The sequence below is a fragment of the Arachis hypogaea genome, chromosome 8, assembly GCF_003086295.3.
Source record: "Arachis hypogaea cultivar Tifrunner chromosome 8, arahy.Tifrunner.gnm2.J5K5, whole genome shotgun sequence".
In the NCBI taxonomy this organism is placed as follows: domain Eukaryota; kingdom Viridiplantae; phylum Streptophyta; class Magnoliopsida; order Fabales; family Fabaceae; genus Arachis; species Arachis hypogaea.
In genome coordinates, this window is record NC_092043.1 from 45,349,516 (window position 1) to 45,421,604 (window position 72,089).

Consider the following 72,089-nt stretch of genomic DNA (forward strand, 5'->3'; position numbering starts at 1 on the left):
TCTCCTATAGGAGTATACAAAAATATACAGACAACAAACATGGCTTTTTCAATATCGCTGGTATAATCGTCTCAAGAAATACGCAAATACACCGAAATAAGCATATATAACCAGAATTTTTAATTATAGATTAAAAAAATCACTATTTTCCAACAAAAATAAAATTTATTCCTGTGTACTCCTATGTACTTTGGAGACGATGATAATAGTTATTATTGTTCACCTTTCAACTTTTTTTTCCTCACCCAATTTGATATTTTTGAAGAAGCTAAGACGAATTCTATAAAAAATATAGAAGTTCGCTAGGGTGTGACGAACTTACTCTAAATGTAAAAAAAATTGTATTTAAGAAATTAAAGTTGAGAAATTATGTACGAAAAAATAATTATTTTTTTATTTTATTTCTAAATAAAATCCTTAAAAATTTGGATCTTTTAAAGTAAGGAAGTTGATAAAGTGATAAAATGAAGGATTAATTATCATTAATTTTATAACTTTCGTAAGATGAGTGTCTTATTTTCTTAATTTAACAGGAATTAATCCATTATTTTATAACTTTACCAACTTTCTCATTTGTGAGATATTGATTCTACTTCTAACTCATGTACCACATACATCAACCTTGGATTTAGTAGAGGGACATTTCAAGTCTAACTAAAACATCCAATAAACTTTTATATGTGGAGGATGCAACAGATTAAAGCATGATACATGAGTTGGAAGTTCCTGTCTTTGGTTCTCTGGCCATCACCGGAAGCAAGCAGAACTGGTATTTATTGTTCACTATTTCTTCCTTTTTGTCTATCTTGTTTGTCTCTCTAAATACCAACATTGTTCCTTCTTTTTCTTTAAACAAATTCTTTGAATGTTATTTTCCTTTAACAATTAGGATGGGAATAATATGTACCATATTTTGTTACTTTGAGTCTTTGATGATTATGGTTGATGTTTCATGTCATGATTCATGAAGAATACAACTTTTCAAAAAATTTCAAATAAATTTTTTAAAATTTAACTCTCTTATAATAAAATTTGTTAAAAATTTATTTATTTACGTATATTAAAAATTTGTTTGAACGCAATAGAGAAATTGTAGAAAATTCAATCTATTTTTCTATTAGTCATGAATACATATATATACAACTTTTGATATAAAACTATATCAAATATTTTCTATCTTAAAAAGTATAATTTACGATCCTAACAAATTAAAATGCATAATTTTCTATTATAGTAAAGATATATATGAGAGTACCGTTGGAGTACCATATTTATATTTAAATTATAGAAATATTATTAATATAAATTATCTAAATTATCCATTAATAGAAATTAATATGTATAAAAAAAATAATTCTAGAAAGAGTTCTAGAGAATAAAAATCTTTTAGAACCTAAATTTGTTTAGAGATCAATTAAAAGTTAAAACGTCTGTTCTTTTTATTTTGATGTTCGCACTTGGTGCAATTTTTATATTTGTTTCTTGATTATCTTCTTGAATTAATATTATTTGTTAAGTAATTATGCAGTATTTTTTGAATGTTTGAATTGGCTTATTTTTATTATTAAGTTGCATACAATTCAAATTAATAATAAATAATAAGAGTATATAAAAATAGTCGACACCAATAATAATTATTATCATCGTTTTAAAAAATATACAGATAAATTATTGAATTCACTTATTTTTATTATTGGGATTCGAACCCAACAATTTCTTAAATAAGTAAACTAATAATTTGATCAATTCAAGTTGGTTATCTAACACTTTCTTTTGTTAGTTAGAGCAGAACCAACAAGTTTTAGGCTTTCAGCCCAACTAGCTGCATCAGAAAGTGAGTTGAACTTTATGCCAACACCAAGCCACACAAAGCCCACTGTCAATGGTTCAAATTTGTCCAAACTAAACATGAAAGTTAACGGTTCATAACTCCAAGTCCAAAAAAAAAAAAAACGTTTCATAACTAAGAGTAACTCCAATGAAATAATTTGAGTATCATTTTTTATATCTATAAAACTGAACGGATATAAAATTAAAACTTTTTCATAAATACAATATTTAAAGTGAGACTAGTATTAATAAAGAGAGACGATATCACTTTAAATAAAAGCCCATTAAATACTGCCACCAATATAATTTATTAAATAAAATAATTAAAAATAATATAAAATTTAAATTAAACTTAGATTAAGTATAAAATTATAAATTTTATATTAAATTTTAAATTAATTTTTATGATATATAATTCTACAAATATTTATATAATATTTTGTGGGACTTAAAATAAAATTAAATTATAACCAAATATTAGAGATGCTTTAACAAATTAAACTAAAGGAAATTTATTTTGTATTATGGGTGTTCATGTTAAGTAGATTCGAATTTAACCCTTAAAAAGGTATTGGGTATATTTTGATCGGACTTCGAAAGTGATCCAAATTAAATCTTGTTAAACCGGATCAATTCGATATAAAATTAGTATATATAAATTTGTAAATTTTATATATTAAATTAAAGTAATAAAATTTTATTTTTAAAAATTAAATTTAACAAATATTATATCATGTTTATATCAAAATAAATAATTTTAAAATAAAAATAATATCGTATAATATAAAAAAATAATTAAAATATAAAAAATATAATATAACATTATTAATTTTACTCTAAATTATATATATATTTTAATTGTAAAAAATAACTCCAAAGCTAGTGATTCGAAATATAATCCAAATTCAATGCAAAAATAACAAATTCAAACCTAGCAAAATATATTTTGAATTCGCGTGGGATTTAAAGTCGGACCAATCTTCAACACCCCTATTTTGTATTTATTAAAAGAAAAAATTTAAAATCTTTTATTAATAATAAGTTGATCATATGCTTATGTTAACTAAATTGTATGTCAAAATAAGTAATTAGTATAAAATATATATTAAAATATAAATACATATTTAAAATAAATTAAACTACACATATATTTTTATACAAATAGGTGGGTGGCTTTTATATATATATATATATATGTTAATTTCAGACTTTATGAGTGTTTCCCCAAAAAAGACGTTCAGTGTTTCAGTGCTTACAGCTACAGAGATACCTTCCCTCAAAATGTGGCTTTCTCATGTTAGGATTTCTTCGCTTCCTTCACAGTACAAAACACCTTCAAATGCTGAATGAATAACAAGAGCCTTCAACATCAATGCTCCAATAACAGCTTTGGAGCTTTGTCTCTTTTTGTTTTAGATCTGATCCTTTGCTCTTTATCAAATGAATGTGTTGTTGTAGTGTACTATACAAGTGATTGATGAAGTAAGTTATTGCTTTGTGCATATAAGGTGTTTGTGTTTTGGTCTGTTTGAGAGCTCAAGTGCTTTTATAGTTATGGCTCCAAGATTGGATTTTCCCAATTGGTGGAGTAAGGACACACATGATAAAGGAACAACAACAACACCAGTGGTGGTGAAAATTGAGAATCCCACTTTCTCTGTTGTGAAGATTAATGGTGCAGATGCTGCATTCCGGCCGGTGGAGAAGAGCCGCGGCAAGAATGCGAAACAAGTCACATGGGTTCTGCTTCTCAAGGCTCACCGTGCCGTCGGCTGCATTGCTTGGCTTGCCAGTGTAATGTGGACATTGCTTGGAGCCATCAAGAAAAGGATAGTTCATGGACAGGGTGTTGCTATGGAGGGCGAGAGTGACAAGTTGGAGAGAGGGAAGTTGTTGTTTAGAGTCATTAGAGTGTTCTTGGTGGTTTCATTGGCTGTTCTTGCATTTGAAATTGTTGCTTATCTTCAAGGATGGCAATTCAGGAACCCAAATTTGCATATTCTTCCGAATGCCTTGGATTTCGAGGGGTTACTCCACATGGCGTATGTTGGTTGGCTGAGGTTTCGTGTTGAATACATCGCGCCGCCTGTACAAGTACTCTCGAAGTTCTGTGTTGTTTTGTTTCTTATCCAATCCCTGGATCGTATGGTTCTTTGCATGGGATGCTTTTGGATTAGATACAAGAAGGTTAAGCCAAGGTTTGCTGGGGATCCCTTCAAGGTTGATGATATTGAAGGATCTGCAAGCCATTACCCCATGGTTCTGATTCAGATTCCAATGTGTAATGAGAGAGAGGTATGACACCATGTTTGCTTCACTCTATTTGAAGCTTATTTGTTGACTAAAGTTTTTATTACTTATGCTAGCAGAAAACTAATCCTTCCATTCCCTTATATTAATTTGGCTATCAGATACATTGATCAAATGATGCACTAAATTTTCATAGTGACAGATAAAAGATAACAGAGAGAATACTAATTTTAGCTACTTTTTGTCTGGAAGTTTGACAATCATAAGAAGATACAAGATTCAGATTACCTTTTATGCATTGTCTTGAAAATTAGAAAATTGCTCATGAAATAACAAAAAAACAAATAAATAAATAACGAAGTAGAAAAGAAGGAGGATGTACATTATATGTTAAAATTTCTCATATAGAAGTTAGGAATTGTATGCCACCTTCTAGAACTGAAAGCATTGATGTTTTCCTGCAGTGATAAAGCTTGATGAACAATATTGGGTAATGAGTTTCCTACTTTTGATTTCTGTAATGCACAGCAAGTTTGAATAGATAATATTAAGATTTTGCCTTGACTACAACTGGAGGAGTTTCCACAAGAAGTTTTAAACAATTGTTCACAAACTTGAAATTTCAATGGATGAAAATTTGTTTTATCAGCTTTGTCTGCACTGGCTTTATGCAGGTGTATGAGCAGTCTATTTCAGCAGTCTGCCAAATCGATTGGCCTAGGGATTGTTTACTGATTCAAGTACTCGATGATTCTGATGATGAGAGCATACAGTGCTTAATTAAGACCGAGGTCTCCAAATGGAGTCGAAAGGGAGTCAACATAATCTATAGGCATCGGTTAAACAGGACTGGATATAAAGCTGGGAATCTCAAATCTGCAATGAGCTGTGACTATGTGAAAGGCTACGAGTTTGTTGCAATTTTCGATGCAGACTTTCAACCAAATCCTGATTTTCTTAAACAAACTGTGCCACATTTCAAGGTTAAGAGAAGAGAATGAATCAGGCTCAGTAACAAATTAATGAATATTGCTAAAAGCATGCTTTATATATGTTAGTATCTCTATATGCTTTCTGTTGCAGGACAATCCTGAACTAGGTTTGGTCCAAGCTAGATGGTCTTTTGTGAACAAGGATGAGAACTTGTTGACTCGTCTCCAAAACATTAACTTATGCTTCCACTTCGAGGTAGAACAACAGGTCAATGGACTATTTCTCAATTTTTTTGGTTTTAATGGAACTGCTGGTGTTTGGAGGATCAAAGCCCTTGAAGAATCTGGAGGCTGGCTTGAGAGGACAACGGTAGAAGATATGGACATTGCGGTCCGAGCTCATCTCAATGGATGGAAGTTTATCTTCCTAAATGATGTTAAGGTGATTAGAAATGAGTTATTTATTCATCACTATCTATTCATAGTGTACTAGTAGAGTAATATTATTAGTTTACCTTTCAAACTGTGCAATTTGACGCACCGAAACTATCAAATAGCGCAAAAGGACTTTTATTAACTGTCCTTCCGTACTTACCATTCATATGATGCATTTTATTGACAACATTTTCCTTTATTAGATGAGTAATTTTGGAAGAAAAATTAACCAATGGCCTTTTTGTCATCAGTTAATAACTCAGCGTGTCTAATTGCACATAAACAGTTTTATGATCTGCAGGGAGTTAAAACCATAATTTTTCGACTCAGGTCTCTGACACACTTGAGTTTCCTCAAATTTACAAATTTTCAGGTGCTTTGTGAAGTTCCTGAGTCATATGAAGCTTATAGGAAGCAGCAACACCGTTGGCATTCAGGTCCTATGCAACTTTTTAGATTGTGCCTCCCTGCAATTGTTAGATCTAAGGTATGTCAGATACTCAGCTTGATGCAATAAATAGAATAGTGGTGAAGAGAAATAAAAGAAACTTTCAAGTATTGCTTATATTTTGCACTATCTAATAGGGGCCTTAAAATCTTCTATAACTGCAGGTGTCAACATGGAAGAAAGCAAACTTAATACTCCTCTTTTTTCTTTTAAGGAAACTAATTCTTCCCCTTTATTCCTTCACCCTGTTCTGTATAATTCTTCCTTTAACCATGTTCGTGCCTGAGGCTGAGCTTCCGTTGTGGGTGATTTGCTATGTGCCGGTTTTCATGTCATTCCTTAACATCCTCCCTGCCCCAAAATCTTTTCCTTTTATTGTTCCTTACCTTCTTTTTGAAAACACCATGTCCGTCACCAAATTCAATGCAATGGTATCTGGACTCTTCCAATTAGAGAGCTCTTATGAATGGATTGTGACAAAGAAGGCCGGAAGGTCATCTGATTCTGATTTGTTGGCAGCCGAACAAAGGGAAGCCAAGTCGATAGAGCATCAAAAGATCCATAAAGGAGCTTCTGAGAGCGAACTTGTTGAGTTACACCACTTTAAGGAACAAAAAGAATATGCTCCAACACCTATCAAGAAAGCTAATAAAATTTACAAGAAAGAGTTGACTTTGGCATTCCTCCTCCTCACTGCTTCTGTCCGGAGTCTATTATCAGCACAAGGAGTTCACTTCTACTTTCTGCTTTTCCAAGGGGTGACCTTCCTCCTAGTCGGTCTCGACTTGATTGGAGAGCAAATGAGCTAGTTTTCATTTTCAATGCAGCTGAGAAGAGAGTGTGAAAACAACGTTCCGGATTTATTGATCAAGTTGCTATCAAGCAGCAAAATGAGCAATGCAGTAAGGGAAAGTACAATCTGTGTTTTTTTTTTGTTTTTTTTTGTTTTTTTACCATAGGATTTCTTTGTTGTTCAACTATATCCATTTTCTTTTTCACATTGATTGATTCCAAGTATTCAATGTAAAATCTTCAGTTTTTTTCATTGTGTTCTTGAGTTGTATTTGGAATTGGGAGTTATGATTTGAGTTTTCTTGTTTTACCACTCCACATGTCTTAGTGGAGTGCATCTTCATTGATAGTTGATTCATAGATTCATAGGTGCCTTCTTGGTAAAAGGGGTATGCAAAGCAACAAATCTTTCTGTAAATTCATTGTTATCTAATGTACTCAATAATTTTTATTCTGTCAACCCTTTTCTCCAACTTATGCTTGTGTTTTATGGGTGAGCATCAAGATATTCCTGGTTGGAGACGAGTTAAATATATGGGGAAAATATTTCTTGACCATCTATATCATTTTACTCTGCTGACACTCTTACCACTTCTAGCATCATATACATTGTGTCGGCAGAAAAAGTAAACATACAAGCTTGATAATTTTGTTTTGAATCTTCTGATGTGGTCCCTCTAGCAGATCCAAGTATGTTCATAGAATCTCAGTGAGCTGTACCTAACCCAATGAATTTAAGTAGAGGGGTAGTTTTGGATGAGCACCATTAATATAGCAGGCAAGGCATGTTGCTGATTGTGCTTGATGCCACAGTTTACTGCAACATTGTACGGAATAGGCCCATTTGTTTTAATGTCTGTGCTGGTCATATGATATTGTATTGCCTCTAAAGTGGATGTTAAAGAATGACATTAAGGTCTGATATGTCATGTTGAAGAGACTATGTAGTTCAAATGCATGGAGAATATTGCACTTGAGGCTTGGCACAGATAGAGGATTTGTATGCCTCTCATCAAGCTGCATTCAGGATCGATTCTTAGCAATAACTGAGTATAGTGTGTGTGAGCGAGTATGTCCAAAAAAAAATGCATGGAGAATATTCAATTATTGGACACTCATTAATTTATGCGGATATTTTGGTATATATATATATATATATATATATATATATATATATATATATATTTTAAAAAAATTAGATGCTAACTAAGAAAATATAATTTACATTACGATTTTTTATCTGTTTATTTTTTTTATCATATTGAAATGTATAAATTAATTACCGTATCGAAACAAATAATTAATAGACATTAGCTAGTTTTTATTAATCTATGTCTTTATTTGTCAAAATCAATAATAATAAAAATATTCTATTAATTAATATAGTATTTTGTACTTTAAAAGGTTTGAATTTAAGTTTAAAAAAGGAATTTATATACCAAACTATTCTTATATTCTTAATTTGTATACTTATTATAATTTTAGTTATGATTAAATAAAAATATAATGACCATTTAGAAAAATGTTACCGTTATAAAATTTGATGCGAGTTTAATATCTATAATTGACTAGTCCAAGGATCATTTTTTCACATAAATCATAAATGAGTCAACAATAATATAACATAATCTCAATTTCTGTTTTTTTTTTCAGCGATAGCATAAGAATATACTAGGAAGAAAAATAACACTACATCAATAATACATATTTATACTATTTATTAACTTTTTTAACAGAAAAAAATGAAAAATTCTCAATCTAAGCCATATTCCTCATATATATACTTCACTTAAATGATGTCTATTTATAGACTTAAATATGTATAAATTTCTTAATCAAAAAAATATTCTTAATCAACTCCAACTAATATCTCTATAAGATTTTAGTATTATTACAAGTTGGCAACTTGCATCATCTGCTAGTAGTTTGGATGATTCACTTGTAATAACATAAAAGTTCTTAATTTCAATTAATTTTACTTTTGTTTCTTTATATTTTTAGATTCTTTAAGTTGTATATACTTGAATCAAGTCAAAGTTTTTAACTCATTTTAAAGAATCTTGAATATACCAAAGATTTTAATTCGACTTGAATTTTTTAACAATAATTGATAAGCGTAGTTTAATTTTTAATACTTAATAGAATATATTTTATTAATCTAATGATTAATTAAATTACAATATAATCCATAATAAACATCATTTATCAAATTTTACCTAGCCAAAGATTGTGAGGGGGTTTTTATTTTTTGTATTGTCGTACAAATAGTGTTTTTTTAATTATGTGAAAATTTAATATATTTTTATTTTGTATGGATATTATAGATTTGAGAATTAGATTTATAATTTTTATTCTTTTTTTAAACAGTTTACAAATCTGAGGGTTAAATTTGTATTTTTAACATTGAAAATTTTTTTGATCAATTAAATCGTACCTTCAATTTGGATTTTCTATTTTTTTTAATCCAAAACTGATCCTCAGTTTTTTAGCTCACCTAAAATCTGATCCTCAGTTTTCTACTCCAACTCAAATTTAAACTTTCCATTTATAATTTGTAATTAAAAATAAATTGTCTCTATATCCATAAAAAATATATCAACCTTTTTTTTTTGTTATATAACTATATCAACTTTTTATAACTATACATAATACACTCTTTCAATCTATTAAAAAAAAAAATAGCCGATTGTGAGGCTCCATTGGTGACACAAGTCCCAAAGATTTCTTAAGACAACAATGGAAGGTAATGTTTTTGTAGTTTCTGAAGAACTAGAAAACACGTGTTTCATGCAAGGACAACGACATAACGTGTGGTCCGGGAAAAACCAAACTTTTAATTTCCAAAAATAAAATACTGTGGAGAGATGTTTTAATGTAAAATTAATAATTGAGAAATAATAGATAATTTAATTAAATATAGTAAATTATTTAATAATTTTTAATTATTAATTTTATATAAAAATAATTGTATATAAATTAAAAAATTACATTAGTATTATAATAAAAAATATATTAAAAAATTAGTATAATTTATTATTTTTAATTTATAATTAGTCAATAATATCAAAAAATATGGCCAGTAATATTAGAGATGTCGAAATTATAATTACATAAATTTATCAATTAGATGACGTATTAAGTATCAATTTGCACTATCAATTGATACTATTTATTTTAGTAAAAATTCAGATACAATCAATTTCATATGAAATTAATAATTAATAGTTATTAAATAATTTAAATAATTTGATTAAATTTTCATAGCTCTTAGACTTCAGTTATCAATTTCACATAAAATTAACCTGAGTAAAACAAATACTTAATAGATGTTAGCCAAATATCTGTTAATCTATATCTTTATTGGTCAAATCAATAATAATATCAACCAATATGCTATTAATTAATATAATAAGTATTTTATACTAAAAAGGCTCTGAAGTTAAGTTTTAAAAAGGAATTTATATACCAACTATTCTTATATTTTTATTAAAAAAATTCAACAACAAATATAATTAATAATTAATAACTACAATATTTTATGACCAAATATATAGAAAAAATATTTGATATAAAATATATTCTAATAAAAATTCTATTTTATCCTCCTTATTATAAATTATAAAAAATTGTTCTTTTTCTCTTATTTATCTTTCTTTCCTTCAATCTTTATTTAAAATTTTTTAACTCTTTCTGCTCTCCTTCTTTATTTTCTTTCTGCTTCTCCTCTTTTTTCTACTCTCTTCCTCCTTTCCATTAGTAAAAAATGTTAAAACTTCATATATATATAAGGACGGTTTTAAGTATAGAGGTGTAAGTGTCTTTACTATAATTTAAAATTTTTTTGAGTAGTATATGATAATAATATTTATTTGTTCCCATTAGAGTATTAAATTTGACCTCAAAATAATTTTTTATTCAATTTTTATATTTAATCGTCAATTTAAAAATTTTTATATTCAAGTATTATTTGTAGTCATTTTTGGCCTGTATATTGAAATTTTGATTTTGCTGTGTATATTTTTGTGATCTAAAAAATCTTTTATATGTATTTTTGTCTAATTACTCAAAAAAAGAAAATACGCTTTCTAACTATGGAATGGATCAAAAAATAAGGACTTAAATAGACAATTAGGCTATATTTATTTATAGTTATAGGATATTAAAATAAAAATACATAAATACAAAATTATATTTGACATATAAAATATGAATAAAGATAATATTTTTAAAAATATTGAATTAAAAAAGACATAAAAATAGTTATAGGATATTAAAATAAAAATACATAAATACAAAATTATATTTGACATATAAAATATGAATAAAAATAATATTTTTAAAAATATTGAATTAAAAAAGACATAAAAGTATTAATAAAAGACATATTTTTCTCTCCATGAATTTCTTTCTATAGTCATAGTTAGAATTTGAATCCGGATACACTCTCTAGCAAAGCATACACAAACACCACTGGACCAAGCCTTGCAATGCGCGAGCAGAACTTGTTGGAATCAGAGAAAATGTCAAGGGTGGCAAATGAGTCCAACCATGTTGGGATGATCCATTTAGTTTATAAAAAAAAAAGTGGATCAAGCTTGAAAATTGAGACTCCAAAAAACAAAATGCTTGCCAAACTCACCTTGCTTTTCTGTAGACTTTGGTGGGGTAGTGAAATTTTGTCTTTTTGTATTTATTTTAATATAAAAGAGGAAAAAATTAAATATTTTTATATTTTAAATTTATTTTTTTAAAGTTATAAATTATATCAGGTATTTTTTATAGTTAATTATTTATTAAGTTTTTTTCTCTAATTAACTTTATAATTATTTTTCACTTTTCAAAAGTAAAACAAATTTTATTGTGGCTAGCCTGCCATCCTACCAAAAAAATGAGGTGGGTAGAATTTTTAGACCATTAGTTTTTTTTTTCCCTAAATAATGCTTTCTTGGGACAAACAACATAAAATCTAAAACCAAACTCAATTCTTTCTTGCAACAAAATAACTCCAAATTCTATGAAATTCATACCATAATATCAATTAGTTGACACAATTACTACTCTCAATTTAATTTCATAGAAAAATAAAATCAACTAGTCTCTTCAAAGTTAAATTGTCTTTTATTATGATTGTTCAATATGGAAAAAGCTTCAGAATATACTAATTAGTATCCTTCAATTAAGTTAGTTAATTCTCCATTCTAAGTTAGATATTGTCATGGCAATTACGTTGGGACTCTGAGAATAAATTACATTTTCTTATATATTATCTCATAAGAAACTAATTGTACACGTATGTAATACATCAAATAATTTTTTAAACATTTTAGTGAATATAGAGTATTATATTATTCAAACTAAACTCTAAATAACTAACTTATTAAATCATTTTCATTTTTATAAGATTGTAAAATTTTAAAAGTATTTGCATAATTTTAAAATATATTTAATGCGTATTTCAAAAATTTATCATCCAAACTTTAATATGTATTGAATTGAGTAAATATAAAATTATTTTGTGTTAAAAATATACAAATAAAATAAACATATTGTATATATCATTTGAGCCCTAGTTTATCGACAATTATTCATTGAGGAAGTATAGGGAGCCAATAAAATATTTGTACAATGTGTAGTGTGTACAATGAAAATTTAGGAATGTCCAATTCAGTACTAGAGATATAATCATTAGGGTATGTGTGGTTCAAGTATTACTTTGTTACAAAGATTTCATTCTCATGAGAATCACATATACTCAAGGAAAAGGTGGGAATTGAAATGATGGTATTTTGATTTTTTGGAATCAAACTTACTTGAAAATAATTTTTTAAACTTTGAACCAAATATGAACATATAATATTTTCATCTTAAAATTCTTAGGAATTGTTTATAATTTTTCCAACCACACACACTCTCAGTGTTACCTTTTTCCATCAGCTTAAGCTTTTGGGAGGAGTGATTTCATGACATGATATCAAAATTTTAAATTTTAAAGAGTTCGATTCTTGGTAAACCCCAAAATTAGCTTAAATTTTTGGGATAAGTGGTTTTATGACATGAGATATTTATTATCCATAATATGCGGATAGTTATTCTGAATAATATAAGTGATGTTCATTTTTTAACTCATATTAGACCAAATAAATAATTTATTATATATATTATATAAATATTTAATTGATTCTCTAACAGGACTTTCATCGAGGAACTCTTGTATATTTATATGAGAGATTCTGGTGCGGCTAAGATTTTTATGATCACCGTGCCTATGTTAAGTTGTTGACCATTGAAAATCCAACACATAAAATACTCTTATAGGGAGGGAACCTAAGATTAAATTTTGCTATGTATTTGATTTGAGGAATTTGGAGTTTGGACCACACTAAGCGTGTAGAAACATTGATATTTTAAAAATTAATTTAAAAAAATTTAAAAAATTAATTATAATATAAATTATTTTTTTATTTTTAATTTTAAATTTTAAAAAATTAAAACAATAAGAGATTATTTTTTTAATAAATTGTTTTTCAAATAGTTGACTTGAATTAATTTTATTTTTAATTAATTTCTTAACAAAATTCATTAATTTAATAGAAATAATACTCATATTTTACATTGTAATATTTATAACTTTTTTAGTTTATTTATTTTATATTGTAAAGATATATATTACAAGTCTGTTAATTCTTCTTGCCAATTTTTTGCTTTTTTATTTTTCTTACTCAAAAACTATCGGTTTGAATTGACTTTTAAGAAAATATTTTTTTTTATATTTAAAAAAAATTATTTTATATTTGTATAATTTTTTAAAAAGGGTTTTTAAATATTAAAAATATTTTTTGTTTTTATTTTTCTAAAAATAAAATATTGTTAATTTTTTAAAAAATAAATAATCTATTTTTTTAATAAAAGTACTCTTAAAAAAAGACATGTAAATAGATTTTAAATTGAATAAGTATTTTATTAAAAAAAATACTTTTTTCACTAAAAAGACCGATCTAAACTAGCACATAATATTTGACTACACAATTTAGTCAAAGATATTATATTATTTAATAATTATCAACTATTAATTCTAAGTAAAGACAATATTAGTGAGTTTTTACCTATTTTTTGTTAGACAGAAAGTCATGTACAATCATTTTTATATGTGAAGTTAATAATGAATAACTATTAAATAATAATTTAGTCAAATATATTAAATTATTTGACTTATCTTAATTATCAACAACTGGCAGTGAATTTTCACTTTTTATGTTATGTATTGTAATTTAGATTGCGGAAACTGCAAAACGGATTGGAACAATTGTGATTGTTGACGAAGTTTATGGCCATCTTGCATTTGGGAGCAACCCTTTTGTTCCAATGGGTGTCTTTGGGTTTATTGTTCCTGTTATCACTCTTGGGTCCTTGTCCAAGAGATGAATGGTACCTGGTTGGAGGCTTGGTTGGTTTGTGACAACTGATCCTAGTGGCACTTTCAAAAATCCCAAGGTCATATATATTCCTTCTTTTAGCATTTTTTAGTATTCTTTTTATTGTTAATCTTAATGTTAAATTCATTGACCCTATGGTTCTTGAAAAGCCACTGTTGGTAACTAACTCCATTAGTCAATCTTAGGTGATTCTCAACTTCTCTAACTAATGATAAATTACCGTTCATTTATTATTCTAAACAAGTGAATTAATTAATAACTCTTGTCTATGTTTGACAGTTGTTTCTATATAATTTTTATTTTATTCTCGTTTATTGTACAGTTCTATATTCAAAAAGACTATATGCTTTTTTTTGTATGCAGGTGGTTGAGCGCATTACAAAGTATTTTGATCTTTTGGGAGGTCCAACCACGGACGATCATTCAGGTTTTCACATTTTCCTCTCTAACATTCTGTCCTCTTTTTATAGCAACAATGCTTGTAGTTGAAGAACCAAAAATATCCAGGAAGAAACATGATGCTATAACAAGTATAATTGAACTTGGCCCAATTAATAGAAATAGAATATAAATAGGGGTATTAGCCATAATAACAGAGTGAATATGAAAATTGTGAAATGTCTTAAAAATCTCTTTCTGAAATTTTCTTCTACCTAACGAATTCTATTAGTTTCTTTCTCTAATTACCTAATTTTAGTAAATTCATTTTTCTATGCGATTACAATGGTGCTTCATTAAACATTACTATAAGGAAATTGTTGGTTTCAGTTTAACTAAGGTCGCCCTTACAATTTAATGAACTTAAATCATGATGATTTGGTGAAGACTAACATGCAATGTCTTTATGTGAAGTTGATAGTTAAAAACTGTTAGATAATCTAACAAATTTGACTAATTATCATTTAACGATTCTCAACTATCAATTTCATATGAAAATAAATGATGTTAGTTTCTACCTAATAATTTATACATTGCTTATTTATAATTATTTTAGTTGATTGATGATGCTTTGGGTTTGGCAGGCCGCTGTACCGCGTATACTTAATCAAACTGAAGAGTCTTTTTTCAAAAAAGCTATTGATAATTTGAGACTTAACTCGGATATATGCTTTAAAGAGATAGAAGAGATTTCATGCATGTTTTTCCCTCGTAAACCGGAAGGTCCATAACTATGATGGTAGGAAGCTGAGAATAAAACTACAGTTGATGCTATTTCTTTGAGAACAACATAAGCTCTATAAAGTCTTTTATAATGGCTTCTCTTTCAAATATCTTTGTAATTAATGAAATGCAGGTGAAACTAAACCTATTGCTTCTAGAAGATTTTAGCGATGATATTGATTTTTGTTTCAAACTTGCAAAGGAGGAATCTATTGTCATTCTTCTAGGTACAATTGTGCAGAGCATGATTTCACTTCTAAGTCACTATTACAGGAGCAACTCAGACAATTTGGAAATTTTATGTGCCTAACTAAATTATTGTGAGAGATTGAAAAACTGCAAAGCTAATATTTAAGTCCTCTTTTATTTATTGATATAACTAAAACTCTCAAATGCTCTCATAATTTAATTTGGATTCTTTTGCTGTTGAATTTAGTTAACAAACAAAAATGAAGGAACAACGGTTGGACTAAAAGATTTGCTTCGCATTACTTTCGCTGCCGATGCATCTGCCCTTACAAAAGGTTTGGAAAGGGTCAAAGTTTTCTGACAAAGACATGCCAGAAAATGGCTGAAGCGAATCCAGAATATAAAATGGCTACTAAATATGTGAAGGCTACTAAATTTTCAGGTGTTTCAAGAACATTGGGGTTCTAATAACTTTAGTTATTGATCAACCCATGTATTATATATGTATTTTTATAATAAAGATCAATAACTAAAAGCACTAATACCAAAGTTTCTAGTACATGTGATAACCTTCCTAAAGATTAATGACACTGCTTTGAATTTAGATCAAACATCAACTATTTAATTTGCCATTGCAGCATATATACAGTGGAGATCAAATCCTCGTTGCATTACCAATGTGGCATCATCTTTATCAAATGAAATATATTAATTTCATTGCAGTATATTTCATAGAAGTTTACAATCTTTTTTCAGAGATTTGGAAATGAAGATATTCTGCAAACTATTATAAACATTTTACAACCCACCTTATTGCATTATTTGATTAAAAGGAGAAAAATTAATTAATGCTCCTAACGTCTTTTGATCCCCAACACTAGCATTATTTCTGCTTACTTCATCATCAACCTTAACTTTAATCCCACAGCAAGGCTTTTTATTGCTGTGCTCTGTGCTTTACTGTTTTCTGCCATTTTCGCACTGTAATCTACATCTTTGTTACTAAGATCGTTCCTCGGCTCCAAGAACTCGGAGTTTTCTTTCCAAACTTCTCCGTTTGAATAAACCTCCTTCTTCCAAATAGGAACGGTAGCTTTTACTTCATCTATTATAAATCTACATGCCTCCAGTGCATCAGCCTGTGAACAGATGGGTTGGCATCATGGCGATGAAGATACTTGTTTCTCCTACGGGACTGTGCCTAGGCGATGTGCAATAGTAATGGAATGTAGATTCCATGACACTCTTGCAGATGAACAGACAGATAGACTTGATACAACGTATTGCCATTGGAACATAAGCTTCATACCTCAACTCTAAAACTGTCTTGCTTTCGAAAGTGTCGCGTGTAGTGCCTGCAAAAGTAGCTATAGCACCAACTTGTGGAGCACTGACATAGTTCATATATTTTGCAATGTCTATCCTGTGCTCTGAGATTTCGACAAGATTCTTATCATTTTCAGTAGCCATATCTACTAGAACTTGAGATATGCAACAAATCAGTTATTGCTTATCATTCTCTGTTCTCACATTTATTGGAGTAGGCAAAGTCCAGTAACATGTTCTTCAAATTGATCAAAGCATTTCGTACAAGACATGGTGAAGCTGATGTAATATCAACTTAAAACAAAGGCATCAAATAACCTATAAAAACAGAGAAAAATAAGGTCAAGCATAGAAATAATATGCTTAGGCCCTTGAATATGGATGGCAACTTTCACCTAACTTAAGCATTAGTGATTCATCAGACTATAACAATTCATTAGCAAAATTCTACTCAGATGATAATTGCGTCCAAAGCTCATATTAGTATAATTTATGTTGGAAGAAATTCACACGGTCTTCGTGCATTGAAAATTAAAAACCATTAGACGTCAATTTAGCATGTCACCGATCTCAATTATCAACTTCACATCTGCATGCGAGTCTCCACCACTTAAGTTGCCTTCAATCAAATGTAAGTGTCAACCCTACAACATGTTCTGCTCCAGTGCATTCATTTCTAAGAAAGACAAAAAAAAAACCACTTGGATTATAAATCCAAAAAGACACTCTCGAAAATGCACTATTGGATAAAATATGAACCCATTAAATAAAAATTTTGGTATCAAGGAAGTTTTTTTCCTTCTAAAAGACTAGAATCGCAATCATAAATCACAAAAGCTTAAGAGAAAAAAAAAACATACCACTGGGTAGCATCTATAAGAGTGTTTGAGTTTGAGAAACCCTAGGAAGTGAAGTGAATCTAAGTCAGGAAATTGAAATCACATAAGAATTCAATGATAGTAAAAGTATGGAATTGAAATCTGACAAAAAGAATACTCACCTTAATCAAGAACAGTGAAGCCTCTTCTCCAGTTGAAGGAAACAAGTTGCACGCGTACTCCTAAGTGCCATCTAATAATTGGATCACGGGATTAACAATCCAATCCCTCTTTTTGTTTTCAACGTGAACCAATCCAACCTCTGTTTTATTTGAAAATTGATATATATTTGGAAGCATATTAATTCTTGTGTGAATATAGAAATATCAACAATCTATATACACTAAAATTTGGATCTCCTATGTTTTTTCACGTCTCTCTTGAATGTTTTTTTTTTTTTTTTACATTTGTTTAACTAAACGCCAAAACCTTTAAGCAATAATGGTTGTGTGTATACATCATTGTATTATTGCATAACTGCACTATGTCGCTTTATTATTAGCTAATAATAATAATAATGTTGTTGGTCCTTCTTTTTCTTTTTCATCTTCTTGTAGATAAGGTGTTTGATAAAATGTTAAAGTTATGGATGGAGTATCTGAAGCTGATGGAACTGTTTGTGAATTCTTTGGTTCATTTGTTTTATAGATTCTAAATTTTCAGCTCAGCTGTTGTTGGAGATTTATCTGAGTCGCTCAATAAAATTCTGTATCAAAAGCCTAAGAAGATTGTTGATGTCGTCAATAAGGTCAATGGGAAGAGAATAATTTCTGCTGATGAAGAAAACAATGCTACTTCTACCAATGGTGATGATCTTCCTCCTATTGTTGTTGTTCATGAAATTTTTGGATTTGGCAAAGGAATAAAATTTATCAAGTACCAAGTATCAATCTCCTTTTCTTTTTCTGCTTCAAAGTTACACTTTTTTTTAGCTTTTGATGGGTTGGACTAAGCTTTTCTATTTTCCAATGAATAATATTATGATAAATTAATAATATAATTTTATTTTAATGTTTTTGCTCGATTTTTATTGTACATAATTGTTGTTTTTTCTTTTAAAAATTGGGTGCTTTGTCATATTTTGCTAGAGCAGAAAAAAAGATGAAAGGATTCTAGTTTCGAAATTGGGTCTTTAACCAGCGTCCATAATAGGTGATGTTTTAAGACTTAAAGAAAAAAAATAATTTATGTTTAATGTTCTTTCATGTATTTTCCTCTTAATCGGTTTGCGTGTGATTTTTCAACAAATTTCTTTTTTAATTCTGATTACTTGTTTATTCATTTATTTATTTTTATTTCAGGGCATGAGAATTGTTGTATTATTTGAAGGGTGGCCAAGTTGATTATAGAGAACAGCACACCAAGACATGTGGACACTCTCAATCTATTAACAAGATTTGAGGGATGATTCATTCATTCATTCAATGCTTTCAGATTTTTTTTGTTTTTTTGCACCGCATTCTGTTTTGCTTTTTTTGTATTTTTTTATTGAGTTTTAATAGTGTATTTGTTGTGTTATTAGGATGGCAGGGCACTACCCTGAATAGGACGGAGATCACCTATTCACTTGTAATTATGTAGAACAATATCATATGTAATTATATTTGGAATTATTGATATTGAGAATTTTTTTATTATATAAATTTATGTCTTATATTAAAAAAGTGTGTTATAAAAGATTTAATTTTTAAATTTTAATATTAAAAAATAAAATTTTAATTTGAGAGTATGTATATGAGATTAGATTAATGAATGATTTAAAATTAAAAATAAATAAATAATTACAGAGTTTGTGAAAGTTTGAAAAGTTCACAAAATAATTAATTTTTGTCAAATTAAAAAATTAATTTGTGGGAGTTTTAAATTGTCACAAAAGAGATTTCAAATCGTCACAAAAATTCAATATAAAACCTTCCCTAAACACACATAAACCCCCCTCCCTAAATAGATTGTGGAGATTTTTAAAAATCCTCACAAAAGATCTCGTGGCACTTCAAATTTCAGAGGTTTTAAAAATTCCCACCAGAGAATTATAAACCTCTACAAATAAAAGAAAAAACTGCTACAAATAAACAAAGAAATAGTAATCATATTTTACATTATAATATTTATAATATTTTTTAATTGATATATTTTATATTCTTAGGGCATATATTAAAATTATAAATTAAAATACGGAAAAATTAATTTTTTAATATATTTATTAAAAAGTTTAAAATTTTTCTCCAATAATAAATACAGCTCCATATATAATTTTTTATGAAATAAGATAATAATTAGATTCTCATAGATAAAGTGAAACAAAATGAAGTTATTTATGTATTTTAATATCTACAATAATAAATGTCTCATTGCTATAACATGAATATAAAAATAATATAATTTTAAACAGTAAAATATTATTATATTTGAATTTTTTTATAACTTTTATCAATTATTCTTTATTTAATTACTATAAATATTATTAAAACATGTAAGATTTTGTTTTAAAAATTGTTATATATTTTATAAATAGACACGTCATAATAACAACTAATACATATAAGTAGTCACAAAAAAAAAATGATACATATAAGTATCACTGTAAATTTTAATGTGATGAATCGATAAAAAAATATAATATGTTCATGGTTTATTATGTAAATGAACAAATTAATATTTTTTAATTAATTAATCTAAAATAAAAAATCTTTTAAATCTAATTATTATTATTTTTTCTATATAAACATCGCGTCTGGCATATTCTTTAATTGCCTCCAAGAAGATATATATAGAGAGAGATAGGATGGAGAATGGTGGAAATAGTGTGAACTATGAATCAAAGGAAACTTCAACTATGACCATAAAGGGTATTCTAAGCCTTCTAATGCAAAGCACTGTGGAGAATAAAAATAAGAGGGTGATTTCTCTTGGCTTGGGTGACCCAACACTGTTTTCATGTTTTCAAACCACATCTGTCTCCGAAGAAGCTGTTGCTGACACGCTTCTCTCTCACAACTTTCATGGCTATGCTCCCACCGCTGGCCTCCTTCAGACCAGACAGTGAGTAATAATGTCTTATGTTCACTTAGCTTTGTTCCTCTTTTTCTCATCACTTTATTGAAATCATTTTTACTCTTAACCAACTACTAAATTAGTAAATGAGCAACGATTAAAGATTTGAATTGTTATTAAAAAAAAGTAAAAAAAATGACTGTTAATTATCAGTGATAGAAAAAAAAGTTTTTTCGTATATAAATTAAAGGGGAATTAATATTAAGTAATTTTTCTAAAAAAAATCAAATACACAAAAGTCCTTTTTTAATATTTATATATCGTTCTAGAATATTTAGTTTTAAATTAGAATGTAAATTATCATATTCTAAGATAATAATTTATGAATTAAAATTTTAACTAAACATAAAGATAAATTATCTTAGATTAATTTGTGTTAAGAACACATGTAAATCATAATAATCTGTGATATTTAGGAGTAAAATTTATTTCAATATTTAGCGATTAAAGATGATTAAAAAAATATATATGAACAATGAATTTAAGTATTTTTATATTAATATTTTGAGACAATTTATGTTATTTTTTTAAATAAAATTCAAGCATACATAATCCTAGAGAACTATTAAATAAGTTTTATTTGCGATTTATATTATATCAATTCATTGTAACAAACTATATCGATTTACATTATAAATGATATTTACATTATATCAATTTATTTAAGAAAAAAGGAGGTGGGTAAGAGATAATAATAAATAAAATAATAAATCAAACTTTTAAAATGTACTTAATGAGTACTAGAATAATAAAAATATAGTACAATTTAAAATAATAAAAAAATTATTATTTATAATTTTAAATTAGTTTTTAATTTAAACCATCTTTCCCAAATTTTTTACTATTTCATAGAACGTCTTAGGATCTTAAATTTATCACGCACTTAAATTGTCTCAGGTTTTGATGATTACTTTTAAGACATAAATAGTTTTAAATTTGTGTTTTCAACTTTTATTCGCTATTCTTTATACCCTACTTATAGTCATTTAGGAAAATACATAATATATGAGACCATTATTTATATGCTTTTAGATTAAATTTAAACATAAATCATCTCAACCTAGTGATATTTTACTAATTAAGCTAAATCATAAAGTTTTCGGATGATTTATATAATAATAAAAAAATGATATTTATGTAACAAAAATTGATTTAAAATATTCTGATCATTTTAAATCTTTCTTATTTTATATAAATAAAAAAATCTAAAAAATACTTTTGATTAGACAATGATAAATAATAATAATAATATAAAATATTTTTATAATTAAAATATTTTCAATAATTATTATAATAGTAATAATAATAATAATATAAAATATATATTTATTATTATTGTAATAATTGATTATTTATAATATTTTAAATTGATATAAAAATATATAATTTAAATTTTTTATGTTTGTCATGAGTAATGATAAATATTAAAAATAAATAAAAAATTATTAATTTATAAATAAATACATGTTCTATATTATTATTATTACAGAATATAAAATATTTTAATTTGTTATAGAAATATTTAATTTTTTTTTTATAAATTCCATTATTAATGATAAATAGATTTTATATTAGTATTTTTTATTGTTATACTAAAATCAATAATAATATAAAATACATATTTATTTTTAATGTAATATATTTTATTTTTTAATATTTTATCATTAATCGTGAAATATATATAAAAAAATAAATAGTCTTCTAACAACTTAAAATAATAAAAATGAATGAGATTTATTACCATAATAATAAATATATGTTTTATATTATTATTTTTTAAATTAATTAAATAATTACCATTAATTTATATATGATTATAATTATTATTAAAAAGTATTTTAGTAAAATAGATTGAAGACTATGTTTGTTTATGGGTAGAGAACACCAAGATATAGATACAGATACACAAATGAATGTGTGTTTAGTAAATAAGACATGAATAAAAATATTGCATCTATCTTTAAACATTGAATTAATATATTTTGTATTTTTTTTGTCAAAAAAATATTTTTTTATCAAATAAAATGCAAAAATATTGAATAAAGATATAACTTATTTTATCTTTTTTTATTATTGTCATTATCAAATTTTGATAATTTTCTTATCATTTTATTTCTTTCTAATTTGCATGTAAGAAAAATAGAGATAAATTGATTTTTTTATTGTTTATTCTATCTCATATTTAATTTATCACCTAACAAAATATAAAAATAATTTTTGTATCTAATTTTGAGTGTTATATATAATTCTGTTTTCAAAACCAAATAAATTATAACCAAAGTGTATTTTGTTTAAAATGAGAATACATATTTTAAAAATAAAAATAAAAAAGATTATGTCATTTAGACATCTCACAAAAAAATTCATTTTTTCCTTAAGTAAAATCTCCCACTCGGTTGCCCTAGTTAGCTTTAGGTGGTTTTTGTTTTAAGTTATGAATCTTTGTGACTGTGTAACTAAGAAAAAAATATTACATATTCTGAGTCATAAATGGCACCTATTTAGCCTATTTATTAGACTCTTGTATATATATTTTTAGCCTATTTATTAGATGAAAATTTAAATGTAGTTGTTTTTATTTTAAATTGTTAGTTAAGAATGGTTAGATTATTTGATATTTTTGACTAAATTATTATTTAACAGTTTCTAATTGGATCAGTTTTGAGTCCAAAATTCATCCGATCTAAACACTAAGAGTGTATTTGGCAAATGCGTTAGAGAAGAGAAAAGTACGTTTGAATCTCTTGAACGCTCCATTTATATGTTTAGCAATTTTTTATCATCTGAACGCAAGAAGTGATTTTACTCTTTAATCCACGTTTCTCATAAGCTACAAATTCTTGCTTTTCCGTTCGTTCACTTTTTCATGTTGGACAGAAAAAAATTTCTATATACCAATTATGTCCTTTATTATTCATATATGTGTTATTTGTTTTATAATGTTTTTTTTTCCAATACTCTTTCATGCATATTATTATCTTTTATAAAACTATTATTATTTTTTGTTTATATAAATTTTTTAACTGTTATTGTTGTTTTTTTTATAGAATATTTTTTTGCTTTGTATTATAGTTATATTAATCCTATTAGAGTAAAGAATACTGAAAGTACTAAAAAATTTAAAATTTATTTAGATATCTAAAATAAAATTACAAGATAACATAAAATAATTATTTAAATTTATGTCTTTTTTTGTAATTTTTCATCTAAAAGTGATTTTAAATAATGTAATTTAAACAATATTTAGTTTACTATAATCCATCTTGAATGAGAATTACCAAACATAAATCAACGTTAATACCAACTCACTTTTAATCAAAATCAATTTTGCAAACTTAATTTTATACAAACCACCGTCCAAACATACACTAATTTTACTTGCGGTGCGGTTTAGATTGGATGATTTTTAAAAAAATATTATTCGATCCAATTTTAAGCGGTCTGGATTGGATTAGATTTGCGTTTTGTAAATTAAAAAAATAAATATATATAACAAGTCCCAATATCAAATTTTAAATAACCAATAATGATATAACAAGTCTCAACAATATCTTAAAAACCAACGATAACATAACATTAGAAATAAAATGATAAGTTAGTTAAAATAAATAAATAAATCACATTTTGAATATAAAATATTTATTAAATAATAATAATACGTGAATAATATAAAAATATATATCAAATTGAACATGTTATAAATATAATTATAAAGTAAATTCTATCGTATCCTCTCTAAAATAAAGGATAAATTACCCCTTAGTGATATATATATATATATATATATATATATATATTGAAAGTAATTCACCAGATGAGTTTTATGAAATGGAAGATATCTTTACAAATACAATTGATGCATTTGAAGGTAGAGGAGAGCTTATGGTCTGTGATGATAGAAGTCATAAAGACATTTGAAAAGATTTTTCAAATCCTCAAGTCATAAACACAGTTAAAGACATTGTTGTTGATGATGTCAAATACAAGTTTCAAGAGATGGTACATTCAGATCCTCATGAGATTAAAGACATTGTTGTCGATGAGGTAGAGATCAAGTCAAATTCAATTGCAGACAATAGGATTTGGAAGATGAGGTGACAATTATGCACAAGAATTTAATCACTTTCATGGGACAAAAGTTGTGCGGATAGTGAACTCTGAGGATATTATCACTATACAGAAGAGGGCGAAGGATGCACAGTGGATGTAAGTTGAGGTTGGGAAGGAGTGGCGCTTATGTAGCAGAGATTCTCCGCACCTCGGTAGCACAAATGTTGCCATGTGTAACAAGCTGAATATAATTATAAGCACTATATATATCACAGGAGTAATTTACCCTTTATTTTAGAGAAAGCATGGTAGCATTCACCTTATTATAAATATAATAATAAAATAATAATATTATAGCATATTATGCGGTTTGGATTGGATTGAATTGGATTGGTTATGAAAAGTAGATCAGAATCCGATCCGATCCAACGGTTTACAAAAAATAGAATCCAATCAAATCCGAATTAGTGCGGTTTTAATCGATTTTTAGTTTGGATTAGATTGGATAAGCTTTTTAATTTAAATCGGTTTGAATTTGAACACCACTATTTCTAACAAACAATTTTATATAAAGACAATTGCATGTAAGTTTTCACCTACTTATTATCATACAAAATAGAGTAAAATTATTTTTCGACCCTTATCCTTTTTCAATTTAGACAATTCGCACCTTAATGATTGAAATATAACAATCCATCTCTTATCCTTTCTTTTCATTAAACACGAGTTCTTATCCATGTATGAGTCCTTCTGTAAAAAATTTTTACAAAGGATAACGAAAAATGATTACGTGAGATGTAATTTGTATGACTTGAACTTCATCAATCCAATAAATGATAATTATTTGATTGGAGCAGTGTAGTTCTTACATAATCATTAAAATAATATCTCAATTAAATGGTTATATCACTTATATCCCTCTAACGTGGGAATGGATTCTCTTTATTGTTTAATAAAAAATTAAGAGTGTAAAGTGTGATTTTTAATCTTTTATTGCTCTCTCTTATATTTATTTTTGGTCTTATTTATAAAACTATTGGTGAGAGATCACACTTTACTTCTTCAATTGTTAAAAAAAATTGAGATAATCCATTCTCCTATAACGTTGTTTTAATTACTGTATAGGTAATAAACAATTTCAATCAGATGCTTTCAATCAGATGCTTATCATCCATATGTAAAACAAGTAAAGGTTTTAAGTTAACGTCATACGTAAGTACTTTCTGTCACTTTTTACCTGAGATTCTTACAAAAGAGCTCATAAGTCTAAGGAAAAAGAAAAATAAAGAAGGAATTATCATTTTTCAATTGTTAAGGTACAAATTTTTTAAATTAAAAAAATCAAAAATAAATTTTACTCTAAAAAACAGTTCTACATGTCTATATCTTCTTTTGTAATATAAATAGTAAAGAGAAATTAAATATGTTTCTCTTTTTTTCTAATAAAAAAGCCAAATTTTGATTCTGATTGTATTCCTACTTATTTAATTAATTAACATGAAAATAAACTAATATAGTTATTAATTTTATTATAATGTGTTAACATATATTATTTAAAACTTGGTTAAAAAATTAAATTTATTTTTGTAATAATATTATTAAAATTCTGAAAAAAATAAAAAATCTCAATTTTAATAATCTGTGAAACAAATTAAATTTTTAAAAACTTAACTATTAAATTTAATAATAACGACAAAAACAATATGAAAAATACATATATTAATAACTTTTTGACTGAAATTCATCATCAAAAAATTCTAACAAAAAATTATTCTTTTAACACATTTAAATAATAAAAATGATAAAAAAAACTAATATATCGGATCAAAATCTTGTTAAAAATTAATTTAGGTATGTATTCTAATTTTTTTACAATAATACTCCACATTCATATAAAAAATACATGGATGTTATCTAAGTTTTTTTTGCTATACGCGTCTCCTCCAATCTCCAAATTATTTGTGATTCACACGCTACATATAACGTAAACCTTCTTCTTCTTTTCTGCTTGCGTTATAGACTTCGTCGTTCTCCTCTGGTCGAGTTTTCTTTCTTGTTCTTGTTCTTCTTTTCTGCTCGCGTTCTTCGTTATGGATCTGGATTGACTTCAACGTAATAAGCTCCGTCGTTCTTTTTTTTGTTTTCTTTTTTGATCTGGACTTCTAAATTGAAACAATGAATAAATCAATTTCAAATCAATTGAATGAGAGCGATTTAAATTATTCTTCCGAAACGAATCAATGTTTGAATTATTCAATTTTGAATCGAATTCAACAAAATGTAATTGCTAATTTTATTCCCCCTCACCTTCTAATGCTTTTTCACCAAAGAGAAGGAGGAAAAGACAAAAAAAATACAACAGCAATAACAATAAAAGAATGACAATAAGCAGAAAATACATGAAGAAGAAGGAACACGAAAAAGAAGGGGGAGAATGAGAATGAGGAGGAACACAAAAAAAAAGACGCTCCGTGTATAAACGAGCGTGAGAAGAAGAAGCGTCGGGAGAAGAGAAGAAGCGTAGAGAAGAAGAAGAAGTGCGAGGAAAAGAGAAGAAGAAGAGAAGAAACGTTGGGTAAGAGCGGTCGTTTCGTATGTGTTGAGCACGTATATTTTACGTTTTATTTAAGGTAGCGTTTGTTTTGAGGTACTGAGACAGAGACTGAGAGACTAAATATCTCAATCTTTCCGTCTCTGTCTCTCCACCAAACAGAATACTGAGATTTATTTTCATTCTTAAATTTTTTTAGTGTTTCATTCTTAGATTTTTTTAGTGTTGAGCTAATTTAATGATTTTGAATACAAAATTACATAGAGACGTAGTATAAACTTTTTTTATCTGTAGTCACACCTCTAAATAAAGTAAATATGATTTATTTCATTCTTTTTAAATATTAACCGCCACGTTTTTTCCATCCGTGGGTCGCCAAATTTCTTCTTTATCATCCTTTTAAAATTAGTAATATATATATTTTTTAAATTAAGAGTAAATTTTTAAATAAATACAAAAAAATTATGTTATTTAAATTATAATTTATTCGCTACAATTGGTAACATAGTTATTTGCTTATAATTTGTGTTAAACGTTTTTAGTAAATAACGAACATTATACTCTATATAAATTAAATAAATTTTAATTCTTTATTTATTATATTTTATATCAATAATTTATATTTAAAATTTAAAAATTAAGATTTACACTTTAAAATTAAAAAATCGCTCATATTCTCGTATTATTGTATATAACCTTTTGGAAAAAACTGATTGCTTGAATCTCTATGACAGAGCAATTGCTGAATATCTATCACGTGATCTGCCATACAAACTATCATCACATGATGTTTTCATCACGTGCGGGTGCACGCAGGCCATCGACGTCTCGGTGGCAATTCTTGCACGAGGCGGTGCAAACATACTACTGCCGAGACCAGGCTTCCCAATCTACGAACTGTGTGCCGCATTTAGACAAGTTGAAGTGAGGCATTATGATTTGCTTCTTGAAAAAGGCTGGGAGGTTGATCTTGATTCAGTTAAGGCTCTTGCAGATCACAACACTGTTGCACTCGTCATCATAAACCCTGGAAATCCCTGTGGAAATGTCTACTCTTATAATCACTTGGAGAAGGTTACTTCAATGAACCACAATCCTGTTAATTCTTCTTGCCATTTTTTGTTTTTTTTTTCTTACTTAAAAACCATTTTATTAGGTAGATGGATTGGCTTTTAAAAGAATCACTTAATTTTTTTTTATAAAAAAAAATTTTAACAGATAAAAATTATTTTATATGTAGATAAATTTTTTCAAAATATTTTTAAGAATTAAAAATGTCTTTTGTTTTTGTTTTCTTTAAAGCAACGTATTGTTAATTAAAAAAGTTATTTTTTTAATAAAAGTATATTTTAGATAAAGTTAATAGTCGATAATTATTAGATAATAATTTAGTCAATATATTAAATTATCAACAACTGGATGTGAATTTTCACCTTTATGTTATGTATTGTAATTTAGATTGCGGAAACTGCAAAACAAATTGGAACAATTGTGATTGCTGACGAAGTTTATGGCCATCTTGCATTTGGGAGCAACCCTTTTGTTCCAATGGGTGTCTTTGGGGTTATTGTTCCTGTTATCACTCTTGGGTCCTTGTCCAAGAGATGGATAGTACCTGGTTGGAGGCTTGGTTGGTTTGTGACAACTGATCCTAGTGGCACCTTCAAAAATCCCAAGGTCATATATATTCCCTCTCCAAGCATTTTTTTAGTATCCTTTTTATTGTTAATCTTAATGCTAAATTCATTGGCCCTATGATTCTTGAAAAACCACAGTTGGTAACTAATTCCGTCAGTCAGTCTAAGTGATTCTCAACTTCTCTAACTACCAATATATTATTGTCTAATTATTCTAAACAAGTGAATCAATTAACAAGTTTTGTCTATGTTTGACAGTTATTTTTATATAATTTCTAAAAATGTTTTATTTGTATGTTTATTTATTTTATTTTTGTTTATTGTACAATTCTATATTCAAAATCCTTTTGCAATATGAAAGACTATATGCTTTTCTTTGTATGCAGGTAGTTGAGCGCATTAGAAAGTATTTTGATCTTTTGGGAGGTCCAGCCACTTTCATTCAGGTTTTTACATTTTTTTTACGGATCTAGAAATTTGGATATGCGGTGGCCTAATTTTATACAATTTTTTAATTATTTTTTTATTATATAAATAATTTATTCATGATATGTAATTAGTGAATTTTTTTTTACTATGTGTAATTAGTGAATTATTCTTTTTAAATATTTTATCAATATATATCAAAATATATTAAAAAAATTTCAATAATTTTATTTTTAAAATAAGAATTACATAGTACTCTATAGTACTCTATAAAATTATAAGATACTAGTATTTTTATGTTATATTTAGTTAAGAAGTTGTTACGTATCTTTTTAATTAAGATAGTTCTTTTAAAAGTTTCAAAAACTTTAAAATAATTTATAAATTATTAATTATCTCTAAAGTACTGGGACTCTTATAGAATATAAAATACAATTTTCAAAAAATAAAATTATAGTTGAAATAAGTTATTATGAAAAATTAATAAAAGTTTTCTTTTCAATAATATAAGTTTAAAATAAAATTTGGTATTTTTTACAAGAAAAGAATGTCTAAAGTAGATAATATAATTATTAAAACAAAATAATGTAAGTAATTATATTTATAAAAATAAGTATATAGAAATTAATTTAAAAAAGTACATAAATGTACGATATAAAATTGATTAAGTAAAAATATCAGCAAAAAAAATAATTAAAACTTAAAACTATTACATTATTAAAAATAATTACATATAAAATCACTAAATATTTTTTATTTTATCAATCACATATCTCATATATATATATATATATATATATATATTTCTTCAAAAAATTAGTAAGGGAAGAAACATGATGTGTTATACATGTTTGACTAATGATTATTTAACGGTTCTCAACTATTAACTTCATATGAAAATAATCGTATAATAGTTTTGACCTAATGATTTATATATTGCTTATTTATAATTATTTTAGTTGATTGATGATGCTTCGGATTTGGCAGGCGGCTGTACCGCGCATACTTAATCAAACTGAAGAGTCTTTTTTCAAAAAAACCATTGATGATTTAAGACTTAACTCAGATATATGCTTCAAGGAGATAGAAGAAATTCCATGCATGTTTTGTCCTCATAAACCGGAAGGGTCCATGACTATGATAGTAAGAAGCTAAGAATAAAATTACAGTTAATGCTATTTCTTTGAGAACAGCATAAGCTCTGTAAAGTCTTTTATAATGGCTTCTCTTTCAAATGTCTTTGTAATTAATGAAATGCAGGTGAAACTAAACCTTTTGCTTCTAGAAGATATTAACGATGATATTGATTTTTGTTTCAAACTTGCAAAGGAGGAATCTGTTATCATTCTTCCAGGTACAATTGTGCAGAGCAAGACTTCACTTCTAAGTCACTATTATAGAAGCAGCTTAGACAATTTGAAAATTTATGTGTTTAACTAAATTATTGATCTGCAAAGCTAATATTTAAATCTTCTTTTATTTTTTGATATAACTAAAACTCTCAACTGCTCTCATAATTTAATTTGGATTCTTTTGCTGTTGAATTTAGTTAACAAACAAAAATGACATTTCTTTACAGGAACAACAGTTGGACTAAAAGATTGGCTTCGCATTACTTTCGCCGCCGATCCATCTGCCCTTGTAGAAGGTTTGAAAAGGGTCAAAGTTTTCTGCCAAAGACATGCAAAAAAATGGCTGAAGCAATGTTAAATCCAGGAAACAAAATGGCTACTAAATATATTATGGCTACTAAATTTTCAGGTGTTTCAAGAACATTAGTGCTCTAATAATTTTAGTTATTGATCTAACCATGTATTATGTATGGATTTTTATAATAAAGATCAATAACTAAAAGCACTAGTTCCAAAGTTCCTGTTACATGTGATACCTTCCTAAAGATTAATGTCACTGCTTTAGATTTAAATCAAACATCAACTATTTAATTTGTCATGTAGCATATATACGGTGGAAATTAGATCCTTATTGTAGGGATTAGCTTCTATTATAAATTAAAAAATCACTATTTTTTAAAAAAATTAATGAGATTTTAATTTTTGAAATACGATTTTTTGTTGGACATTTTTGTAAGCTTTACCTAATCGTCTGTAAATTTCACTTCGTCTCTCTCCATAAATACCAGATTGAGTGAGAAGAAAAGTTGAAAAGTTAAATACTAAACAATCATTATTATGTTTCTAGAAATACATAGAAATACAAAAGAATACACAAGAATAAGTTATATTTAACAATGGTGCGTAGTAGGAATACCACCACCTTAATTTTGAAAAAGAAAATAATTTGGTTTAATTTGGGTGAGAAGGAAACTAAATTAAACAAACTAAGTTTTTGAAAAATGAAGAATTTTGATCATAGTATATATATATATTTTCAAATTAGAAGCACAAAAAATGTTGAAGAGTATATATTTTTTTGTAATATGTAGTCATCAATTAGTCATTATAAGTGTTTTTAATGGTAGAAGATGACATCTAATAATATAGAATTACTCATTCTTCTTTTGATGGTTAAATACTGACCAGAAAAGAGTTAGATTCGGAGAATTAAAATTTGAATAATTTTCTTTAGGAAATATATATTTTTTATTTTACAATAGAAAAAATTCCCTCATTGCAATGCCAGTGTGGCATCATCTTTATCAAATGAAATATATTAATATCATTGCAGTATATTTCATACAATTTTGCACTCTTTTTGCAGAGATTTGGAAATGAAGATATTCTGCAAACCATTATTAGCATTATTTGATTAAAGGGAGCCAAATTAATGCTACCTAATGTCTTTTGATCCCCCAACACTAGCATTATTTCCGGCTTACTTCATCATCAACCTTAACCTTAGTCCCACAGCAAGGCTTTTTGTTGTTGTGCTCCATACTTTCTGTCATTTTCACATTGCAATCTACATCTTTGTTACCAAGATTGCTCCTCCGCTTCAAGAATTCGGAGTTTTCTTTCCAAACTTCTCCGTTTGAATAAACCTCCTTCTTCCAAATAGGAACGGTAGCTTTTACTTCATCTATTATAAATCTACATGCCTCCAGTGCATCAGCCCTGTGAACAGATGACACGGCGATGAAGATACTTGTTTCTCCTACAGGGACTGTGCCTAGGCGATGTGCAACAGCAATGGAATGTAGATTCCATGACACTCTTGCAGATGAACAGACAAACTTGATACAACGCATTGCCATTGGAACATAAGCTTCATACCTCAACTCTAAAACCGTCTTATTTTCGAAAGTGTCGCGTGTGGTGCCTGCAAAAGTTGCTATCGCACCAGCTTGTGGAGCGCTGACATAGTTCATATATTTAGCAATGTCTATCGTATTCTCTGAGATTTCGACAAGATTCTTATCATCTTCCGCAGCCATATCTACTAGAATTTTAGATAACACGCTGATACAACAAAATTCAGTTATTCCTTGATCCTTTTCTGTTTTCACATTTATTGGAATAGGGAAAGTCCAGTAACATGTTCTTCAAATTGATCAAAGCATTTCATACAAGACATGGTGAAGCTGATGCAATACCAACTTAAAACAAAGGCATCAAATAACCTATAAAAACAAAGAAAAACAAGGTCAAGCATAGAAATAATATGCTTAAGCCCTTGAATATGGATGAGGGCTTTCACCTAATTTAAGCATTACTGATTCATCAAACTATAACAATGCATTAGCAAAATTCTACTTAGATGACAATTTAGCATATAACGAATTTCAATTATCAACTTCACATCTGTATGCGAATCTCCACCACTTAAGTTGCCTTCAATCAAGTGTCAGTCCTACAACATGTTCTGCTGCAATACATTCATTTTTAAATTGGATATTCCATATTAACTCAGTAAAAAAAGAAAAAGAAAACCACTTGGATTATAAATCCAAAAAGACACTCTCGAAAATGTACTCTTGGGTAAAATATGAACCCATTAAATAACAATTTTAGCATCAAGGAAGTTTTTTCCTTCTGAAAGACTAGAATCTCAATCATGAATCACAAAAGCATACTATCCACTTAGTAATTTAATATCAGCATAAGAGAAAAAAAAAGAGCATACCACTATGTAGCATCTATAAGAGTGTTTGAGTTTGAGAAACCCTAAGAAGTGGAGTAAATCTAAATCAGGAAATTGAAATCACATAAGAATTCAATGATAGTAAAAATATAGAATTGAAATCAAACGGAAAGAACACTCACCTTAATCAAGAATAGTGACGCCTCTTCTTCAGAGCAGAAGAATAGTGACGCCTCTTCTTCAGAGCAGATTGGGGACGAAGGTTGAAGGAAACAAGTTACACGCGTACTCCTAAGTGCCATCTAAGCTAAGGTGGCTTCATTGGGTCACGGGATTAAAAATCCAATCCCTCTTTTTTTGTTTTCAACGAGAACCAACCCAACTTCTCTGTTTTATTTGAAGATTGATTGATATGTATATTTGGAAGTATATTAATTTTTTATATATATCTCAATGCAAATATAAAATAAATAATAAATTATCATATTTTATTCTCTCAAATAAAAAATAAAATTTAAGATATTTAAATTTATTAAATCAATTGTTAAATTAATTACAAAAATAATAATAATATAATATAAAAATGATTTATACTCTTATTCAATTGTATGTGAACAATTTATAATTAAATAAATATTTATAATTAAATAATTAAAAAATATTTCTATTATTTATTATTTTTTAATTATTTTAATAAAACAAAATATATATCATATAACATTTAAAAAAAATAAATTAGAAGAGATAAAAATGTGAGCAAAATAAACTATTATTATGAACTTCAATAGTGTGGAGTGCTGCACTTTATTTTTTATATTAGTTTAATAATAGTATTTTTTCTGAAATATAGATGATTGGGGTATTAATTTTAAATATGATATATGATATTATTTAATTTAGAGTACATAAATTAAAAAGGTTTAGTTTTGAAAATATAGAAATTGAATCATCATATTTGTAGAGCACAAAAATGATATCTTTTTATTTATTTTTTTTCCCCAAAAAATCTCAACACATTAAGATAAAGCTACACAAAAAATACATCACAAAAATAAGATACAATCAACTAAAAGGTAAAAATATTAAAATATTTAAAGTATAGAAAATTGATACTCCGATTTGTATATCTTTTATAATTTTAAAAAATATTGACAATACAATATTTATTAAAGGGTGGAAACTCAGGTGTAGTTGTTTTTACGTGAAGTTGATACCTGAAAATCGTTAGATAATTTAATTAATTTGATTAAATTTTTATCTAAAAATTATTAGATATCAATTTAAAATGAAGTTAATTTCAGGTCAGTTTTTACCTTATTAAATAGGGCAATGCTACTGTGCTGAAGAAGAAATCTTTCAGCAGGTAAAGAAATGCGTTGGCGATTATAGTTGGTGAACGCGTGTTAGTGTTGGCACTGTACGCACTGACTGTATATGATGTTTTGCAGTGGTTGCAAACAGTGCTCCACCTAATAATGTTTGTGTAATCCCATATTAACAATGATTATTTGGATTATAAATTTTTAATTATTATAACAACCGAGTTGATTTTATTGTTGGAATTTGACTTTTTTATAGGTAGAAAGATTGGGCTGATTGGAGGTCATTGGATGAAATTATTCAAAAACAATCAATTAATTTGACAATAAAACTTCTTCTTTTTCCTAATTTTGTTTCTTTTTTCTTGATACACTGATGTCCCTGTAAAGTACCAAAAAATAATAACAATAATAACAACTTTTTATTTTTTTCCTTCTTGTTTTTATTTTTTTAATTAAATAATAATAAAAACAAATCTTTAGAACATGAAGTACCTTTTTAAACATAAAATTACACTCGCATAAAAATTTAGTATAAATATATTATGTTGTCTTCTTCATTTCAAAAACATACAATCATAATTCGGATTGTGTCGCTGTAATAAATTAATTTTTTATAGTCAAATTGCATGTCTCAGAATACTTTAACACTATGTTTGGTTTAAAAAAAATAAAAAAAATTTAAAAATGAGTGAAAAATTTTATTTTTTTTTGAATGCTAAAGAAAATAAGAAAAAAAATTGATATGAGTCTTACTAATTTTTTTTATTACAAGCAAAAAAAAGGAAAATAATATTATCTTATATGTATTTACAATATTATTCATAGTTCTATTATTATTAATAATTATTAATATAAATTTAGTTTTAATAGTTTTAATATATTATTATAATAGAGTTTATATTTAAACATTATATATGTATTAGATAAATAATTTAAATTAAATATATAAAATTATAATATTTTATAATATTTATAGAATGCAATAAAATATCAATAAATAAAAATATTTATATTTTATTTTATTATAAAAATATTAATATAATTTTATACTATTATGATTTTTTTATTTATTTATTTTTTTCTATTTTTTCTTCTCTCATTTCTTTATTTTCTTTCCTATATCCAAATAAAACCTAATAAACGCAGATATTTTGTGATGTGTATTTAAAAAAAAAAATCTATGGTGTGAATTGGAAAAACATCCATACATATAGATAGTGAAGTGTGTATACCAAGCAGTAACGCATAGCTTCGTTCTTCTGACTCGCATGGAGAACTGCAAACACAAAATGCTGCCATTATAGGTTGACACAAATGTTGTCATAGTATAAAATATTATATACACATAAGATAAAATTACATTAATACTCTTATAATAAAATAAAATATAAGTATTTTTATTTATTTATATTTTATTGCATTCTATGAATATTATAAAATGTTATAATTTTATATATTTGATTTAAATTATTTATCTAATACATATATAATATTTAAATATAAATCTCTATTATAATAATATATTAAAACTATTAAAACTAAAAATACATAAAAGATAGTTTTTTTTTCCTTATTTTTTTGCTTGTAATGGAAAAAAATTTAGTGAGATCCATATCAAAATTTTTTTTCTATTTTTTTTAGTATTTAAACAAAAAAAATTTCACTCATTTTTTTATTTTTTTAGTTTCTTTTAAACCAAACATAGTGTTAAAGTGTTCTGAGACGGTCACAAAAAAAAATGTTTTGAGACATGCAATCTGAGTATAAAAAATTAATATATTACAGCTACACAAACCGAATTATGATCGTATGTTCTTGAAATGAAAGAGACAATATAATACATTTATGCTAAATTTTTATGTGAATGTAATTTTATATTTAAAAAAGTACTTCATGGTCTAAAGATTTGTTTTTATTATTATTTAATTAAAAAATAAAAACAAGAAGGAAAAAAAAACAAAAAGTTGTTATTATTGTTATTATTTTTGATAAAATTTTTATTTTATTTTTGGTACTCTATAGGGACATCAGTCCATAAAGAAAAAAAACAAAATTAGGAAAAAAAAGAGAAATTTAATTGTATTATTATTGGATAATTTCAATCCAATGTCTTCCAATCAGCCCAATCCATTTACATATAAAAAAGCCCAATTCCAACAATAAAATCAACCCAGTTGTTATAATAATTAAAAATCTATAACCCCAATAATCATTGTTAATATGGAATTACACAAACATTATTTGGTGGAGTACTGTCTGTAATCACTGTAAAACATCATATACGATCAGGGCGTGCCAACACCAACACGTGTCCACCAACTATAATGTCCACCAACTATAATTACCAAAGCAGTGCCAACACCAACACGTGTCCACCAACTACAATTACTAACGCATTTCTTTACCTGTTGAAAGATTTCCTTTTCAGCACAGCAGCATTACCCTATTAAATATATCATTCATCTTATTTCTATAGAGAAAAAAATTAGCCTTCCGGTGCCAACTTGAACACCATAAATATCTATTTTCCCTCATCATCCTGTCACTAACGAAGTAACAACTCATATTTACAGGAAGGCTAAAGGCTGGCTCACTCCCTCACTCATTCAAGCACTCTCGTCTCCATCTTCTAACACTCAGTCAGGTCTCTCTCTCACTCCTTAATCTATTTGTTCGTTGAGCTTATATTTTTTCACCATCTGAAGCAAGCAGCACTGACCACAAATCTAAGAAAAGAAAAAATGCTCCTAATTAACAAACTCAAGCTTATTCACTATTCAGCACCTACCTATCTACGATTCTGGAATATTCTGCATTCATGATTCTCTCCACCAACCTGTGATTACGATATTCTTATTTAACCACTTGAAACCAAAAAATAAAAAATAAAAAAAAACACACACCCCTACTGCTTTTATATATCATTAAATAGTTGAATATTACAGTCAAATTTATAACAGTATATCCTTTATCTGATTCTGTAGATAAAGAAAATATGCAGAGCGGGCGTGGTAACGAGGTTTTCGACGTGATCATCGTCGGCGGCGGTGTAATGGGAAGCGCCACCGCGTACCACGCTGCAAAGAGGGGTCTCCGGACACTCCTCCTCGAGCAATTCGACTTCCTCCACCACCGTGGCTCCTCCCACGGCGAGTCCCGCACAATCCGCGCAACGTACCCACAGCACCATTACTACCCACTCGTCATGGAATCTTACACGCTCTGGCAGCAGGCCCAGGCCCAAATCGGCTACACCGTCTACTTCCCGGCCCACCATCTCGATATCGGCCCGGCTCAAGAACCAATCCTCCGCGCCGTCATCGACAATTGCCGCCGGCACGCCATGCCGCACGAGATCTTCAACCGCCGCCAGCTGGCGGCGAAGTTCCCGGGCCGCATCGACATGCCGGACGATTGGATCGGAATATTCAACCGCCTGGGCGGCATCATAAAGCCGACGAAGGCGGTTGCGATGTTCCAATCGCTAGCGCACAAAAACGGTGCAGTTTTAAAGGACAAAGCTGAGGTAATCGACGTTAAAAAAGAGGGAGAAAACGGCGTCGTTGTTTTTACATCTAACGGCGAAAGTTATCGCGGAAGGAAGTGTGTTGTAACGGTAGGAGCATGGGTTAACAAGCTTGTGAAGAAAGTGAGTGGAGTTGAATTACCGATTCAGCCACTAGAGACTCATGTGTTTTACTGGAGGGTGAAGGAGGGGCACGAAGGGGATTTCGCAGTAGGGGGTGATTTTCCTACCTTTGCTAGCTGTACAGGGGAAGGAGGGATTTACGTGTACGGAACACCATCATTGGAGTTCCCGGGTTTGGTTAAGGTCGCAGTCCACGGTGGAAATCCGTGTGACCCGGATAAGAGACCTTGGGGTTCAGGGTATAGAGTTCAAGATTTAAAGAAGTGGATTCAACATACGTTCATGGGCTTGGTCGATTCGAGCGAGCCCGTGGTGAAGCAGGCCTGCATGTATTCTATGACGCCAGATGAAGATTTTATTGTGGATTTCTTGGGTGGGGAGTTTGGGAAGGATGTGGTAGTGGGTGGCGGGTTTTCGGGTCATGGGTTCAAGATGGCCCCGGTTATTGGAAGGGTTTTAACTGAGCTTGCTGTTGATGGGGTTGCAAGTGGGGTTGACATCAAACCCTTCAGGATTTCAAGGTTTAGCATGAATTCTAGGATTTGATTTGACAAAATTGATGTTTATGTGAACGGCCCATGCAAAATTAGACTTTGAATCTGTGGAGTTGAGTTGTGAGATTGCATGATCAAAATAGCATTTGCCATACGTTAATATTCTCCTTTCCATTTTCATGTACTAATAATGTATTAGTCGTACCTATGCTTGGTTCTTTGTGATGTGTTGTTTGTTTTGTTCTTTAAGTTGTAGTGGTAGCTGGTTGTGCCGTCTTGTCTGGCCAAGTTGCAATAAAGGCATGTGAATGGAGATTGAAAATTGAAATATAATAATAATTTGGTAGGGAAGCTTTTGTGATTTTGTCCTTCTTTTGTTGTCTCTTTTGACCTCGTGATATTCTAATTTTAGAGGCACATTTTTTTTAATACCAATAATTATCCAAGTCGGTTCTAAATATTTTAAAAACGTATATTTTAGTCTAAAAAATTAATATATAAATCAATTTCTAAGATTTTATTCTGACAGACAAATTAATTTTTAGTATATTTTTCAACAAAGTAATTACCTAGATCAATTTTTAAGAATTTTAAAAGGGGACATTTTAGTCTCTAAAATAAATTAATACACAAATCAATCCCTAACATTTTTTTCCATCAAACATAATAGTATTTCGTCCAAAAAATAAAATAAATTATTATTATTATTATTAATTAAATAATAATATTGTACCATAATTTTTTTGTATTTTTTAGACAAAAATAATAATAAATTTATTCATTAAATTCTTATATATGTATTTATAATATCAAAAGTATATATATATATATATATATATATATATATATATATAATCACTCAATAATAATAATAATAATTAATAAAATTATTAGAGATTATTCTATAAAAAAATTTAAATTAAAATTATTTGATATTTTTATATTTAATATAATTAAAAGATGTCCTATTTTAAAAAACATGTTTGTATTAAAAAAATATTTTAATTTAGATTTCAAACTTCAAAACATTATTATTCACCTTACTTGTTTCTAACGAAAAGAGTGTATTAATATCTTAATGTCATCATCCACATATACAAAGCTAAGTTAATAATAATAAAGTTCGACAGATAATAAAAATAAAAAGGACAGGAAACTGTTATGTCTGACAGAGAAAAATGTTGGGATTGCTCTATGTATTAATTTTCTTTGAGAACAAAAATGTCCATTTTTAAAATTTTTGGGAACTAATTTGAATAATTACTCAATTAAATTTTAAATGAGAAGAAGCATAGAATATCGTCAACATTTATTATTTTTTTATATTAGTTAATCATCAATATTTAAAAGGTGTAATATTATATATTTAAATTTTTTTATAAATTAAGTCTAACTAATTTAAACAATAAGATTTAGAATAATATTAGACATAATTGATTTTTATTATATGAGACTAATTTGGTTGAATTTGGTTAATAAAAATATCTAGATGTGTAGTATTATTCTATTTAAAAGTATGAGATAAAGTATGATGTTAGATTACTAGAATAAAAAAATTATATTAAAAAAATTGAGTTAATAATTAAATGATAGCAAAAAATAATAAAATTTGATAGTGCTTTGTATTTTTCTTTAAATAAATATAGAAATTAACATTTTTAATGAATTCATTTTAACAAATTTTTTATTATATTATTAAAAGTATTTTTTAATTTTTATGGTTTAAAAATTTCAAGGTTTAATATTAGAATTTATATATATAATTTAAAATAAAATAATAATTTTAAAAAATTAGTTGATATTAATTGAAAAATTAATTTATTAATTCAATTATAATACATTATTCACAAGAATTTGCTTTGGAAATATAGAAAATTAATTTTTTACAAATTTGTTATTATTCTAAATTTCTAATGGAGTAAGGTGAATATTTCCCAGTCATGCAATGGTGGCTGGCACTGGCAGGCCCCTCGGTTGGATATGGTGAGTCAGCATCTATTCACAAAAGTGTATATGTATCTATACTTTTAGTTTTAGATAGGCCGCAACTTAAATGAATTGCTCATTGTCTTTGACTGAAGTTCGATCATGTGTCACATTTTTTGGGTCAATTTACTATATTAAATAATATAGGATCCAAATTTATTAGAATCCATAAAATGAAAAATGAATACTAAAATATTTTTTTTTTATAATTCATGTAAACTGCGATAGGGGTCTCGTGGTTAAAGAATACACGTAAACGAATACACGTAAATGAATACACGTAATTTGTTATAGAGGTGTTGCAGATTACGTGCTAAGACAAATAATTATAAACCGCGACATGGGTATCGCGGTTTACATGTGGATGAATAATGTGTACAAACCGCAAAAGAGGTGTCGCGATTTATGCGTAAGTATAAATACGCCGAAGGGGTCTCGCAGATTACATTTGTGTTGGAGATAAAAAATTTTAGAGAGAGAATGAGAGGTTTTCTAGAGAGAGAAAAATAGAGAAAAGTGTGGTTGAGTTGAGTTGAACTCGAAGCCGGGACCATGGCGAAAGCACGCAGTCTTTAAAGGCTCAACGGCGTTGCGCACGTTGCTGACAGCATAAACGAAGAGGTTAGTTTGGTTATTTTAAGTTAATGTATTTTGTATAATATTTTTCGTATTACTGTGATTTAGGTATTTAAATTTAGATTTAAATTATTATTTTTAATCATAAAATGTAGTGTTTAATTAATTTAGATTAAGGTCTTGAGTCGTTTATGCCTTTCATTGAATTTTGTGATTAGAAAATAGGAACTATACGTTACCTGTTTAAACTTTAATATTATATTTTTTTGTATCACATTACTTTAAATTCGTGTTGGTTTTTTTATATGTTTGGTTTCTTCTGTCACATGCTCCAATCGACTGGGTTTATTTATAGTGTCCAGAGGCAGCAGAACATGCCTCTGCATGACAGGATCGTACCGTATCTGGAGAGGGCCAATTTGTACCACCTGGCAAGGCTCAACGCCAGGTGGTTTTGGTTGGACGAGCCATTAGTCAGCGCTTTCATTTAGAGGTGGCGTCCTGAGACGCATACATTTCATATGCCCTTTGGAGAGTGCACTATCACGCTGCAGGATGTAGCATACCAGTTGGAGCTGCTTGCGGATGGTTTACCTGTATTCGGGTGCCTTAAATATTTTGAGAAGTTTATGGAAGAAAGCAAACCGGCGTGGGAGTGGTTTCAGGAACTGTTTGGCGAGCTTCCACCATAGAATAAGGTCAAGCAGTATACGGTCCACTTCAGCTGGTTTCATGAGAGGTTCAGGGTGCTGCCAGATGATGCTACGGAGGAGACCGTACGCATATATGCACGGGCTTATATTATGATACTGCTTTCCACTCAGTTGTTCGGTGACAAGAGTGGAAACCGGGTTCATATACGGTGGTTGTTCTTTATGGCGAGACTTGATGATATGGGCAGTTATAGCTGGGGGTCGGCAGTGTTGGCCTGGCTATATCGTTGCATGTGCCGGGTGGCCAACAGAAACGTGACGAACTTGGCAGGCCCCCTGCAGCTACTGCAGTCATAGATTTTCTGGCGTTTTCCTAGCCTCAGGTCGCGGAAATTCGACACATATTCCTTCCCATTGGCTTCCAAGTATACATATCTGTACAGTTAGACTTGAACTGTAACTTTTTTTATTATGGTTCTACCTGTTAACATTGTATAACATTGTATTCGTTCAGGTGGGTCACCTACTTTCCGGCATCTGACCGCAAGGAGGAGAGAGCCATCCGGTGTCGCCTAGCGTTGGACCGATTAGGTGATCGAGATGTAAGTTTATTCATTTTGTTTCAATTTTTATCTAGTTCTTAACTATATATTTGTTAGTTAATGGACTAATAAATGTATTCTATAAACATATGTAGATTGTTTGGGAGCCTTATGCTTCAATCGATGTGATGACTGTTGTTCATCTAGAGATTCTCACAGAAGAGCACAGTCTGTTGTGGTGTGCATGTACTTGTTTGATATACTTCGCCGTCATTGAGTGGCACCAGGTGGATAGAGTGCTGCCACAGTTGGATGGCGTTCAGCATGAGCTTGAACTGACTTCAAATATAGACTGGATCCATGCCAAAGATGGGAGGGGTGGGGACAGATGATTCCCAAACTACTATCAGGTATGACACCTTAGTTGGAAGAACATGGTTGATGCTGTCCTGAGTATCCCCCGGGTGCCTGATCCCGGGCCGTCCACAGACTTTCTCCGATGGTGGTACAGAGTGGCCCATAGGTTTCTGTCGTCGAATTCTTTGATTGCCGATCCTTGGGTCGAGGAGATCAGGATGTTGTTCAGAGAGGGTCATCACAGGCGCCTTCTAGGGTACCAAAGCCAGATGTGCCAGATAACAGGCGCGTCGAGCGGCGATGACGCGTTGGTACCCGGACTACAGACGGGGAATGGCGATGACTGGATGACATGATTCAGGATGACAAATCTGGTGGCGACGGAGTGAGACATGCTGATCACCGTGTTCGGCGTGGCCGTCTTCAATGTCGGGATGGTTCATCAATGGTCGCATCTGGTGGTACTGGTGATAGACCCGCTGAGCATGCAAGGGCGGAGACCCAGGAGGTACCTCTTACACATGTTTCGAGCTCCCAGATATACCATGAGATCCATGGCTAGATGTATGATGAGATGGTGGGACCGACTTTCATGATGGATATGGACCACGAGGTTGGGAGTTCACAGTTCTATTCCGACTTTGTAGATCTCATCCGAGATGACGACCCTTTGCATTTTCAGCAGTAGACCCCACAGGATCAAGTGCCTGAGACCTAACCCCAGATGGACGTTACATAGGGGTACTGCCCAGATATGGAGGATATGCAACGGTACCAAACGCAGATGTCTGACCCTCATGGATTCCAGCCCTAACTACATGTAGACCTGAATGAGCCTGCTGACAACCCGTATGACAGTTGGTTGGGCATGGGAGGGACGCCTGCATCCGCATATGACGTGGGCATGCCAGTCGATCCTCCAGCACAGCAGTGCCAGAGGCCAGCGAAAGTGAGACAAGCCGCTCGATGTGGTACAGGGTCGCATCTCATGGGCGCATTTGGACATGACTTTGACGAGGAGCCATAGCTTACTATTTTATGTCTTCATTGATGATACCTATGTATGTCGGATTTGTCATGTACCTTTGTATTATATGTGTTTGTAGTTTGTACTTAGTTTATTTCCATTGAATTATGTGTGTGTAATGTATGTTTTTGTTAACCATAGACACACTTTATTTTGTGTTTATGCAAATTGCTCACTAACGCATAAACTACGACACCCCCCTCTCGCGGTTTATGCACATTATTCATCCACACGTAAACCGCGACACCCCTGTCACAGTTTATGCTTATTTGTCCTAGCACGTAATCCGTGACACCCTATAGCAGATTACGTGTATTCGTAAACTATGAGATCCCTGTCGCAGTTTATATAGATTATGAAAAAAATACATTTTAATATTTATTTTCTATTTTATACATTCTGGTAAAATTGATTTCCATATTATTTATTATATTAAAATCCCCCATTTTTTAGGTAGTGTTTGTAAATAGAAATCAAATTGGGATTTGGATTAAAACTGCAGACTTAGTATTATATTTGATAATAAAAATATTATTTGTATATTAAAATCAGTTATTAAATTATTTACATATAAATATATTTAATTTAATTTATTTTTAATATATATTTATATTTTAATATATATATTTTATATTAGTAACTAGTTAATTTTAATGTATAAGTAGTATATAGTCTATTTGATAATTAAGTATTAAAATTAAAATTTTAGTTTTGGATATAAAATTTAAGTCTTTTTAATATTTTCACAAAGAAAAATTATATGAGATTGAAATTTTTTAAAACAGAAATTGAAACTTTAATAATATTTATTTTTAAAATTATTTTTATTTAATTTTTTAAATTTTAAATCTAATTCCATTTTTTTATAAGATATTGAGACATAACTCTATTTTATATATTTTATATCAAATACAATAAATTTTTGTCTCTTAATTTCTATGTCCTAGTTTTAATTTTTCTTACAAACATAACCTTAGTAAACACGCATTCAAAACAAATGAGTAAGTAAAATTATAGTTTACTCCTTCATCTGTTCTACACCTCTAATTTTATTTTAATTGTTTTTTTAACATGGGGTTCAACACAGTAAAGTGGCTTATTAAAGGCGGACAAAACAAATAGAACATAAAAATAAAATGATAAAGATATAAGAAATAAATAAGAAGATAAGAATTCAAACCGAATAAAGAAAGATACATTAAAATTGAATAGAAATTAAAAGAATAGATTAAAATTGCGTACAAAGAAAATCATTCTACTTTCTATCTAATTTATCGATGCAAAAAAAAGGGACTTCTCTACCTAAACTGTCAACGCCATATATTGGGAATTGAATCGAAGGGACTCCTCAACCTTCTACCCAATTCCCCGATACAACAAGAGAGGGACTCCTCAACTTCAATTGTCCACATCATAGTTTTATCACGAAACCAAAAAAGGGGTTTTGAAACCTCTAAATCATTCTATACTGTGAATATCCTAGTTTATGAGGTATTTATAACATCTTATTAAATTAAAACAAAGAAAACCCTAAAGCTCATAAACATAAGACCCAATCTAATAATTAAATAAACAAAATTAGAATACATCAAATTAAATTAAAACATTCTAAAAATATAAACTAATATCTTTTAAATAACATTTGAACCATTCATATCACGACCATTTGAATCACGTTTCATTTTCCTCCTCTTCGAAAAAGATTCGTCCTCGAATCTTGTAGGTGGAATAAAATAGTATATGAAAAGGGCAATAATTACAAGGAAGATAATTTTTTTATTTTTTTCTTCTTTCTTTTTTGTATTTTTTACCTTTTTTTTGCACTTTATGATTTTTTTTTATTTTTTTAACAATAATAAAATACAAATGAAAAATAAGAACCAAGAACTTAAAAAAATTCACAATAGACACTGGACTCTTTTTCTTATGATAAAAGAATAACAAATATAGATTAATAAGAATTAATCTAAAACCTGAGTTCTGATACCAAATGATAAAGAATTAAGAAATAAATAAGAAGATAAGAATTCAAATTGAATAAAAAAATACATTGAAATTGAATAGAAAGAAAAGGATAGATTGAAATTGAGTACAAAGAGAATCACTCTACTTTCTATCCAATTTATCGACGCAACAAGAAAGGGACTCCTCTACCTATCCTGTCAACGCCATAGTTTGGGAATTGAATCGAAGGGACTCTTCAACCTTCTATCCAATTCCCTGATACAACAAGAGATGGACTCCTCAACTTCAATTGTCCACATCATGATTTCATCACGAAACCCAAAAACGATTTTAAAACCTCTAAATCATTATATACTATGACTATCATAGTTTATGAGGTATTTATAATCTCTTATTAAGTTAAAACAGAGAAAACCCTAAAGTCCATAAACATAAGGCCCAATCTAATAATTAAATAAACAAAATCAAAATATATCAAATTAAATTAAAATATTCTAAAAATATAAACTAATATCTTTTAAATAACACTTGAACTTTTCATATCACGAACATTTGAAACACGTATCACAAAAAAAATTAAAGTTATTTCATTGTCATCTTTGGCATTGTTATCAACCACAAAAGAGATCCACGCCACGCCACTCTACTCCTTGTAGCTCTAGAACGAGTTGTTCATAAGTTCATTAACTCCAGAATCTTTGTTATGAAATATCCATTTATTCCTTTTCATCCAAACGTTCTAGATAATTGTAAAGAAGCACACCAACCATTTTTTATGTATCTCCTTCTTATTGTGAACACCTATTCAACTCTCAAAATATTTTTTTAATGTGTCTGGGATGAAACATAGTCTTCCAAAATCAGATAACCACGCGTTACACCTACCAAGTAAAATCGTAACTAAGAAACAAGTAATGAATATATTCAACATCTTTTTTTTTTTTTTCACAATACGCAAATATTGTTCTATGGAAGTAGGTGATGGCAGATCAACCAAATTTTGGAAAGATACATGGTTACAGTCGAAAAAGGTAAAAGACTCTTTTTTGAGACTCTATTTGATTTCAAATAAAAAAGGATCCATGATCGGAGACTGAATTTTGGGATGGGATAGAGTATGTATAGAGCTTTTAGTGGAGGAGGGAACTCCTCCAATGAAAGGCTGACAGTTTGAACCATCTTCTATATATCTTGCATGCTATGAGATTGATAGAAGGCGCATAAGATAGAGCGGTGTAGAAATTTGATAAGAAAGGCATTTATACTAGTAACTCATTTGTGCAGGTTTTGCAGGTATAGACTGTGACGGAAGATATCCTCAGCTATAAGTTCACAAATGGAATCTGGAAAGGACTAATACCCCCTCGAGCAGAGTTATTTAATTGGTTTGTACTTGTAGGTCGAGTTAATACAAAGAATCGACTGAGCAGTTTCTGAAATAAAGTAGTTATTGATTTTTATTTCTGATATTTTTACAGCCCCTCAAGCTAGCTCAAGGAAGTTCTAGAGAAGACTATGAATTTGTCCCTAATTAAACACATCAAAGTTTGCTTGTGCCAAATACTTTGTTAAAATATCTGCTCAGTGTCATCAAGATAAACAAGAATATAAATAGCAGTAAATCTAACAAAAAAAAAAAGTTGTCTGATTTAGTATTTATAAATCCAAAACCAAAAAGGATGGTTGAGAATTGAGATAAGGCCTAATTTAGCTTACAAGCCAAGATAGAATTTAGAGTAATGGAAATTGAGTGGTTGAATTATGAAAATCTGTTCATTAAAAAAAATCATGTATACTCTTTTTCTTTTAATGTATTTTTTTTGTTAGAATTCTTTTTTTTGTTGATAATCGGAGATATTAGTCCAAAGAGAAATTACAACTCCTAGATAATTTGGGATAATTAACTGAAGTTTTGGTTTAGTAGTTAAATACATGGCAAATTCTATTATGTAGATAGTATATTAGTATCTACATGTATAGATTTATAATGGCAGCCTATTATTACAACAGGTGGTATAGCAGGAGACATGATATGAAGTTTGGCAGAAGTGTTGCACAGAAAGTTGAATGCAACATGTGAAGAGGCTGGTAAATTTGGTTTGATAATGATATGTTATGTTGATTAATAAATTTAGGTTGATTACGGGCTCAAATTTTGATCTTTTCTAATTTTTGGACAAAAATGGGTTTTGTGTTGCAAGCCAAAAAATATAAAAAAAGAATACCATAAGTTTATATTCTTGCTACCTATTGCCCAACAAATAAAAAATGTCAATGCAACTATAATTATCCAAAAAAAAAAGAGCACCTCTCCAACTACTAAGGCGTTCCAATGTTGGACTTTCATACAATCATCATCATCTATATGTAGAAAGTTGATATTAAAACAAATAGGTATGTAATTCTAATAATAATAATAATAATAATTAAAAATAATTTTAAGCAATATTTCATTGAATCTGCATGCGCTATATAAAATAGTTTATAGTTAATTTTAGTTATATTAATTTAATGAATTATTTTAAATCAAAATAAGAAATATATAATAGTAAATCAAATAAAAAAGTTTTTGGTGACTAATTAAATTAAAAAAGTTTGATTTGTTTTATATTTATTTGGATATATAAAAACACCCAAGTATGCAATACTTGCAAAAAAATTAATTCTTCTCTTATAGAATTATAAATTGTTTATATTATTAGATATTATTAGAACACCTTATTATACACATAGTATAAGCCAAAAAAAGAAATGGGAGCTGCAGTGTATTGGGATAGTGGGTAGTTTGATTTAAGGTTTTCTTTTTTTTTTTTAATGTCAAATGCTGCCGTTTTGAAGTTTGTTGTCAAACTGAAATTTTTTTCAAAAATCGATCGGTTTAACTAGTTCATTTGTTAACCACTAATTCGACCAATTCTCTAACCGATTTATTGTAAACTGGTTTATGCGATCAACCGAACCCGCTTGATAACCAATTCTTGGTTTATGCAGGGGTGCTCTTTTTTTTTTTGGATAATTATAGTTGCATTGATATTTTTTATTTGTTGAGTAACAGGTAACAAAAATGTAAACTTATGGTATTCTTTCTTTATATTTTATAGCCTGAAACACAAAATTCATTTTTTGTCCAAAAATTAAAAAAGACCAAAATTTGGGCCCGTAATCAACCTAAATTAATTAATCAACATAACATATCATTATCAAACCAAATTACCAACCTTCTCACGTGTAGCATTCAGTTTTTTCGCCTATGCCACCTGTTGTAATAATAGGCTGCCACTATACATCTATACATGTAGATTGTCCCCATCATCTATACCAAAGACTTTGCGTAAATATATTACTTCTTAATACATTGTATCCGAATTCAAATCTTAACGGTGGCCAAATAATAGATAAAACCCTTAAATGTGTACGTGAGTGTGTGATGCTTAAGATTTGAGGATATCCAATCTATCCGACTAAAAAAGAAAAAAATTTAACATGGATAACATAACCCCTCTCATATCATCATCTAGTATCTCGGATATAGATTTTCTCAAATTTTTGTTTTATTTGAAAAGATAAAATATGATATTTTATTATACATAGAATTAGAGATCATACTTTATTTGCTCAAATAAAAAAAATTGAAAGAATCTATTTTCTTCCTACATTTGGGGGAGAATCTAAAAAAATGAAAACTAGGGCATGCTAATAAAATTCTTTTTCTAATTTTGAAACAAGCAGAAAAAGAGATCACTAAAATGGGCCGAGTGATTTTTGTACACTGCCAACAGTATTTGTTGGAATATACGTTTATGTTGGGCCATCACCACTGAATTAGAGTTTTTATGAACCCGTAAAAAGGCCTGTCCAAAAAACATAATAAAGGAAAAAAAGGATGAGGGATAACGAAATAGACAAATTCATTGGACCTAAAATATGGTGTCACATAAGTTAGGTAAAGACCGTAAAGATGTGCAATATCATGCAAAATATATATATATATGCTAGTTCCAAGGTTAGAACCCATAATAAAATCATTACCAAAAACATAAATAAATAATAAAATTATTATCTTGATAAATTGTGGGGTGCTATAGAAATGGTGCTTTTCTTTGCTTTCTAGAGGGAAAAAAAGCAGCTTTCTTAATTACAAAGAAAAAAAAAACTTTTTTCACATATTCTTATAAATTTTATAAAATAAGAAGTTTCTTCAACTTTTTTTTTAAAGAGTAACATCTTATTAAAATAAACTTTTATCTTTTTTCACTCTAAATAAACAAAATATCAAATTGTAAAAGCATCTTTTGAATAATGAGAATCAAAACACCCAAAGTTATATAAAGAAAATAATAGAACAGGTTTAACGAAGCTTGTGTACTAATAACAAAGTTATTTGCATAATTATTAGAATCAAATCAGTAATTGACTCAATTAGAATACTAACATTGAATTACTAGTTTAACTGTTAAATTATTAGTTGAATCATTTACTCGGATATAATTATATTATTTCGTTCTTTCCATAATAAATATTTTTTTTAATTTTATTTTTGTATTAACTTAACTTTTATTTTTTAATTTTTATAATTTATTAATTAGTTTATGTCTATTACATGCTTTAAGTATTTATTAAAAATTATAATATAATTATAAAAAAATATAAGTCTTCTTTCTTAATTTATAAATATTTCATAAAATTTAACGTTTTTGGTGTCTTCATCCTAACTAGTATCCTCCTTTCCAAATTTTCAAATATCCAAAGAAAAAATTTAAAAAGACAATGAGAATACTAAACAATGTGAATAATAGATATATTTGATGTTCAATTCAATAGGTATACAGATAATTATCTTAATGTTAGAATTTAAAAAATAATTTTAGGGTGAAGTATTTTTTTTACTTTATTAAATCAATTATAAAGCCAATTATTCACGCAAGTCATTATATACCTAACAAGACTAATATCCAAAATGTATAACAAAAGCTATTTACCACAAATAAATTAAAAGATATATATATATATATATATATATATATATATATATATATATATATATATATATATATATATATTGCAAAAAAATTAATTTTTAGGTATAATTTATTTTATTTTTCACAATAATAAAATAACCACTAATACATTTATTAATAATTAAATATTAGTTATTTTATAATAATTTTACTGATATTTATAACAATCGTCCGTAAAATTCTTTTAATGGTTGTAAAAGTTCTCTAACTTGTCATTATAACATATAATATAATAAATAAATAATTGTCAAAAAAATGAACTAAGGAAATAATAGTAACACAGTACAGCAGTGCAATTTGTTTTTGTTTTGATATGAAGTAAACTTGCGAAGGGTTCAACACTAATTATTATTTTGCAAGTGCAGAATACAAAGTGCTCCTTGGTTATTATTGTTTAATATATAATGTAGGTCAAGGTCTTAGAATAATTTCAAAGATATATACTTTTATGTTGACGGTGGACAAACGAATATAATAATGCTTACTATTGGTTAATAAAATAAGACAAATAAATAAATATAAGTCAGACGTTGTGTTTAATTAATATATTCTGGTCTGTTTTCTAGAATATTGAAAACGTCAAAAGATAACTTAGAAATAACATATAAATAATATAGGGGTCCTCTTATACAGCAGATCGAGAGAATGTCCAAATTGTTTTATCACTTAAATTATATGTATTTAGGAATCAAATCCTCACCCATATCCTTTAATTAATTTCTTCTTCCGTGTTAGGAATTAACACAAGCAATCAAACATATATATTTATATAATATAATATAATATAATATAATATAATATAATATAGTATAGTAGAGGCTAACTAGGCCATCAAATTAAATAAAACATAAAATGGAAAATTGTTCATCGGATGTGCTATGCGTTTTTGCTTTAGCATAGGAAAAATCTAGAAAGAATCTTCTAATGTATTGTAAACATTTTAAGGGTGAGTAACGGTACTAGATACATATTTTAACTAAGATTTTAAATATTAGATTTTGATAATTTTTTATGTAAGTATGTTTACAAAAATAAAAAAAAATTATTTTTAAAATTTAGTGATTTTATAACAAGTAAATTGCTTTGTGATTTTTTTTGTGAGTGGCCAAAATTACTTTTAGAAAAATGAAAAAAAGGCATAGCAATCAAATTTTGTATAATATTTTGCATATGTCTTTTAAATAGTTATCAAAATATTCTCATAAAAATTTAGATCACATGCAGTAATCATTTGCCAACAAAATTAATCTCTACTTGTAAAAAATCGTTTTTAATTAATTTTGACAAATATTTCAATTATTTTACCTTTTATTAGATCAAGTTGCTAGGAGAGTAATTTTGAAAACGTTATTAACTTTTAAGTTTTTTTTTACTATAAGTGTTGAAAATAAATTTTATTAAAAAATATAGCTTTCATACCAGTTGAACAAATAAAATATTTGTTCTCTATTGTTGACATTTATTGTTTATTAAATGGTTGTATTCAGGTTAACATATATGCATGTGATAATAAGAAAAAAAGCAAAAAAAAAAAAAAATCATTCTCTTTTAAAAGTAGACACACTTGCAAAAAGCATAAACCTCACGATAAGGTTGGCTTATTTTATTTTGCTATGCCTCTAACAATGCGTGGGGATTATATATCATGTAAATTAATATATTGATCAACTTATATATATGAGAATGGTAATACATTTAATATTTGAAAGAAGTGGCACCAACCGGAAAAAAAATAAAATAAAAATTGTTCGCCATGAAAGACAGATCATAAAGGCTTGTTGGGAGAGATTTGCTAGATTTCTTCTCCTACCTAGATATCACAAGCACAAAGTCAAACCATATGCTGGGCAAATATAATATTAATCAATCAGCCCCTCTGATCTTAAGGTTTTTAATGTAATTCGATGGTTTTGGATAATTTAAAAATTGTTCTTCTAGAAATATACTCATGACTCATGTGTCTTTTTTTTTTTTGGTTTTTTACCTAAATAAAAACAGCAAAAAAAAAAACTAATAAAGTAATTTTCCTGATCTAATATTATTTATGCATATATTCTATTTTAATTTAGTGTAAAACTGTAAATTGCAGTGGCGTATTACAATTTAAAAGTTTACAAATAAATCACATTGCTATATATATATATATACACTTTACAATTTGTTGGTGAATTTCAATATATCTCTATTTATGATCTATAGCTATAGTAATTATGAAGTGTTGTTAAAATTAAAATTATATTTTTATATTTTAATAATATTTTTTAGTAATAATTTTTAAAAAATATTGTTAAAATATAAAAAATTTTATTTTAATTTTAAAAATATTTTAAAAATATTATAATCACTGTAACCACTATAACATAAACATATTAGAATTATTTTTATAATTTATGTTTTTAAAAATAAAAAATGTACATTCATTGCAATTTATGATACAGTAAAGAAAAAAAAAAATAAGTGCTTGATTGGTGGTAGTAGAGACAACAATAGTGATAGAAGAAGGCTGACATGACTTGAGGAAGGTAAGAGATGTGGTGGAGGCAGCTAGTGGCCGAGGTGGTGGAAGATGGAGGCGGCGAGTGATAGCAATGGTAATGGCAAAAATAGTTTGTAGAATCTGAGATTTGGCGAACCTTCACCTTCCTTTAGACTCCAGTAGCTCATTGTGATTTTAAGGCATTTAAATATCGTTTTTAAATTTAACAAAAAAAAATATTGTTGTTTAATGATTTTGAGCTCTCAAATTTGGTTTCTCTTGAGTTTGGGTTTAATCCAAAATAGTACTCTAAATTCTGTAAGTTTTCCTTCTAAGAAAGACTTTTTGAATTTATCCTCAGTCCAAGCATCTCAATATGTTTTCAGTACTTTTTAATGAACCTATTTGTGTGTGTGTGTTTTTATTATTTTGAGAAAATTTTGAGGTCTTTCAAATGGTTGCCCCAAACATTTTAAATTCTCCTTATTTAAATCGCATTCACTACTTCATTTACTTCCTCATTAATCACTCTTACCTCAAAAATTTCAAAACACTAAAAATCTTCCCTTGTGTCCATCTTCTTCTTCAGGGACGCTTTCCACCATCTTCCAAAATCATTCCCTTCTCTAGAAACATTCTTCACTCTACGTAATTTTCTTCCCATATTTAATAATGTTGCATTTCCTATCTTTTTCACCGTTATATTTTCTAATTTTTTCTCTTTAGAACCTTTGACTGTAACATAACACGATGACCTTTTATTTTTTGTGACTACATAATACAACGTCTAGAAATAACATAATGATTGTGTTCTATGTAGACTAGGGTTTCTGCCGATGTATAGCTCGGGCTCCTTAGGCACTGGCTTTTCGGTGTCATCGATCTGTCTTTACTTCTTTTGTAGCTCCAAATGTCAGGGTCTCTGCAGAAAATACTTCGATGCTCAAGTCAGTGAAGAACTAATAAAAGATATTGTTCTTAATATGCTTGTTCCTTTTCTCCTTTATTCATTTTGATTTGTTTAACAGTTTCTCCCCTCTTTATAGCGAGAGAGCCTATTATCTTGTAACCGTTTTGAGTTTCGTGGTGCCTATTATTCGAGGTGATGGTGATCCACGTACTTTTAAATTTCAAATGTTAATTTATTTTGTTCCTATGATGTGTGTAACTAATGTCCTTGATGTCGCCTTCTGGAAGATCGTGCTTGTATTTGCTCTGTCTAAAATATACTCTCTTGACAGTTTTGATTTTGAGGATTTAAGTATGAGTTCACAACCCCCAAACTTGACACTTTTTTTATTTTAGCTAAGTAAATAAGCAGGTTATGAGCTTTTGAGATGTTATACCCTTGGTATGGTGAAATATATTTCAAATAGAACATGTTCATAGCCCCAAGATCAATGTATATATATACATATTTTGGGTGTTGGCGCGTTTTTTTAATAAAAATTGGTCCATTGATTTGGTTTGAATGTGGGACGTTACTTTATTTTGTTGGGTGGTCATAATAAAAAAACGTTTGAATTAGTGGAAAGAGAGAGAATATGTGCGGTATTGGGTTTAGTAACTTCCCATTAAGACAGGTATCTTGTGAACTATTTTTTCATGAAGTTGTAACATTTTTGTTTGAGGAGAAGATCATGAGTAAAAAAGGTCAGCGTTTGCTTTTTTGCTTTTTAGTTATCTATTTGGTTGCTTGGTTTGTTTGAGTTTTGTCGAGTCATAGGGAAGAAAAAGAAGGCTGTCGTTGACAAAGAAGACCTTTATGGTTGTGTTAATATTGACGTTAAGAGTCGAATTTTAATTTTTAGTACTGTTGGACTGGTGTCACAATAAAATGAGGTAAATTAGGTGATGTTTTTGGGCAGCAGTTAGAGGCGAAGTTCTTACCTTACGGGGAAAGAGATAAGGTGTGTGAATAGAGGTCAGACTGGTAGTATTTTTATTTGTACACCTGCATATTGACGGAGTTGGGTATGAAACTTTCATTTTCAGATTTTGAGTGCGGGGTTTTATCTCAACTGAATTGTGCTTTGACGCAGTTGCATCCTAATTCTTGGGCCTTTGTGCGAGCCTTTGAGTGATTGATCTTAGGATTGTTTTTCTCCCTCTTTCAGGCAAAGGGTGTATGGAAGGGGTCTTGGGTGAATTTGAGTAGTTATCTAGGTCAAGGTATTTTTAGTCTCTATAAGTCATAGTTTAAGGATTCAAGGAGATGTTTGTGAAGGTGCGAATTGGGGATGAGTTATATCCCTTTTTATTGGATGCGTTAATGAATGAGAGATTCCCTACGTTTTGGTCCTCAGAACCAAAACAGATATTAGATTATGAGAATAGAGCGAAGAGTGAGGATTATGTGTTGGAGTTCTTGGTTTTGGCTATGTCATCATGCGAATTGTTATCTATCTCGAGTTTGTTAGAGCTCGAAGGAGATAGAGAAGCGATTGAGGATTATTCAGGTAATTTAGGCTTTTTGCGTTTATGGTGGGTTTGTGGAGTGGTTGATGTGGTACTGGTGTCTTTTTTTGTATTTTTTATTTCAAGTGAGAAAGCCTCTCTACCTTAACCACTGCCAATTTGAAAGTTTTTGTGAATAAGATGAAGAAAAGTGAAAAAGAGGGATCTTCTACCAATGTAGTGAAAGATAGTGAATTGGATGGTGCTCAGTTTATGGCTTATCAGGAAATAGAATTAAATAGAAGGAAAATTGGTTCCTCAACTAAGGTCATTGATTTGACCAGGCTCAAGGAGGATGGTGGAGCTTTTACAGCTAATGAGATCAATACTGCATATGAAGGTCAGCAGGTTCTTCATGGATACAAAAAAAGGGGTCCAATGAATTCTTTGTGGTCTAAAAATTATTCTTTTATAGCTAATGTTGATGAGTTTGCACAGACTGAGGTTGACGTGAAGATTGTGCATGAGGCTGGAAAAATTGGTGTGGCTCGGTATTTTCAGGTAATTTATTGTTTAGTTTTGAGTTATAATAGCAGGGGTTAAGTTTACTTCTTAATTTGTATTTTTTTTTGTTGGTACTTAGGTTATTGCTGGTTGTTTGATGTCGATTGGGAAGACTTCTAAATTAGACGCGATTCAGGAGAGTGATAATATTGTTGCTATAAAGAAGTTAAATGATTCTCTTAAAGAAAAGGGGGAGCAAACAAGCAAACTGAAAGTTGAAGTGAAAGAGTTGAAGGAGAGTTTGAAAAATTCAAAGAGTGAGTATAAAAAATGGAAGAGGAGCTAAAGTTGAATGAGGTTGAAGGTGATAAGTTCAAAGCCAAAATTGCCAAGTTAGAAAATGAGGTTTTAGGGGACTTTACACAAGGTTTCAACCGAGCTATGGCTCAAATTGGGTGATATCTCATGAGTTGGATGTTTCGAAGTTTGATGTCACCAAAATCGTTGTTAATGGTGAGCTGTTAGATGATGATGTGTTGGTCGAAAATCAGGATGAGAGCGTGACTATTGGTCAGGAAGAGAAGTAGATGATTTGTTTTGTTAAATTGTTCTTTTGGAATGTTTTAGTATATAGTATAGCCACTTGTAGGCGTATTAGATATTTTGATGTTTGGTATTTGTAGTACAATCATACTCTGCTTGTTGAACGTATGGTAATTTTGTTATTTGATGAATATATTATGTTTGTATGAGGACTTTCTTTTTATTTGATAACTTTGGAACATAATGTTATGTTTTGGGATTGGTATACTATAGAAATATTTATTTGAAATTTGTGAAAGATACATGTCATTGATATAGTGTGGGAGAACTCATTAAAACCTCTCCAAGAAAAATCCAATAGAGAAAAACTTGTGAGTAGGAAAAAGCGTGTCTCCCCTTGTTTATATCAGAGTCAAATAAAATAATGCTTAAGTGAAGAAATATTCCAGGTACTGGGGATGTTAGCACCTTTGAGTGTTTGGAGTATGCACGCTCCTTTGCCGAGGACTTGTATTACTTGGTAAGGCCCTTCCCATATTGCGGCGAGCTTGCCATGAGTCGGTGGTTGTTTTGCCTCTTTTGTGCGCCTAAGGACAAAGTCTCCTTTGTTGAATGCTCGAAAATAGACTATTTTATTATACTTTTGTTGGATTATTGTTTGCATGGATCGTTGCCTTATTGTTGCTCTTTCCCGATCCTTGTCGACTGTATCAAGATCGAGTCTTCGTGTAATATCATTGTTAGCTGGGATAGCGTGCTCAGTTCTTACTGAGATAGCATCTGCACCATAAACAAGTTCGAAAGGTGTTTTATACGTTGTGCTTTGTATGGTAGTATCGTAGCTCTAGAGGATTTATGGGATGAGCTCTGTCCATTGGCCTTTGGCATCTCCAAGTTTTTTCTTTAAAGCCCGTATGTGGACCTTATTAGCAGCTTTGGCCAACGCATTTGTTTGTGAGTGTTCTACTGAGAAAAAATGATGTTTGATGTGAAACCCTGTATAAATGCTGCAAGGTCATGATCAACAAACTGCTGACCGTTGTTAGTTATAATAGAATTAGGTAAGCCAAAACGATAGATGATATTTTTTCAATGAAATTATTTTATTTTATCAACACCATTTTTGCTAATGGTTGTGCCTCTATCCATTTTGAGAAATAATTGATTGTGACTAATAAAAATCTTATCTGACCAGGGGTTTTAGAGAATGGTCCAAGAATATCTAGCCCCCCATTTGTAGAAAAGCAACTTGCCTCTAAACTGTGTAGCAATTCGGCTGGGTTATTGAATGATTGGGGAATGGTTTTGGCAATTGTCATAGTGTTTGACCTTATCTATCCAGTCTTATTTCATTGTTGGTCAGTAATATCCTACTCTTGCAATTTTAGATGCCAGGTTGATTCCACTGATGTGGTTGCCACACACTCTCTCGTGGACTTCTGCCATTGCGAGGTTACTCTCGTCTTTTCCAAGGCAACATAGTAGGGGTTGTGAGAATCCATGTTTGTATAATTCGTCCCCGATCATTGTAAATAGACTTGCTCTTCTTTTAAATAAACTCGGATTGGTTGTTTCAATTGATATTTTTCTTGTTTGTATGAATTGTTTGTAAGGTTCTCTCCAATCCTGTATCTGTGAAAGACGCAAAATTACTTTGTTGCTGATGCTAAGGTCAGCAAGGGTTAGTTGACAAACAATATATTCAGTCATATATTTTCTACTTGTTGATAGCTTAGATAAGGCGTCAGCTTGGGTATTGTATTTTTGGGATATTGTGATATTTGGAATGAAATAAATTGTGAAATAAGGCTTTTTACTAACATGAAGTATCTATCTAGCAATTGATCTCGGACTTGGAAATTACATGTTACCTATTGAACTACTAGCAATGAGTCGCGATATACTTGTAAGTGTGTAATATTTAAGGATTTTGCTAACTAGAAGCTAGCCTGTAGTGCTTCATACTCTGCCTGATTATCACTTGTTGGGAAGGAGGATCAAATTGACTGCTCTGTACATAGATCATGATTATTGGTGCTTCTGAACCCTCTATGTTAGCGGCTCCATCAATGTATAAATGCCAAGTGTTGATGTATTCTAATTTTGTGGTGAACTCGGATACAAAGTCGAAAAGAGCCTGTGCCTTCAGTGTCATTCGAGGCTCATAATGAATGTCAAACTCAGATAGCTCGATTGACCATTTCACAAGTCTTCCAGATACTTCAGGTCTTGTTAAGATATGCCGCAAAGATTGGTCTGTTCTAACAATAATTGTGTTGCTATGAAAATGATGCCTTAGTCTCCCTGTCGTGGTGATTAAGGCATATGCTAACGTTTCCATGTTTGAGTATCTTAGTTCGGCATGTTGCAATATTTTACTAACAAAGTATACTGGCTGTTGCTTATGCTTTATTTTTATCACTAAAATAGAACTGACAGCATTAGTAAAGACTGATAAATAAACAAATAAGGGCATACCTGAGGTGGGCCTCTGTAAAATTGGAGGAGAAGATAATGCCTTTTTTGAAGTTTAGAGAGCTTTCTCACAGTCCAAGTTCCGATTGAAGGTTTGTTGCTTTCCCAACGTTTTGAAGAAATGATGGGAATGACTGGAGATAGCTGGTAGAAACCTTGATAGAGCTGCCAGTCACCCTATAAGCTGTTGGACATCTTTAATTATTCTTGGACTATGCATGTCTAAAATAGCTCAGTATTTCTCGAGATTTTCTTCAATGCCTCTAGGGATTAGCATGAAACCTAGAAATCTCGGGATTAAATCGCATACTATGATGTCGGAGCTAAGCAAAGATCTCTTTAAGGTCGGTGCTGTAGGATTTTCCTTGTGTTGTCTTAACCACCATATCGTCCATATATACCTCGATGTTTTTGCCTATTTGTTTAGCAAAAACTTTATCCATTTAGCGCTGGTAAGTAGCACCTGGATTCTTTAGTCCAAAAGGCATGAATTTGTAACAATAATTGCCATATTCAGTTATAAAGGTTTTTATCTTGATTTTGGGGGTGCATTAAAATCTAGTTATAACCAAAGTAAGCATCCATGAAGCTTAAAAGACCAAACCCTGATGCATTATCTGCCATTTATCAATGCATGGGAAAGGATAATCATTTTTTGGACAAGCTTTATTTAAGTTTGTGAAGTCTACACACATGCGCCACTTACCTAAGGCCTTCCTTACCAAAACAACATTGGATAGCCACGTGGTGAAACGAAGCTCTTGGATGAATCCTATTGCGAGGAGCTTTTGAGTTTCTTCTAAAGAGGATGCTTTCTTGTCCTCACCCAGGTTCCATTTCATTTGAGCTATAACTTGGACAGTTAGGTTGATTTGCAGCTTGTGACATATGAATCTGGGGTTGATACCTGGCATAACTGTGGGAGTCCAAGTGAAAAGATTCATATTTTCTCAGAGGATGTTAATGATTTGACATTTGTCCTCTATAGAGAGGGAGCACTCGATATAAGTAAATTTCGTAGGATTGTTATTAAAACTTACCTTTTCGAGATCATCTGTTGGTGAAGGTCTCTCGTGGATTTCTTCTCTGGGGTCGAGCTTAGCCAGCTTAGGTATGTCAGTGGTGTTATATATAGCTTGAGTGTGTTCAAACTTCGGTGATTGTTCTGGTATTACTTTGAGACTTGTATTATTGCAGTGTCACGCTTCCTTTTGATTAGAATGAATCGTTACCACTTGGTTATCCTACACATGAACCTTGACACACAAATGAACAGTGGATACTATAACACCAAAAGAATTTAAAAAAGTTCCACCGAGGATGATATTGTAAGGATTATGCAATCGACCACTAAGAATTAAATATCTAATGTTTTAGACAGTGGGTGCTCGCCCAGTTTTTTTTTTTTTTGCCACATGTACCCAAGTATAGGTACTCGTTCTCCCGAGAATCCCACTAACTTGCCAGAGGATTATTTTATTGCCGTTTCGCTTAGCTTCATTTTCTATTGGCATTATTGCTAGGGTCGATAATAAGGACCTTCCGTACTAAGAGGTCTCCGGTCTGGATGGAAATATCGATGGGGTCATCCAAATTCATTGCTCTAGCCTGGTAATCGAAATGCTTAAAGGTGATGGTTGGTACTCATGACATAGGTGCAACCTCGGAAGTGTGCCTTCCACTACTAGCACTGCTTGGTGTGTTATCTTCCTTGCCGAGCTGGTGAGTCCCCCAGCTGTGAATCCTTCAAAAATGCAATTAATTACACCTCTAGTCTGGGGTGGTTGGTACTTTGCTTTTTCCTGTGCACTCGTTGTATTTTTTGATTGGTTGCCACCTGTTCTCGACTGTCCTTGTTGGATTCGATCGTCTACGTATTTGTCCAGTAGTCCCTATCTAGCCAATCTTTCCAGTATATCTTTCGCAATCACACATTTGTCTATAGTGTGATCAAATTTCTGATGAAAAGCACAATGCTTGGACTTGTCTATGTACTTTTGGTCTTGGTATGTTTCGGCCTTGTTTGGTGGCTTGAAGATCTTAGCAATAAGGATTTCTTTGATGATATATTCTCTTTTGGTATTGAACTGAGTATATTTTACTCTGAAAAGGGATTGGATATCGTCTTTCTTTCTTTCAAAGGTGCCACCTCCTCAGGGTAGATATCCCACAATTGCACGTCGTTTGTGTTTGCATTATTGGAATCTCTTGTACCGAGTTTTTCATTCTATTGCTGAGTTAATAGCTCGACCATTCTTTGAACCTCGACTTAGAGACAACTTAGATCATGTCAATTATGGGATTCTGTTTTTATTTTGTTTAAAAAATATTTAATAAAAAATCACAGTGAACAATATTTTTTCTCCTAGTAAGCTGCGTGCTATGTTACTAGTACTATTATCAATTAACAGTTTCTGGATAATAATAACGAATTTTTAAGTGAAGATTATCATTGTATAAGAAAAATAGAAAAGAATCACCCACCAGGAAATTAAAAAAAAAAATAAAAAATACACCGTGGATCACAAGCATATTCACACTTTTCACGAGTTCTGTGAGATTCGTCAACTATTGCAACTCGTAACTTATCCACAGAGAAATAAAAAAATTGGGCATTTTTCTTTTGAAGTGCATAAAATATGAACCAGTGGAGTCTAGAAACATGTAACTACACGATTTGCATGGATAGATTGATAACATTTAATGTTAGATGGAGATACATGATCTTATTATAGTAGCCGTGGAAAATTCAAATCCTCTTTAGAGATTATGAACACTCTGTTCTTTGGTGGAGTGGTATTTTTACTACTAAAAAATGTATGTAAAGTAAACAAAGATTAAGTGTATGTTTGGAAAGTAGGAAAATATAATTTTGAATTTTGAATTATGAAAAATAATATTATGCGTATTTAGTATTATTTTTAAAAAATATTTTTAATCTTTTAAAAATTAATTGATAAATAAAAAAATAGAAAAATATGATTTTTTTATAGAAATTATTTGATCACTTTTATTAAAAAAAATTGATTTTAAAATAAAAAAATCATTGTGTATTATTTTTGAGAAACATTTATTTTTAATTTTTTAAAAAGTTAATTGAGAATTTAAAAAAAATAGAAAAATATGATTTTTTCGTTTTTAGAAATTATTTTATCACTTTCATTAAAAAAATTGACTTCAAAATAAAAAAAAATCATTGTGCTATTTTTTTGGTTATGTGAAAAATATTTTCTGTTTTTGCTAGAAATATTGGCCTTCAACTATCATTTTCATGTAATATTTAAAGTGTTGGCCTTTCACCACTATTTTCACGCAATGTTTCATCTGAACCACCTGCTGCATATGTTTTCTTCTAGGATTTTTTTATATTATTCTACCACTCTATTTTTATTATTAAATTTGTATTTAATATTGTATGTGGTATAAAATCTCATTAATTAAGTTATGTAAAATCAACATTCAATATTAAAAGGTATTTATTATCATAGTTATTTTAATATCCATTCTCTTTGTGTAACAAAAATTATATTTTTTGAGACATTTATCCAAATGCTACAACTTTAAAATAAGTAGTTAAGTACTTCTATAACTAAAAATTCAAATACAAAATAACTTATTTATAAGTTCCTATTAATAAAAGTCTTATATTTTAAGCTCCTTCTTCAAAAGAACTTATCTAAGAAGTTTACCTAAATTAGGTCTAAGTCTGTAATTTTATAATTTAATATAGGCTTAACTATTCTGTTGGTTTCTACAATTTTATGAATTTTTAATTAGATTTTTATATATTTTTTATTTGAATTTCTATAATACTTTTAATTTCATAACTAAATCTTTTTTAGTGTAAAAAATATTAGAACGAAATATTAATTGAATATTTTTTTATAAATTAAAAATATCTATACATAAAAATCTAATTAGATCTTTGATTATATATTTTTTAAGAAAAATATTTCGTTAATTTTAACCTTTTTAACAGGATCTAATTACAAAATTAAAAATAGTGTAAGAATTTAATTGATAAAAAAATATAAAGACCTAAATACAAATTTATTAAAACTATAGAAACTAATAAAATAATTAAACTTTTAATATATCATTATCTTTTAAAAAACAAAATTGCTGAAACTTGGTCTTTTTTTTTTAAAAAAAAATATTATAAAATTTTAGTCCGTTAAATGTTATATTAGATTTGATTTGAAATTAATTTCAACATTATTAAGAGATACATCTAAGAAACGAAATTAATACCGTAAAAAAAGAAAGGTTTAATTAACAAATAATGAGTGACTACACGTTATACATAATGCAATCTTTTTTCACAAGATTAATGTGCATATATTTAGTTTTTTTTAATAAGGTACTTTAACGTACATATATTTAATTTTCTTTAAAATTAAGTAATATATAGATTAAAAAGTAATTTATTCTTTTTAGTCATGATCAAAATTATTAATTAATTTAATTATTCTAGAAGCCTTAGGAGTTACCCATTTTCAACGTTAAGCATTGTGTTGTCTCACGCACACCTCACACCATGCAACACCCCTCCAGGCCCTCCTAACCTGTCATTAAAGTTATCTATTATTTCAACATTAAATTCCAATTAATAATAATATTACCAAAATTAATACTGCATGATTTTTTATTGATAATTTTAAATTTTCGATACATTTTTTATTTCAATATATTTGAATATATAGTTTTTTTTTTTGAAAATAGATGTGTCATTTATACTTATTTATATAAAATCGAAACGTAAATTTATATTTGTGAACTTGAGATTTTTTATAATGTAAAAAGTAAGTTAAAGAAAATATAAATTTGTTAATATCTAACTAACTCATATATAATACGATGGCTATCTCACATTTTCTTAAGGTTCACTTTAATCTTTGTAAGTATATATGATAAGCGGTAAGCCATTTTATTAGTTCTATAAATTTTGATAATTAATATAATTTTCATATGTAATAAATACGTGTAAAATATGTATTTATCAATGTAATGATAGAAAACTCATTTATGAATTTAACATTACTTTGAAATTTATAAAATATAAGAACTAAGAAAATTAAAAAGAGAATGAAAGAAAAAAAATGAGAGAAAAAAGTGAAAATATATGCTGTTAAACTCATATATGGATTAATATATTATTTTTCTATTTCCTTTTATCTGTCATTTTTTTAACAGCATCATTATTAAGAATCTTGAAAGCTAGAGTAATTAAAAGATAATATTACTAAAACATTTTAAAATTTATATATAAGAGAACAATTTTAAAAATTTTAATGGATTAACATACGGTGTAATTTATAGTAGAAAAAGTATAAATAGACAATAAAAATACTAAATAATATAAATAGTAGATATATTAAATTTTTAATTCTCTAAGTGTACAAATGATTATTCTAATATTAAAATTTAAGTTAATAATTTAAGAGTATAATAATATATTTTTATTTTGTTGAACTAATTTTAAAATCTATCATTCCTACTAATTACAAAAATTATTATCTATCTAACAAATTCTATATTATACGCAAAAAATTGACCACTAACCAATAATATATATGGGTGAAAAATGGAGTAATCTCATGTTCAAATTTATATTCAACTTAGATTCATATTTATAAACAAAATTTATATTAAATATTGTCAGACTTAATTCATATTATTTATAATTAATTTCATAAAATATAAAATCAAGTTGCTACCGTAAAAAAGTTTTAATCAGTCTGCTATAAAATATTTGATTATTCACCTGTAGAATGTTTAATTATTTTAGTAATGGATCACTTTATTAGAAAAACATATTAACTAACATATATTTTTATACACAAATATATAATAATCAATTTAAAAAATAATTGAAGTGTTCATATTTCGTAGACATAGACATTTTTTGTTAATTTTATAAATTATGGGTATAATTGATATCTCAATACTATTTTTTTTAAAAAAAGGAATATTATAAAATAAAACTAAATTAAAGAATATGAAATGTAGAAATGACAGTATCTATACAAAGATATTTCCCTCTTAAAAATTGACCCAAACCCAACCCAAGAACAACTCAACACTCACTTTCTCTCTCTTCTTACCCATTCAACCAGTAAGCCCCCTCAACGACTGTATATAATACGCCATCCCCACCGCATTCCCTTACTCTTTTCTTTTCCTCTTCCCAAAAACACAAACCCACCATTTTGACTCTTAGTTCTTTCTTTCTATTTCTTTTTACCATTTTGTCCCTAGTTTCATCTTCACTGGGAAAGAAGAATGGCAGTGGAGTTAATGGGATTCCCAAAAATGGACGACCCAAATAACAAAGCCATACAAGAAGCAGCATCCGAGGGCATAAAGGGAATGGAGCACCTCGTTCGCCTTCTTTCAAACCCTTCGCAAAACGACACCACTGACCTCACAAACGTCACCGTTTCCAAGTTCCGCAAACTCATTTCCTTACTTAACCGCACCGGCCGCGCCCGCTTCCGCCGTGCACCAATTTCAAATTCCTCAGACTCTTTAACCTTCTCTCCGGCGACCTTCACTCCTCCCCCGCCGCCGCCGCACTCACAGCCACAGCCACTGCCACTGCCACAGCCACAGCCGCTTGCGGTTGCTCCGGTCACCGTCCACCACCCTTCTCCTCTTCTTCCGCCGCAGACTCTCACTCTTGACTTCACCAAACCTAACAACAGCTTCCTCACCAACGTATCCAACAACGCCGGAGCCAAATCCATGGAGCTGGAGTTCTCGAAGGACACGACGACGTTTAGCGTCTCGTCGAACTCGTCGTTTATGTCCTCCGCCATCACCGGCGACGGCAGCGTCTCCAACGGCAAGCTCGGAACCTCGATCTTCCTCAACCCTACCGGGAAATTGCCTCTCTCGTCGTCGGCGCCGGCTCCGGCTCCGGTCAAGAAAAGGTGTCACGACCACCACTCCGACGATGTATCCGGCAAGGTCTCCGGTTCTTCCAGCAAGTGCCACTGCATCAAGCGAAGGTAACAGCCGCGATGCAGCGTATAATTTCTTTTATTTATTTATTTATTATGATTATTATTATTATTATTTCAATTTTTTTTACCGTTTCGGTTACGGTTACGAGTACGAGTTTGAGTTGAGAAAGTGATGATTATGACTCGGTTGGTGTGACTCGGTGCAAAACGAACGAGTTAGAATTAATTTCAAGAAGTCAACGATTTCGGTAGTGGTGCAGTTAAAGGAAGTAGCACTAGTATTAAATTTTGTGACAGTGGCACGCGTGATGAGAGTGACAAGATAGGGTTCTTGTCATGTACCGCGTTTGTCAATTGCCGATTTTTGAGAAACGCTGTCCCCTAACAAGACAAAGAAAACGGAACCTCAACCAAACACAGTCCTGATTCTACTTTGTCGTTACTACCCGTTAACCCTCGTAGACTTTATATTTTTTATTATTTCTCTCTTTTTGACTCTTTGACCATCGCCCCGTTTCGTTTTATCAAACTCTAGCGCATTATCATAACAGATTATTTTTGTGTTAGTACACAATAACTTTTTCTTTAAGGATTCCTTTAACTTAGAGTTGTCTTATTCTTGAAGACTCCGGTATTTATGGACGTAAAAATATTATATTTTTTAAAAATAAAAAATGTCGGCAATTGAATTAAGAATGTGAGAGAGTATGTTAAAAGGTGTATGTATAGATTAAATTTCTATTGTATAATTCAAATGAAATAGTTTCTTTATATTTGAGTTCGAATCAGTCTATTACTGGTATAAAGAGTTTAAATTTCTATTTCTATTATATTATAAGCGTATATATTTAACTAAATTTAAACATGTTTTGCTAACGAAATTCTTTGATTTGTTTTTTCAGGAAAAATAGGGTTAAGAAGACGATAAGAGTGCCGGCAATTAGTTCAAAGATAGCTGATATTCCGGCGGACGAGTACTCATGGAGGAAGTACGGTCAGAAACCGATCAAAGGGTCGCCGTACCCAAGGTGAGTATCATGAATCATTTGAGACCGTTGATTGAGTTGACTTTTGTCAAAGGGTGAGTAACTGACATTGATTCAATTTTTGTGGGTCAGGGGTTATTATAAGTGCAGTACTGTGAGAGGGTGTCCGGCGAGGAAACACGTGGAGCGCGCACCAGATGATCCATCTATGCTGATCGTGACGTACGAAGGGGAGCACCGTCACTCCATTCAGACCGCGATGCAGGATAACATTTCTTCTGCGGGAGTGGGTTTGGTATTCGGGTCAACGTAAGGTTCGATTATTAGAAAAAGAAAAAGAAAAAGAAAAAAAAAGACTAGGTGGTAGTGGTGAGGCTTCTTTTTGTTAGAAAAAAAAGAGAGAAAGAATCTCAATTGTGGCGGGGTTTGAATGTAAATTTCTTCTGACTGGAATGATTATTGTTATTATAAGATAATAAAATTATTATTATAAGGTGGTGGTGGAAGAATGGAATCTTTAGCTTCTCCCACTAAAAAGTCTTACCTATTACTTTATGATGGAGGGGGAAAAATTGAAAGTCTTGGAGGTAGTAGAAAAGGTTTCTCAATTGTTTTGTGGGGGCTATAAAATATGGTTAAAAAATCGAGTTGATATTCAATTTGAATCTTAAAATTTGAGGTTGGATTTAAATTAATTTTAAAATTATAATTAGTTTAATTTGGCTGTCAAAATTTATAATAATAATAATTTATGTTATTTTTGAATTAATTTTTGTAAATAATATGTTAATTTTTTATATAAAAATTAATTACCATAATGTATTGATTTTGCAGGTTTTTAAATTCATTACAAATTGGTTCATCTTTGAAATTAGTTTTTTCCACTTCAAGGACAAATTAATGTTAGAACGATTTTGAATTTTATGGGATGAATCATCTCAATTTTTTTTATTTAAGAGGATAAAATATGATTTTTCACTGATAATTTTATAAGGGAAACAAAAAAAATTTATAAAAGTTAAAAATCACATTTTATATTTTTTAATTAAAACAAAAAATTAAAAAAATTCATTTCCGAATTTTATATATAGTCCTCGTGGAATGCCTAGAAGGCTAGAACACAAATTTAGAGAAATTAGAGCATTTGTGCGTCTACATTTGTGTCTGCGGATTATTAATAAACTAATTTTTTATAAGACAGGATCCTTAACAAATTTTAATTTTCTAAAAATCTTTAAAAATTGTTTTTATTGGATAGATAGACTCCGTTGTTGTTGTAAAGGGATTAATTAGTTTATAATGATAATTTTTTAGAACCAATATACCGACAGAAATAAATTTTGGAGATTTTTATAAAATAAAAATTTATTAAAAATTAAAATATTTAAAGTCTTAGTTTGATAAAAAAATTTTATGTGCTTGTACTTTATTCATTTGTGTTTGATAAATACATAAAAAAAATTATATATTTATACTTGTAATTTTTAAAAGATAAAAACGTTTTTTAAAAAGCAAAACCAAAAATACTTTCATATTCCGATAATCCATATTTCTCCAATGACATGAATTATATAATGAAACTTTAAATCTCCTTGTGAAAATCTCTATGGCCTTTCAAAACCAGGTATTTGGTTCATTTTCCAAACTGGTTGACAATTCTTTCTTCACAATTCATGAGTGACGAGATATTATTCCACAAACATTATTAATAAAAATAAAGATGACCGAAACGTGTATGTTATTCAACCTTATATTTCTTGACTTTTAAGCGTGTTTAATTTTCTAAACGTGAGTAAGGTCAAAATATCCCTATTATTCTTTTAATTTGCTGCATATTCTCGAATATTAAAACCACCATAACAACCAATACCTCATTACGAAAGTTTGAAACCATTCATCCATTCAGTAGATTTATGATATTAAACTTGATTCAATTATTGTCCTTGCTTATGGCCATTTCTTCCACGGCCAATATTTTATAAAAAATACTATTTGAACACCGATATTTATATATTTATGTATAAATATATATATAATTTAATTTATTTTTAATATATATTTTATATTTTAATATATATTTTATTATTATGCCTGATTTTAGTATATTAACGTCAAAAATGTGTTTCAGCAAATTTGTTTATCAGTGAATTGGAAGACTTAGAAAGTCAATCGTTAATTAAATAATATATATTTCGTTTTTAGCAAAACTTGCTTTGCGGACGTACTTTCTCATTGATTTTGTTGTCTGTGTTTTCTTTTTTTTTTTAACAAAAAATAAGCTTTATTTTATTGATAGAAAATAAATAATAGTGGCCTCCAATTAGATAACACACTACAATAAGTCAAGAAAAAAAAAAGTTTTTTTCAAATAGCGATTACAATATATAGAAAAGAAGAGAAGAGTAAAGCTTAAAAAAGGAAAGGAAAATGCGGGTTTACAATGCTCATGACTTTCGCTGTTGGAGAGTCTGCCTGAGCCAGAATTTTTTTAAATAAGAGCCATTTATCTTTGAAGATGAAGAGGTTTCGCGGAAGCCATAATTTCTATAAGGTGAAAGCAAAACTGATACTCTGTGTTTTATTGTTTACAAAAGTTTTGAGTCTTAATGTTCTTTGTAACATTATGTACTTCTATTTTTTTTCATGATGTGCTAGTATTCTAAATTTACCTGCCCTCCTTAATTTTAAGTCGCAAGAATGAGTTTTTTTTTTTTTTTTTGTTAGCACAAATAAAGAGTTGTTATGCAGATTATTAGTAAATTTTAATTGATTCGATAATTAATAATTTGGGAGTCAAATCTATTACTCTTTTGAATAAGTACTAGTTTTTAAACGTGCATCAAAATTTCTATTTTTAGACAAATAAAAATGGAAAAAAGTTGGAATGTAAAGTAAGATTAAATTGCTTGAAATTAAAAGTTTAAATAGTGAAGTAAATGACTTTGAATTTAAAGAAAGCAAAATACCTCTAACGTAGTCGAAGAACTTTGAATCCAAAGACAATGAAAATTTTTAAAGAAAAGCAAAAGACTTTGCAATAAAAAAGTAAATTGAAAAAAGGAAAAACTACACGGAATTTCAAATGAAAAGTAAAACTATGGAAAAAAATCATACAGAAAAAAAACTCTTGACAGACTCAAAAAATCGCTGAGGATATGAGTATGCGAGAGTGTTTTCTGAAGACGAATTTTAACCCATGTTTTTTATGAATCTTGTATATTTATAAAATTCGTCAATCAATCAAATTTATCACGTGTTTTATATGCAAAACCTGAAAAGCAACTATCTGCCAGATACATGTATTGTATAACCGTTTTCAGCTGTCTTGACCATCGATCCTAACACCATTTCAACTGCTCTGTTTCACTTCGAGACAAACTTCATCGAACTAAATACCTTTCTCCTATTGATAACCTTATTTCGACAAAAACTCATCACGCTCAACATGATTTATCGTGTACAATCTTCAACGCCAATTGCACCATCTTCAATTTATAATTTATTTTAATCAACTAACAAATTGTCCCGTTAGGACTAACGCGTTAACCGAAAATAATCCTAAAGATAAAACACTTAATCCTAAATGAAAAAAATTTCTTAGAAGGATTTGTGTAACTCAATTTAAACGTCTCTTAACTGTCTAGATCTCCCCAATTCCATTAAATGATACACCCACAATGCACGTTTCTCATTAATTACTACCATCTTGTCTCTCTTCCAACTTTACTTTTTCAAGAAAATTATAAGTTTAAATCCAAAAGCCTTCATCTTCAAACAAAGCTTTAAAAGAGTTTTACCATTCTATTTCGCGTTTTTCCTCTAACATAGTCACTACAAACAACTTCAAACTCCCAACTTCTCCATATTTCTTCACTTATCCTGGTAGATTTCTGCTTTATCTTATATGCTTTATTTCATACATTTATTTTTTTCCAATTTCATTAAACAAACTTCTCTCAAAAACCTAATTTACTTCCTCTGTTACACAGAAATGGATAAATCATCCTTTCTTGTGACCTCCTTAGCTAAGGTTAAAGGAAAACAAACTACTGAACAACTAGAAGAGCAAGCCACCACCAAAATTTTTGAACAACTAAAATTATTGTATCTCACACAGCAGATACAATAATTGAGGATCCAATTGACACAACGAACGACAATAAGATCTTTTTGCTCTTTTCTGTCGAAAATGAACTTCATTACTTCTTGAGTCCTTTGAATTTCCCCGATCAAGCAAAAAAGGTTTTTCACTATTTTTCCAGTATTAAGAGTCAGTATTTGCTTATTAAAGATGACCTATTTGTAGCCCTTTTTGTTGACAACAAAACGATCATTTTGCAATAACCCCAAAATCTCTTTTAAAAATACAAGTTTCCTCGATTGGTACTAAATGATGGATACTGAAAAAGGGAAGGATGGAAATTTGGAGGGATTTATGACCTTCTTAGACTTTTCCACTTCCCACCAAAAACACATCATTGGATGGTTGGGGCTGCACTATATTTCTGGAATAAAATTATTAATAATTTTCATCTTCCTTGTGGCATGATCGGGCCTACACTTTTCAATATGGCAGCTATTATAGGGCTTTCTGTAAATGGGCCCACGACTACTTTTGATATGGAAACTGAACAAAAATACCACATTGTTGAAAAAAGCTCTTATGGGGAATTTATCAAGCACAATATGGGAGTTGATAATAGTCCAATTACGGATAACGAACA

General features: G+C 29.1%; 5 protein-coding genes, 2 long non-coding RNA genes and 1 pseudogene across 14 annotated transcripts; 6 read left to right on the plus strand and 2 right to left on the minus strand.

Annotated features, from left to right (window-relative positions):
- The first annotated feature begins 3,044 nt into the window (after nucleotides 1–3,044).
- On the plus strand, nucleotides 3,045–7,147 carry LOC112707761 (probable xyloglucan glycosyltransferase 5). Its single transcript, XM_025759701.3, has 5 exons — nucleotides 3,045–4,125; nucleotides 4,755–5,063; nucleotides 5,164–5,454; nucleotides 5,821–5,934; nucleotides 6,060–7,147. The coding sequence occupies exons 1-5, from the start codon at nucleotides 3,385–3,387 to the stop codon at nucleotides 6,702–6,704; spliced, it is 2,100 nt and encodes a 699-aa protein (XP_025615486.1). The 5' UTR covers nucleotides 3,045–3,384; the 3' UTR covers nucleotides 6,705–7,147.
- A 7,249-nt stretch (nucleotides 7,148–14,396) lies between these two features.
- LOC112707765 (uncharacterized) lies at nucleotides 14,397–16,081 on the plus strand. The gene is made up of 4 exons (XR_003156132.2): nucleotides 14,397–14,547; nucleotides 15,143–15,297; nucleotides 15,415–15,508; nucleotides 15,718–16,081. It is a non-coding gene; the product is annotated as an uncharacterized lncRNA (long non-coding RNA).
- A 79-nt stretch (nucleotides 16,082–16,160) lies between these two features.
- On the minus strand, nucleotides 16,161–17,938 carry LOC112707763 (molybdopterin synthase catalytic subunit-like; annotated as a pseudogene).
- A 402-nt stretch (nucleotides 17,939–18,340) lies between these two features.
- Nucleotides 18,341–19,311, plus strand: LOC112707766 (uncharacterized). Its single transcript, XR_003156133.3, has 2 exons — nucleotides 18,341–18,480; nucleotides 18,976–19,311. It is a non-coding gene; the product is annotated as an uncharacterized lncRNA (long non-coding RNA).
- A 1,101-nt stretch (nucleotides 19,312–20,412) lies between these two features.
- On the plus strand, nucleotides 20,413–31,342 carry LOC112707762 (probable aminotransferase TAT2). Its single transcript, XM_025759702.3, has 7 exons — nucleotides 20,413–20,716; nucleotides 28,064–28,403; nucleotides 28,788–29,006; nucleotides 29,353–29,412; nucleotides 30,380–30,535; nucleotides 30,653–30,746; nucleotides 30,972–31,342. Exons 1-7 carry the CDS (start codon nucleotides 20,460–20,462, stop codon nucleotides 31,100–31,102), a joined length of 1,257 nt encoding a protein of 418 aa, XP_025615487.1. The 5' UTR covers nucleotides 20,413–20,459; the 3' UTR covers nucleotides 31,103–31,342.
- Nucleotides 31,343–32,042: 700 nt separating this feature from the next.
- On the minus strand, nucleotides 32,043–33,846 carry LOC112707764 (molybdopterin synthase catalytic subunit). Of its 8 annotated transcripts, none has more exons than XM_025759705.3 (3): nucleotides 33,613–33,844; nucleotides 33,473–33,531; nucleotides 32,043–32,969 (listed from the first exon to the last, which is right to left on the minus strand). In XM_025759705.3, the coding sequence occupies exon 3, from the start codon at nucleotides 32,781–32,783 to the stop codon at nucleotides 32,214–32,216; it is 570 nt and encodes a 189-aa protein (XP_025615490.1). In that variant the 5' UTR covers nucleotides 32,784–32,969; nucleotides 33,473–33,531; nucleotides 33,613–33,844; the 3' UTR covers nucleotides 32,043–32,213. The 8 variants fall into 8 exon arrangements, with proteins under 8 accessions (XP_025615490.1, XP_072057595.1, XP_072057596.1 ...); XM_072201494.1 differs by having other exon boundaries at nucleotides 32,043–32,808; nucleotides 33,613–33,823; XM_072201495.1 differs by having other exon boundaries at nucleotides 32,043–32,808; nucleotides 33,473–33,513; nucleotides 33,613–33,819.
- A 3,274-nt stretch (nucleotides 33,847–37,120) lies between these two features.
- Nucleotides 37,121–39,259, plus strand: LOC112707767 (probable sarcosine oxidase). Its single transcript, XM_025759708.3, has 2 exons — nucleotides 37,121–37,396; nucleotides 37,737–39,259. Exon 2 carries the CDS (start codon nucleotides 37,748–37,750, stop codon nucleotides 38,945–38,947), a length of 1,200 nt encoding a protein of 399 aa, XP_025615493.1. The 5' UTR covers nucleotides 37,121–37,396; nucleotides 37,737–37,747; the 3' UTR covers nucleotides 38,948–39,259.
- Nucleotides 39,260–65,457: 26,198 nt separating this feature from the next.
- Nucleotides 65,458–67,858, plus strand: LOC112707768 (probable WRKY transcription factor 11). The gene is made up of 3 exons (XM_025759710.2): nucleotides 65,458–66,424; nucleotides 67,282–67,407; nucleotides 67,498–67,858. The coding sequence occupies exons 1-3, from the start codon at nucleotides 65,697–65,699 to the stop codon at nucleotides 67,676–67,678; spliced, it is 1,035 nt and encodes a 344-aa protein (XP_025615495.1). The 5' UTR covers nucleotides 65,458–65,696; the 3' UTR covers nucleotides 67,679–67,858.
- The last annotated feature ends 4,231 nt before the right edge of the window (nucleotides 67,859–72,089 follow it).

Bases quoted from the DNA above. Each gene is read 5' to 3' on its own strand.
- LOC112707762 (XM_025759702.3), top strand. From the start codon at position 20,460: ATGGAGAATGGTGGAAATAGTGTGAACTATGAATCAAAGGAAACTTCA. The intron at 30,536-30,652 runs GTAAGAAGCTAA...AATGAAATGCAG, and splicing joins AAGGGTCCATGACTATGATA to GTGAAACTAAACCTTTTGCT. The intron at 30,747-30,971 runs GTACAATTGTGC...ATTTCTTTACAG, and splicing joins ATCTGTTATCATTCTTCCAG to GAACAACAGTTGGACTAAAA.
- LOC112707767 (XM_025759708.3), top strand. From the start codon at position 37,748: ATGCAGAGCGGGCGTGGTAACGAGGTTTTCGACGTGATCATCGTCGGC.
- LOC112707764 (XM_025759704.2), bottom strand. From the start codon at position 32,783: ATGGCTGCGGAAGATGATAAGAATCTTGTCGAAATCTCAGAGAATACG.
- LOC112707761 (XM_025759701.3), top strand. From the start codon at position 3,385: ATGGCTCCAAGATTGGATTTTCCCAATTGGTGGAGTAAGGACACACAT. The intron at 4,126-4,754 runs GTATGACACCAT...GGCTTTATGCAG, and splicing joins CAATGTGTAATGAGAGAGAG to GTGTATGAGCAGTCTATTTC. The intron at 5,064-5,163 runs GTTAAGAGAAGA...TTTCTGTTGCAG, and splicing joins AAACTGTGCCACATTTCAAG to GACAATCCTGAACTAGGTTT.
- LOC112707768 (XM_025759710.2), top strand. From the start codon at position 65,697: ATGGCAGTGGAGTTAATGGGATTCCCAAAAATGGACGACCCAAATAAC. The intron at 66,425-67,281 runs GTAACAGCCGCG...TTGTTTTTTCAG, and splicing joins TGCCACTGCATCAAGCGAAG to GAAAAATAGGGTTAAGAAGA. The intron at 67,408-67,497 runs GTGAGTATCATG...TTTGTGGGTCAG, and splicing joins AAAGGGTCGCCGTACCCAAG to GGGTTATTATAAGTGCAGTA.